At 39.2% G+C, this 72,089-nt stretch overlaps 1 protein-coding gene across 1 annotated transcript; it reads right to left on the reverse strand.

Moving 5' to 3' along the window:
- Positions 1 to 10,002: 10,002 nt before the first annotated feature.
- On the reverse strand, positions 10,003 to 15,087 carry PIM3 (Pim-3 proto-oncogene, serine/threonine kinase). Its single transcript, XM_068995671.1, has 6 exons — positions 14,522 to 15,087; positions 14,093 to 14,202; positions 13,881 to 13,931; positions 13,208 to 13,571; positions 11,751 to 11,927; positions 10,003 to 11,589 (listed from the first exon to the last, which is right to left on the reverse strand). Exons 1-6 carry the CDS (start codon positions 14,601 to 14,603, stop codon positions 11,405 to 11,407), a joined length of 969 nt encoding a protein of 322 aa, XP_068851772.1. The 5' UTR covers positions 14,604 to 15,087; the 3' UTR covers positions 10,003 to 11,404.
- Positions 15,088 to 72,089: the final 57,002 nt, after the last annotated feature.

A 72,089-nucleotide genomic window follows, 5' to 3' on the forward strand; every position in this document is an offset into this window, starting at 1 on the left:
GTAAGAGAGATTTGGGAAGCCCTAAGCAAGGTTGTTCCCAGATGTAAGGTCACTATCACACAACAATAGTGTCCCTGTGAGGTGCTCCAAGAGACAGTCACCACATTTGACCATCAGATTATCAAAATGGATGTTGTAACAACATAGTGTTGAGTTTGAAAGGAAATTATTTTCATATCTGAGCCAAGAAAAATTTTCCAGTAACAGCAGGAAGATCCAACTTGGATGCCTACAAAGTGCTGCGAGTTAATAATGGCCAGGCAGACGGCCAGTAGAAATAGATGGTATTGTTTTAAAAAACATATATTCATCCCTTTCCCCTTACACTGTGCCTGCTGTTTGCCTTTCTGGACTGCAAGTCCTTCAGAGCAAAGCTGCGTTTATTGCCTGAGATCAGTCATATTACTTGCTTAATCAATGGCTGCTAATGATAAATAGGAAAAATACAAAACATTAATGGCTTTTTACCCATGTCTGCATCTGGCTCTCAGTGAGGTACTGCACTTGTTGCTGCTGCACCTGACCATATATTCCCAGGGCAATCCCTCTAAAGTCTTCACAGCAGCAGTACACCTGGGACATGAATGCTGTTAGCAAATCCCTGATGTCAGGGCTGGAGACAAGAGACAGAGAAACCAAGAAAATCAAGAGATACATGAAACTAAAGGGTGTGGTGTAAAAATGGTAAAGAATAGTGGAGGGATAAGAAATCCATGTAGCTAAAGGTGTACCCTGGGGCAGGGAGCAGGGATGAACAGAGTAAAACTTGTCAAGCTTGATAACAATGAGATTCTACAACATACAAGAAGCAGTGGACATAGTGATGAGATCGGTCTAACAAGCCAACTCTTAATACCAGTTTTGGCCAAATGACTGACTGCAGTTCAGTCATCTTGATGGATAGAGCAGCGTCTACCACACTCTGGCAAGAACTTGGGGCTGATATGAAATTCTTCCCAGAAAACAGTAATGAGATATGCACCTCTTACATGTTCCTACATAATGGTGATGCAGCAGGATGCTGATGTATTTAAAAAGCCGTTGAAAACAAGCAATGTTTTGCAAGTCTTTGCACCTCTAATAATAAACAGTAATCGGTCATTGTCATTTGCTGATATTTTTCCTTCTGAATCTTTAGAGGAATCTTCCACCAGAGCATTGAGGTCTTATTAGCTTTCAGCAAGCTGCTGTTGTCACTTCCCCAGAAATGGCAAATATACCAAAAACCCACTTTTTTCTTTTGCTTTTGTAATAGTAATTCAAGCAGGAATGATTGTACAAAATTCTAGTGCCCATGTCATTCACAAGACCAGACTATCGCAATGAATCCCAAAATCTGTGAAGCAATTTTTTTTTCTCATTATTCTTCACTTTCTAGTTTTAATCCCATTCAATTTCATTAGTATTCCTTCACTGTGTTGTCAGTGTGCATTATGGTGGGGGTTTGGAAGACCTTCAACAAAAGAATTCTTGACTGTGCTACAACCCTCACCCTTTGTATCTTCATTCAGTGCCCAGTAGAATGAATTTCTAAATGCCTACATGTTGCAGGAAACCAACTCTTAATGAATCTTAGGATACAAGTCTAAACAGATGACAGTACTTTCCAATCTGCTACGGAAATAATATGTTTTAATTAAGTATAAGGTTTAATAAAATTTTCACTCCTTGTGCAAAAATGCATGGTGATTAACAGCTGACAAGCCAACTCTAATAATTTCTGATTAAATGCTTTTGTTTAGTGTTTTCAGTCCCTCTCTACAGGGAATTAATTACTGGAAATGAAAAAAATGAAGGTTCATGCCAGTTAATATCCTTGAGAAAGTGGAAGGTAATCAACTGTATAAATTACAGTGGCATATGCAGGCCAGCTTGTGGTCAAAATTTGTACAACATACCCCAGCCAGTTTTTGAGATAGTTAGACTGAAATGCATGTGCAGGGTAAATCTGTTCCAAGTAGCTGCTCCATAGTTTTAGGTAATCAGTGAGCAGCTGTATTCAGAAGAAGGTGCCATTGCAACTTTTATTCACTTTGTGATTTTTTAAATGACATTTACCTATTTACAATGGCCACTACTACTTTGTACTGCTTTGTAGTTGCAAAGCATATGTTTACATAACACTTTCATATCCCATATTGCTCTTTAAATAAGCAAATCACCTTCTAAGGGCAAATCTACATGGAAATATAGATAAGAACCAGCTATCAGTCTGCAGTGAGTACTGATCTACCCACCCAGAGCAGGGTTTCAGTTACCCCCACTGAAACAATTCCAGCTAAATTGCTTTAACAGGTTCTACAACAAATGTTCTCAAACACACTTTACATAAAACTAGTGAAAAAGGAGAAAATTAACTACTTGTTATTATTCAATGTCCTCAAAGAGGTGTTAGTTCAAAAATTTACCTGGGAAAATTTACTTGCAGTAGATTTGTTTAGACAATCCCTTAGTCCATGAATCTGGACTTTCAAATCCTCTGAGTTGATTGCATTAGTTTGAGTCAGTTAACAGCATTGTAAATGTTAATCTAGATATGCCAAGATACTTTCATTTCAACATAAATGTTTGTATTTTTTTCCAGGTCTAAGCCAATTATCTTGAATTTTAGCAGCAGAGAGCAGAAGTACAGTACTCAAGAACAAACATATTCCTGTGCAAGGTGAAATGATCTTTCCCTGCAGAAAACCAGCACCAAGCCATTTGATGCCTTATCACTATGCTATTTGAAGTATCTTCCATTCCAGTTTGTCTCCAGTGCCATGCAAGCTTTGTACTGGCCAACTGCAAGAATAGGGAGAACTTCATTTGCACCTCTGATAATCTTGTGTTTGTCCAGGGATTCTTTATGACTTTTTAATATTGCCTTGGTGACCACCATTTGTGGTGCTCAGTTGTCAGTGAGCTTCAATTGAACTAATCTGTTCATTGGAGAAGACCTACTATAGGAGTTTGAAATATTATATATATAGTCATATAGACGAACTTGCGTCATTCGAAATTTCCATTAAAGAAATTCAAAGTTTTCCAAGAGAACAGAAAAATTGGTCAGAAAGAGTAATTAATTTCAGGTCTGGCTAAATATTCAGTGTTGTCAACTATATTACTTTGTTCTGGAATTAAGAAAGTTATACTATAAGATGGCAGTAAGATGTAGACAAAAGTTGCTATCATATATATATATTCACCATCAATGAATGGAGTTTCTAAAGGACTGTGAAAACTATCTGGTTGAAAAGAACTATTGTCACCAGTGCAGTTTTTGCCATGACCACATTAGTTTTAAAATAATATTAAATAATAAGAATGTAACTTAGTAAAGAATATGAAAGTGTGTATTATTTGTTCTGAAACTGTGACTCACACATGTTCCTCTCATCACCTATATTGGTAGGAGTTTGTCTCAAGCCATAAAAGGAGTTGGATCATGCCATTAACTGGTGACTAATGAAATTCTGTTCGGCAGAGGAAAAGAGAGGTATAAATTATGATCAACATTGTTATGAACTCTTTTTCACACCAACAGGCAGTTATATGGGGAAAAAAACTGGTGTTATTAGCATGCTCTAACCAATTGAGCTAATCTCAGGGGTGAGTAACTGCTCTTTGTGGTATTAACAAAAATGCCACCAAGGACTCAGGTTTTGACATAGTTTTTATGCTCTACTTTTCTTTCAAGTTACCTTGACCTTGCGGTCCAAATAACATTTGTTGTCTTACAGAGGCAGCTATGACTTCTGAAAGACAGAAGGGCTTCTTTCTCTATGCTTTCCAGCATTTCAGGAGAGGTTTTCTTTACAGCTTCAGGATTTCTTATTTATTTTCTTTCTGGGGCAGACATTCTTTTGTCACAAGTTAAGAGATAGCTCTGTAGTTATCACACAGACAAAATCCCCCTTGAAATGATTGGAATTTTTTTACAAGAACTGCAGAATTGGGTCACATACCACCAAGAATGTTTTGGCTAGGAGTTGTCAGGGAAATGGTGATCCTCAGCTATTAGAGCTACTTGAGTGCATCACCACAACAAGCACTAAACTGGGAACAGCGTATCTTTAAAATGCACTCAAAATTAATGGTTTACACAGGGACTGACCAAGATTTTCAAGATCAGCTGCTGAAGTTTTCCTTTAAGTATATTGGAATCCTACATATTAAACTATGAGTACTGGTAAAAATATCCTAGAGAGAACAATGGAGCTCATGCCAGCTGAAGACTCAAAATGACAGAGAAATAGGAAAATCATAGATCTTGAGATAAAACAATAAATGAAATTATGATAACTCATTTATTTGCATTACTTTTTCTCACTGCAACTTATCTTTTCTTCATGAATAGCTGTAAAGTGTTGTCACCAATTAACAATTCTGAAATATTTAATGTATTTTCTCATTTGCAAATGTACCTGTGAAGCTGGTTAAAAAGTAGGGCATACTGCTGAGATACATAAATGTAGTAATGAATTAAGTTTTGACCTGTGTAGGATTCTGAGTCATGTTAGTTCTTTCACTTAATCAGTACTTGGGGTACTGTATACCTCTCAAGCAAATACTCAGTACCTGAAAAAAGCTGAAGAAAAGACATTTAAAATAAGTTGCATGTAAGGTTAAAAATAGAAAGATTCATCATATTCCTTACAAATTCCTTGATGCAGAAGTAATCAAATAGAAACTAGGGGGTATGTTTGTTGGTACTGACTAGAGAAAATTTTGTTATTACACATATCCTTTCTTCAGCAGTACCATCTCTCTTCCATCGCATCCCAGACCCAAGCAGTTGTGCACATTCCCTCATGCTGAGTTGCTGTCAGAGAGATCAGTTTATCGATCTTAATATCAGTGCACCAGCAAAAGGAAGGGATAGTGGGAGGAACAATTTAGCTGATGCTGGCTTTGGGAAAGGTCAGTAGCCCCATAGCCTCACCATCATGAGAAAATCTGTCACTACTTCTATTGATTAACTCAAATCTGCATTAAAAATTTTGGTTTTGCCAGTAGCAAAACCAGCACTGTCAATAAATTTTATATTGGTTCAAAAAGCACATGAAAGTTGTGACTGGAATCTCTCTTTGTCATTCAAGATAATTAGGCTGGTGAAATTCAAAATTAATTTTAAATTAGCTGTAACTTCTAGATGATTTATGAAAAATGCTTGTTTCTAAAAATATTGATTTACTACACAGGCTGTTTACCCTGGTGTTCAGCTAGCCTTACAGATATAAAACTCTTCCTTACCACATCTTAACCTGCCTTCCTGTGGATTAAGTTTTTTATCTATTTATATCTGCCCGGACAATAGACAACTTCGCTCTGCAAAGTAGTGATCTCTTACACTTTTCTATGCTGATGTGAATCTTTGTATTTTAAGGCTTTTGATATTACTTAGCTATTATAAACAAACAAACAAACAACCGTCCCCTCTCTCCCCCCCAAAATCTTTGCATGGAGTATGAACACAGGAGTATTTCCCCCCAGGTAATGGACATCTTTCCTTAGGATGATCTTGAAAGAGACTGTTCACTTTCATGACTCTATTAGGTTTGGAAACTTTTGGAAAAAAAATTATGGGGGATCACCACTCTAATCTTTTGTAACATATGCTTGTTAACATGTTTATATATTTTAATTCAAATAGACTGATATTTGATGCTTAGATTTTCCTGTCCTAAAAGAAGGGAAGTAGAATAGTGGAGAGATAAACTTCAAGCCTGACACCAGGCCATTCATAATTACCAGAATAAGTGTTTCAAGCAAACCTTTTTTTCTACAAAAGAGCATTTTTTTTTCAGTAGAACTAACATACCAAAAAAAAAAAAATCTACCTAGCTATTACACAGACAGTTATTCATAAAAAAACCCCCACATTTGCTTCAGGATTCTGTACATATTAGAGCAAAATACTCAGTTTTCTGTATAATTTTCTGTAATCTTTCCATACTCCTGATTGGAGACTTAAAGTGACTGCTGAGTCATTAATAGTAAACAAAGGATCATATTGATCCACAAGTTACTTTTCTGCCTATGACTTAATTCTAACTTTGATGTTTAACACAGACTTACCTGAGAAACAGTACAAGTCGAAGTATGCATCTCACTAATTCTCTTAGTGGACTAGTATAAGCAGCTTTTTACATAATGGTTTGTGTAGTCAATTAGCAGAGTATTAGCTATAATAGATAACATTCTTACTAAGACCATATTAATTCGATCTTAAACACAGCTAATCTGAGACCTATATTGAATTTATATTATTATGTAAGCAGAATGTTTCCACAGGCAAGTAATTTCCTTCATAGCATTTTAAGGAAAAGGAAATCCTAGCATCTGAGATATAAACATGCCGATTTTATCAGAGTATTAGAAACCACTTAATGTTTCTTAAAACTTGAGTGTGCCAGGCTATATTACAAATAATAATTATGACCAGTAAAGGACACAAAGACTGAATACCTTTTAAGTTTATTGGAACACAAGGAGTGGAATTGCAAGCTAAGAAAATGTCTGCAAGAATTAAATGGATGTATGTTTCTGCTCCTCATTTTGCTTTGAGTTACACCACAGCTCTGGAGTTCTCTAGTCACTTCATCAAAAAAAAGAGCTAGTATGTCTATATGGACACATTTTTTAGTCATAACATGAATTCACCAGTTATGAGACAAACTTTCTCTGAAAATAATTATGAATCCTGTCTTATACAGATTTAAGTTCATTTTTAGTTGCATGGATTTGTGGCCTCCTTATCACTTTGTTCAGCAATTCTGCAATAACACCAAAGCTTAATATGTCTCTGGTAAATCAGCTACCTGGAGGGATGCTGCAGGCAAAAATAAATTTTTAAATCACAGACAACCATGAAGCTAAGTAATAGCAAATTTACAAGCAGAGAAAATTTTGGGACAGCATCAAAAACTGTACTGCCATGAAACGAAAACGCTGCCATCTTGACTTCTGCTAGGAATTGTAGCATCACTGCTGTTAGTAGAAAAAATTCCATCAACACTAGGCTGCTTGGGCCACAGCATTCTGTTATCTAGTTACACCACTGAGAATTACTGCCCATCTGCATGCCAGAAGACAAGTGCTTCTCATGGTTACTGAAATGAAGTGGAAGAATGAGGCCTAATATGCTTGTAAACGCTCATGCCAAGAGTCATGTAGGTGACTGGGGGCACACTAGGCAGGTTAGCACTATCACATCAGATGCAGATTTGACAACCTTTTGAATACATACTCCCCTCTCCCATTTTTATTGAGAAGCTATGTTCGCATTTGTAGTAATTTAAAATTTTTCGTTTTTTAATGAAATATCCTTTCAAGCATTATGAGTTAATTAAGTATTAGCCATAGTCATAGCTATATATACCATAGATATGGGTATATCTAAAAATATCAGCCAGTGGTGATTTAAAATCTCCACAATTTATGTATCATCATTTTTGGAACATGTACTTTAATTTCACCAACAGAGGTCAGTAAACCATTGAGAGAGAACCATAAGTGTTTGGTGAGAACACACCCTAGTCAATCTTCCTAACATCCTTCGATAGTTATGTTCAAAGGGCTCTTGTTCAGCTGCTTCAGTAAATATAAACTCAGTTAACAAAAAGGAAAAAAAAAAAAAGAAAATAAAGAGTGTATGGTTATGCACTCAGGGGAATGAGCTTTATTGGAGATATGAATGACACAAAACACTACATTGTTAGAGATATTTCAGCATTAGAATATGTTTAAAATATCTGTTATGAAGCCAGTAGCATACATACATGCATAGGTATGAGTATTGCTATGTCAATTTTTCAAGGTTAAAACAGGCCCTGATTTAAATGATATGAATGACCTGCTGAATTTTATTTTTCAAGCTTTGTGCTGTTGAAAACCAGCCTAGTGCGGAGAGAGCATGAAAAGGAGGATCTCAGAGAAATAACATTTAATGATATTAATACCAGATAGAAGCACAGGAGAAACCAAGAGCTGTCACCAACTTGATCATTTTGGCAGAAACACTCAGCTAATGGAACTATATTAACACATCATTTTCCAACTTTCAACTGTAATGAAAAGCTATTTTTACAAATCGTTGCTTTCAGTATATGGTGTTTCAGCCACATGGCTTCTATTAGTGTACAGGGGAGTTTCACAACCAAAGCTGCCTGTGCAGCACTGAAAGTGCACCTTTTATGTTGAGCTAATCCCAGAGGGGAGTCAGCACTCGTGCCCCTGTCCTTTTGACCTTTATCCTTTTAATGCATTTTGCCTCAGTAGCAAAAGGTGAAAACCTAGTTTTTATGTTTCAAAACAGAGCATTTCAACGCTGATTCTTAGTGAAGCTAAGGAAAGTAACAGCTCCTGTGGAAATGTTGAAAGTCCCTAGCTCAGCAATCAACAATAGCTTTACAAATGTGTTTTTAGAATCGCTTTTCTGGTAGCCCTTTGAAGCTCACCCGTACAGCCCCGCTGCCATCCCTCTGAACAGCTGTGAACATGTGAAGCCGCTGGAGTGGAAGATGTTAATTACTGTCAGCGACTGGAATTTCTCCAGGGAGCACTTGTGGTTAGAAACATGTTTCCCTAAAGAAGTGCAGTAGGTGCTGGGATCATCTCTCCTGTAGCATACCTCCCCTCTTAAGCAAAAGGAATTTCTCATTCCAAAGCAAAACTCAAAATATTCACTTTTAAGTGTTTTTCTCATAGGACACGGATTTTTCTAAGCAATCTTAACTGTAGAATCTTTTATTTCTGTGAATAGAATTCCAACAATAGGTAACTGAGTTTTTCAGGGACTAGGTTTAGCATATGTACAAATTTTCATTAAAAACTGGAGAAACAATTCTAAAATAAAAAAGGAACAAAATCAGAAAAAGTAGAAAACAAATTGAGGGACATAACTGTGGCTAGGGTTTTTTCCCCCCAACTAGAGTAATTTGAGCTTCCTTTTTACGGCCAAGAAAAAGCTACACACCTTCCCTCCAATGACATCAGAAAAGTGCAGACCAAAAATGGTCTTTTTTCTTCACATTTACCTCCTGCTATTCATTGGCATTTTGAGTCTGAACTAGTTAGCATCAGGAGACTGATGTGATGTCAGTGAGATATTCCCCATAGGGAACCAAAATAATAGCAGATGAGCTGAGCTGGCAGAAAGATCCCCAGAAAGGGAAATAACAAAACCAACAGATTCTAAGCCTAGCCCTTTACTGTGACAACTACAAAGCACCTTTAACGACTGAACACATCCTCAAATACACCTCATAGATCCATCTGTGGTAGTTAAACCTAGTAATCGCTACCACCCCCGCAAAAAGACCAAGTCAGGTCAGTCTCTGGCTGCAGAGATGAGGATAAAATCGTTAATCTGCAGGACTTGACTCCCAACCTGTCAAGACGAATGCTGAGGACATTTCTCTTTGTCCTTTGCTATAGGTGAGAATGGCACGTGCTCCCCAGTACTCTTACCAAGTGACAGACACACCAGTCTTTTTTTGATCATCTAAGGGAGTTGAAGGAAAACAGTAGCCCTGATCTTCAAAAACACTGTCCCTTTCCCATAAAGGCACAGGAAGTCCTCATCCACCCCCAGAAGGAAGGTGTATGCAGGAAGAAGGAAACTGAATGTAATGGAAAGTAAATATATCAACTGTGAAAACAATAACCAACCACAAGCAGCTACAGAAATCCTTCCTTGTACTTAAGGACAAGTACACTGATATTCAGTGTTTACAGAGGTAAAAGTCCCACAATTACAGGGCCAATTCCCTTTTATGTAGGCCATCAGTGCTGCTGTATTGTACTCCTTTCCCCAGTCCAACATCAAACGCAGTGAATGAGGAGTAGATAGAGCTCAGGTGATGGATTGCTTAATTCTTTCAAAATGGTCACTGCTTAATGGCATAGACCATCCAGTAACTCTGGGTCAGCTGCTGCAGGCCTTTAACAAGGCTTGAGCTGGTGTTCCCCAGTTCATCACAAGTAACAGTGAAGATAAAAAGTACACAAACACAGAACTGTTATATACAAAAAGTTTAATTGAAATACCTGTATAAAAAATATGATCTCCATACATTTCACACTGTTAAACAGAAGAAAAAAAATCCAAATCCAAGCTGCATAAATGCAACCAGATCACAGAAACACAGCTATTAAAATAAATTAAGGTTTATGACTCTGCCACTCTACCTTCCAGAGCCAATGCACGGAGACTGTACAATGTCAATAATTTAAAACCCTTCCAAACAGCATTACTTTACACTTCTGGTACATTAATACCAGACAAAAGGCATACTGACTAACTTAAAAAAGTCATTCTATTTCCCTTAAATTAGACTTTGTACAACAATTTCCCATCTTCCAACAAAAAACTGGTAAGGTCAGAAATTTTTTTTTTATTTTTTTTAACCAAAAGTTGACAGGAATGCAGAAAAAAAGTGCCATGGGCAAACCACTAGAATTCCCATGGGGAGAAGGAGAGGAAAGCACAGTGTTGAATAACTCTAACCAAATAAATTAACCAAATAAATAGCCACAGTTGAAAACTGTGGGAGGTCTTCTAAATTTCAAACAATAAATAACTGTATAGTACATGGAAAAACCAAGCTTACATAAACACATTATACAGGTATGGAAAAAAAAAGTAGAAGTCCTTGAATATTGCATTGATTGTGCATTCGACATGCCCATACATACTTTTAAGACTCGCAGGGTGACAAAAGGCCGGGGGGAGTTGAGAAAGGGGCTTCTCATGCCCAATGGTAGAGATGATAAAAGGAAACATGAATAAATGTTTCTGATAAAGAAGCCAATATACCTGTTCATATTTCTGTGCAGGCTATAGGAAATATTTTGAGCAGCAGAGGTGGGTTGGGTTTGTAAAGGGCAGGGGGGCAGGAGTGAAATGTCTGTGTTCAAGTATTCCATCACCAGTGGATGGGACTACTTCATTCAATCACCGAACAGGTTCTCCAATGCATCATAGGAGCTGCTTCCTCCAGCACTGAGTCTAAAGGGAGCAAATTCCTATAATGAACTGGATCTTCTTTGGACATAGACAGCTCAAAAAGAAAGTCCCACTGAAGCAGCTTTCAAAAAGGCACTCAAAAGCAAATAAAATCTAGTCCAGGCTCTATGAGAGCAAAAAAGTTTACCATGTATTCAAGAGGTCACTGCTTTCTTAATAAGGTCAGTCTTTGACTAAGTACTGGCCTGCAACTCCCAAACATAAGCGTTTCCAAAGGAAATCTCTCATTCCAAAGCAGAAACCAGCAAAGGGGGAAAACAAAATCAAGTCCCTCAGACAAAGATTCAACTACAGAATAATGAATGCATTTTTCTAGCCCCTCCTATGTATTGGCAGCAGCACTGTGGTCTTTCTGCTTGTAGCTCCCCCTCCCAGTGCGAGGTCCTTAGTAATTCACAGACTCTCATTACTTGAACTTGTGCTAGATACATCAGTATCAAGGGTCCGTAGCCTTATGTCACAGTCCTCAGACTTCACTACTTCAGATTTGTGCATCCATTGATGGTCAAAAATCTGCTCAAGTGTTGGTCTGTCTGAAGGCCTCAGTGAAAGGCACCATTTGATCAGCTGTTGACATTCTGCAATAAAAAAAAAGCCATATTAGACTAAGAAAGTAAAAAAAAAAGACAATTCTGATAGTCTTTTTAATAACAGAAATCCACCCACACAAGCTCAAATTTACAGGACTATTAAAAAAACCCCAAAACCAGAAAACCCACTTAACTTCTATAGAACTTACCAGGTGAAATTCTTCTCCTGAAGTATAATCGTCCCCTCAAGATTTCTTCATCTTGCTCAAAAGGGATGTCTCCACAAACCATATCATACAGCAAAACTCCCAGAGACCATACTGTTGCTGACCGCCCATGGTATCTGTGGTATCTGATCCACTCTGGAGGGCTGTATACTCTTGTTCCTGCAAGCAGAAAAATACACACTATTAGAGTAAAAGTTTAAAGTGTTTCCCCATTGTTCAGCTCCTTCTGGCAAAGCTAAATTAAATTCAAAAACTTGGCATTTGGGAATTTAAAAAAAAAACAAACAACAACAGCAACAAAAAATACCAAACAAAAAACCAAACCCAAAAAACTAAACAGCTTTACATTTTTTACAAGCCAAAGCCATTAACAGTGTAATTTCAGGTCATCTGCAGGGTTACACCATCAACAGACTTGGCCCATCCGGTTGTTCTATTTTGTTGCAAGGAATAACACAGCCCCATCAGCTGACTGTTTACTGAGGCGAGCTCCCTTTCACTGACCACGTGGCGTCTGCAGCATCACACCAAAAATAGACACAAAAGGACAAAGGGGGCTGTCGGGGAGGAGGAGAGGGCGACAAGAAGGTGAAACACAGGTCTGCCCGCATTACACGGGGCTAATCTGCTTTATCCAATTCCACAGGGCAGTAAACAAAATAGGGCTGCTTACGATTTCTACGTTTTTAAGGCCCCCCCAGGGCTTCTATGCAGCAGCTTTTCCCAACCCGCCCCTCTTCCCCTTCCTCCAGTGCCCAAGAGCTCCTTGGATACCAAACAAAACGGGGAATTCGTGATGCCGAGGGTCACGTGCAGCGGGGCTTCGGGTTTCACAACAAACAGATGTGAGTGCTGCGGCAGCTGGGGGCGGGGGGAGCGAGACCCCGGTTACATCAGTCACACTCCAAGGACTGGGGGAAATGCTCCCTCTGGTCACATGCTGGCTTATGTTCAGCTTTCCCACCTCTAAAGCATCGACCCTAGCCCCTGTGGCAAGTCATTTCGAGAGAGTACATTTATCCCCATCACTTTAAAATCTGCAATGCGGGATTTCCAGGACACCGGCAGAATGGGAGTGGGGGAGGTACCACTCCGAGTTAAAAAAAGCCACTGCATATAAAAATTGCATATCCACACATGGAAACATCCGACACTGGCAAAACCTCCATGTAAACAGATCGCCCTCTACGAAAAATAACCCGCTTTTTCCAAGACAGGGAAACATAAACTGCTGCGTCACTGCTTGGAATCGCTTCTTTCCTACGCAACTGAACACCCCTAAGCCACTTCGGGTCCACAGGTTTCCATTACTGATAGACCTGATATGAACACCCGCGTCAGGGGCTCTGCTTGCTGTGGCCGGTCACTGGGAACGGGCTAAGTGGCAACTAGAGGGAGGGAATCACCCCGGGAGGGGCACGGGAACGGTGGGCACGTACCGTCAAAATCGGTATAAACTGTGTCCTTGAGGAGGGCCCCCGAGCCAAAATCAATGAGCTTCAGCTCGCCAGTGCGGAGGTCAACCAGCAGGTTCTCGTCCTTGATGTCCCGGTGCACCACACCGCAGCCGTAGCAGTGGCGCACCGCCTCCAGCACCTGCCGGAAGAACCCGCGGGCCGTCTCCTCGTCCAGGGCACCCTTCTCCGTGATGAAGTCGAACAAGTCCTTCACCAGCTCAGGCCGCTCCATAATGATCAGGTACCCGTCGGGCCGCTCGTACCAGTCCAGCAGCTTGATGACCCCTCTGAAGCCGGAGCCCACCTTCTTGAGAAGGACGATCTCCAGGGGCACCATGATACCGCTCTGGGCAGAAAGGGGGGGCGCGGGTCAGCGGGGGAGTGGCGCGGCCCGGGGCACCCCCTCGCCGAGGGGAGGGAGGCGGGGAAGGGAGGGAGGGAGGAGGGCGTGCAGGGCGGGGAGGAGGGCGCGGCCGGCGGGCCCCCTCCGCCGCTGCCGCAGTCCGAGGGGCGGGCGCGGCGCTGCGGCGGCGAACCCCCGCCAAATTCCCTCCCGACGCAGAGGCCGCGCCAGCGGGGCGGGCCCCGCCGCCCACACAATGGCCCCGCCGCGGCGGAGCCCCGCGGCACCCCCGGAGCTCCCCCGGGTACTTACAATCGTGCCCCACTCGGTCACCCGCTCCTTCACCACATGCTTCACGGCGACCTGCGGAGCGCGGAGAAAGGAGGCGCCGTGAGCGGCGGGGCGGGCTCAGCCTGCGCCCCGCCGCCGAGGGCCGGGCCGGCCGCGCCCGCCGCTTCCCGCGCCCGCAGATTCCCGCGCCACGCTCCCGCCCGCCGCCCCCGCCCGAGCGCCCCGTGCCTCACCGGCAGCCCGTCGGCGATCCTGCTCCCCGCATACACGGTGCCGAAGCCCCCGCTGCCCAGCACGGAGCCCACCTGGTAGACTTTATCAAACGGCTCCTTTTCCACTTTCACTGCGGAAAAGAGAGGGAAACACCCGCGTTAGTGTCCGCAGCCGCGCTGCGCCCGAATAACAATAATAGTAAGAAGAATAAAAATAAATTAAAAAAAAAAGCCCACAAATGCTCTGGCTGGCGGACCCGTACGCTGCCCTGATTCCAACCAAGGTTTTATTTTTTTAAAAGTAATCTTCTTGAATAACAAAAAGATATAAATATAAGGAAATAAATGCAGCTCTGGGGGCTGCGAAACGCCGACCCCGACACCCCGGTAACGCAGGGCCGGTCCGCGCCCTCCGGCGCGGCGCTGGCAGGGGACAGCCCAGCCGCGTACCTGGCTGGAGGATCTTCACCGGCAAGTGGTCCATACTGGGGCTGCAGATATGCGCCAGCGAGCCGAACTTGGAGAGCAACATCTTCCGAGGGGGGTGGGCGAAACGGCGAGTTCCCCACGGCAGCTCCGCCGGCGTCCTCCCGGCTCAGCGCGGCTCTCGTCTCCCCGGAGCCGGCGGAGGGCGGCGGGCCGCGGAAAGCTTCTGCGCGGCTCCTTCTTCGGCCGAGAGCGGGAACCCACGGAATCCTTGGGGGTCCCCGCCGGCAGCAGTCCAGGCGTCGGTCGCACAAAGTCCTCCGGAGAAACGCAGTCAGCGAACGCGCCGCTCCCGCGTTCCTTCTTCCACCCGGCGAAAGCCGCTCGGGGCGCAGGCAAGCGCAGGCAGAACTAGAACCCTCCGCAGAGACAGACAAGTCCGGGGGCTTCGGGTCCGCGCGTGGAGCCCGCCCCTGCAGGGGCCGCGGCGGCAGGAGCGGGCTGGGCGCCGCAGTGGAGCCGTGGCGGGCGGAGGACAGACCGCGCCGCCGCCGAGCTGCCCGCGCGCTTCTGAGCCGGCGGCGCCGCCGAGCCGCCTCTTAACTCCCAATATTTTGGTGCGGGCAGAGTGCGGCGAGCGCGACCAGGATATCCCTCCGCGGGGGAGGAGGGGGGGGGGAAACACCTCTCTCCACCGCCTCCGCCGCCCCCTCCCCTCTGCGCCGGAGCCCCCGCGGGGCGGCGGCCGCGACTGCAGCGTCCTTGTCCCGCCCCACCACACGGGCGGGCACGGGGAGGGCGGGGGGCTGGGAACTACTTGTTCTGTAGTAACCGGCGCGCAGAGTTACACACCGTCTGAGAGGAACGCATCACACATTAGCGGCAAAAAAAAAAAAAAAGGGGCTGGGGGGAGATTCTCCCGTGTGCGTTAACGCTGCCGCGCGGCCAATCGCCGGCCGCCCTTTCAAAGGGCTCCCGGGGCGACCCAATGAGGAGAGCCCTCATTTGCATGCGGCGGCGCGCGGCCAGGCGGCGGCAGGGCGGGAATGCCGCGGCGCGGTGCGCCGGGCCCGCCCCGCCCCGGGCTGCGGGAAGGTCGCTCCGAGCCGCCGCGTCCGGGGCTGCGCGGGGGCGGGGCACCGACAGCGCCGGGGCACGGCGGGCCGCGGCTCCGCGGAGCCTCTCTGGGGCGCGGGCAGCCCCGGCACAGCGGTCGGAGCCCGCTCGTTTTGCCAGCCGGTGCTCCCCAGTGAGCATGCGGCGCGTTCCCTCGCCCTCAGTAGCGATTCCTCCTCCTCCCCAGCGCTGCCCCGTCGCCTCGGCGCAGTTCGGCTCCGTGCCAGCGCGGGGGGACGCCGGCGCCTGCCCTCCGCGCCTGCCTCTGTCAGTCACCTCCCCTGCGCGGAAGCCCCGCGGGGCCGGTGCGGCGCGACGGCGGGCGCCGGAGTCCTGGCAGCGCGGCTCGGAGGAGCCGAGGGTTTCCCGCCCCGCCGAGGCGCCGCGCCGGGAGAGGGCACGGAGCTGCTCCGCTTGCCGGCGTTGCCGCCGCCCGCCCCGCCCCGCAGGGGGCGCTGCATCAACAGGAATGGGGGCGCGTCCCGTCCGACGGGGCTCGCGGGGGGTCCCCGTGCCCCGAGGCGGCGGCCGCGCTGGTCACCGCGGTCGGGGCGCTGTGCCTGACGGGCCCGCGGCTCCGGCCTCCTCTGAGGGGAGACCGAGACAGTTGGCCGCGCCCAGGCGGAGGGAGAAGCCCGAGGGCGTCCAGGGGATTTTGACGAGTGTCTGTCCAGCAAAGCTGTGGGCCACTGCTTTAGAAATTAATGACTGCGCTGCTGGGTGGGCAACAGCGTCTTAATAACTGCTCCAGCAGCTACTTAAGAGCCCAGCCCAGATGCGCCCAGGGCTGGCGCTCAGGCGGGGCGCACCCCGCCGTTTGCAGACAGCTTGGCGGCCGCCCGTCCACACCCTGTCACCCCCCAGGTGCGTGGCAGTGAAAAGCAGCGGCGTTGGAGGTACCGGTGCTCCGCGGGGGATCCCCGGCGTGAGGGTGTTTTTGGCAGCCCCTCCCACACTGGGCTCTCGGGGAGAGCCTTGCAGTTGGCATTGTCTGGTAATAGCAGTGCTGTGATCTCGGGCAGTCGTGCCCATAAACAAAGCAACGGCTTCTAGGGAGAGGTAATGTCTTTTATTAGATTTGACCAGCTGATGTGAAGGTCAAGTTTGCAGGCGCAGTTTCAACCCTTCATGTCCCAGAATGTATTTTTTGAAGATAGATCAGTTGGGCTATAAAAGTTACCACTTCTCATACAGACCAATTTGCAGAGGCTCCAAAATAAACCACAGAGTTTATTGAAGAATTCAGGAGGTTTCATGTTTATGGATTTTGTTTTTCCTTAAAGCAAATGATTTGGATTTATGAGATAAAGCAATAAAAAAGCTGGGGATTTTTTTTTTTTTTGTATTTTTTAAAAAATTTGTGGTAGACCATGCCTTTTGGCTATCTCAGATCACATTTGTAAAAATTACTATGTGTAGGTGCTAATTATTTATGGAATTAACATTGCAAGTTGTTACTAATTCCTGGGTTTTTTACATGACCAGGCATGAAAAATCATGCATGTATCACTAGTCCGCAAAAACATCAGGGCTTGTCATTCCAACTGTATTTGGAATTTCTTAAATTCATCTCAGTGCATGGCCAATCTATAGTAAGTCAGCAATACACTTGCCTTGAACCTGTTCTGGAAATAATACAGTTCTCTCAAAATCCTGTTGCATTTAAGCTACATCTTGTTAAGCTGTGTCAGCTGTCAAAAAAACCCATGACATACCTTTACACATCTACATTTGTAACAAAATGGTAATCTAAAAATTCTGGGATCAATCCTGGCATTGGTGTAACTCCTAATCTGATTTGTATTTTCACACCAGTGTAAAAGGGGAGGTTATTATACATTTAACATTAAAGAAAACAAGGTAGTTACTGTAAAAAAAATAAAAATGATAAGGGGGTATTTGTTCTTTATTCACTTAATTTTGGCAGACAGACATTTAATTTGTATACAGCTACAAGCGCTCTTGGTTTGACAGAATTACAGATGGATCCCAGACATGGAATTTACCCTGTCTTTACACATAAGCCTTTCATGGGTTTGTGGTGCTTCTTTTGATCTGGCTTGGAACATGCAGTTCAGTGGTCCTAAACAATTATAGCTGCAGAAATATTTTATAAACTAGCTTTGGCCACTTTAACAGTGGCTTTGCAACTATAAATGGAAAATCATTCATGGGTAGGATGCCAGTTTGATTTAGAAGTCATTTTTCTGTGCAACAGTCCCTGAGCAGGAGTGAGTTTGTCAGGCACAGAAATATGGAAGATCCATGGGAGTTTACGCTTGCAGAACAGTACTACCTTCAGGCTACCTTCTAATGTCTGTATGGAGCTCAGCTCAAAGTTTGCTGTGGCACATCATCAGGTGCTGCGCCAGTGACATTAATGGGCTCTAATACATGCTTATAGCCATTGTAGGTCTTCTTGGGACTACCGAAATACATCTGTTCTCATAATGTGACCATAAGGAATGTTGCTAAGAATGCTCTGGCAGTCCATTAAACTTATGACAATATTGGTATTTCTAGGTCACTCAACCTCCTTATATGTCAGAGCTCCTAGCTCCCTTAATGCCACTTTGCTTGATTCTCTTCAGTCTCTCTGTTATTTGGCAAGAGAACAAACTGAGCACAGTTCTCTAGATGTGGCTTCATCTGTGCTGAAGAGAGGGCAATAATCATGTCCCTTGACCTGCTGGCTGTGGCACTCCAAGATGTGGTCAGTATTCATTACCACAGGCGCACACTGCTGACTTTGTTGGTTTGTGGTCCACTGGGTCTTCTCCTGTGGAACCGTTAGTTCCAGCCTGCACTTCTCCCTAATTACATCCTGTCCCAGATGTGGGACCTTGGCATTCTTGGTTTTGGAAGTCCATTACAGATGTATTTGTTATACATTTATTCAGCTAGTTGAGGTCTGAATAGCAGCTATACCCTCCAGTATACCAACAGCCCCCTTGATTTGGTGTCACCTTGTATTTCCAAAGGTCATGGATGAAAAAGTTAAATAATATCAGCCATTTTATTGATCCCAAGAAATAGCCATTGGAATCACCTGCTAATTGGACTTGAAACAGTTATTATGGATGCTTTAAGGCCCATGATCTGGCCAGTTTTTAATGTATCTTCCCAATTTGGCTGCAGATGCTGAAAAACTCTCAGAGTTCTGGATGAAGACAAGGGGACCAACACCTCCTCTAATCTCACCCAGAGAACCTGTAATGTAGTTGTAGAAGACAATCAGTGTGACTAAACATAGTTTGTCCTTGGGAAATTCAGGATGGCTGTTCCTTTGGACAGCCTCTGATAGCTTAATATCTTTTCTATGTTGTGGCACCCAAAACTGCCCCCAGGACTCGAGGTGAGGCTGCCCCAGTGCAGAGCAGAGTGGGACAATCCCCTCCCTCACCCAGCCAATGATGCTGTGCCTGATGCACCCCAGGATGAGGTTGGCCCTCTCGGCTGCCAGGGCACTGCTGACTCGTATTCAATAGAAAGATGTTGACAACTTCATCAGTAACACACCATACTTTTCCACATATGGCACATTCTTTTCCCTTTAGAAATCAATATCCTGAGTGTATTCAGTCAAAGTTGACTCCTACCATAAACATTAGTGAGACCAGTATTGAGGGTACTATTAAAAGAAGGTTGAAAAACTGAAAAGGCTTTCAAAGAGAATACAAAGTTTAGGACTGGTATGTTAAAACATGAAGCTCTACTAGCTCAGTCTACTTTGTTTATTTGATAGAAGGTTAAGAGTTAACCTCTTACCATAACAGTCTAGAAGTATCTACAATTTATTTTTTTTTCCCCACCTGGTATTCTCTAGCTCTTTAAGTCTCACACAGGAAGAGTTTTCCAGGCTAGAACTGAGAGAAAACAACAAGACCTAGAAGTAAAGTACAGGCAGGTAATAGAGCCTCACTGTGTATGTAATTCTCTGGTAACTGAAGACTTAGTACTGAAGCTGGATTTAAAATAATGCAAGAAGATATGGCCATGTGTAAAAAGAACTTAGAGGTTTGATGAACAACTTGCATTAGATACCATGACATTGTGTCAAGTGAAGTCAGACTGGAAAGTCTCTGGAACATTAATATTTATGGTACAAAAAGCATGACTCTGCACAGAACTGAGTTATCAGGACCTCATCTTCCACTGTTATGCAGGTGGCATTTTGTATTCAGTAGAGAGATTGCACACTTTCAGCAGCTGTTTTCCCTCTTTCAAAAGCTGTATTGAAGAACTAAAGTGGGATCAAGGAAAGGTAATGAGAATGACTGAGGATATGAAAAAAAACCCTCTTTTGAAAGATTAGGCCACTTTAGAGGGAAGATCAAGAAAGGGGATACAGTAAAATAATGGTCTAGGTACCATGGATCAGATGACTGTGTTCTCTCTCATTTAACATGAGCTGAGGAACATCAAGGAGAATTAAAAGGTAACTTTCAAAACTGAAAAAAAAACCAAACCCAACCTATAATTACTTCTACATATAAAACTTGTAATTAGACCATGGAACTCACTGCCAAGTCACAAAGGCCAAGAATGTAACAAGATTAAAAAGAGTATTGTATTTTTAGTGATAACAAGTGTATTCAGAGTTATAATTGGAGGATAAAAATAGTAGAAGGGATATTAAGTATCAAATTTCAATGTGGAAACCGACTTTATGTCTTGTAGAATGAGTTGATACTGGCATCAGCAAATTAATGAATAAAGAATGTAAGTAAGGAGTAAGGAATATTGTCCACCTCTGCCTGCTCTGGAGTCTTTATTATATAGAGTGAGCCAAAGTGGTAGAGTAGTTTGTGTAACAAGGAATTTTTAATAAAGTCCTATATTTGCTCCTGTAGTTCTGTTTGTGCCAGTAGTGTTATATTTAAACTGCTGCAATGATGTGAAAAATTTATCTCGGTGTTTTGGTCAATGGGTGTTTTTCAAAATGAGTGTTTTTCAACCTATAATCTATGTATTGATGGAAATAGTAAGACATCACAAAGTGTTCAATGAATTTTGTATTTGCCCACATGCACCAAATAAAATCAAGGAGGGAAATAAGAGAAGTAATAGCAAAAAAGCCAAGGTTTGCTTCTATTTGTTATTTTGTAAAATTATTAAGTTGCAAAAGTAGGTGAATAAATAATCCTTCCATCAAAATTAAAGAAACACTAGAACAGATGATCTCAAGATTTTGTATAGAAATTTAGGGGGACATTTATTGTATCGTTGTATCATTGCTGTATGGGATGAAGCAAATAAAAAGCATTGTTTCTGTGACTTTTATAGAATTTTAATTGAATTTTATAGACATGTTAGAGTATAGATGAAACTGGATTCTGTTCTACCTTCCCTTTTCAAAATTCTTGTATGAAAATTTTGAAGTGTGAAGATATGAAAGCCTTATCTGAATTGTGACCACCACAGTTATAAGATTTAGATCATTCCATTGTATCTGTGACCTGACCCAAAAGGCTGTACACCCACTAAAATAATTCAGCAATTTGTTAATAATAAATTCATTACAACAGGCAGTGCCAATATGAATGTGTCTTTCTATATTTGAGAATGGATAGAAAAGTTTAATTGGTTTTAAATAATTATAATGATAATAAGTAATAAAATTGCTGAAGACTTGCAAAAAGACAATATACAGAGCTGTCAGCTCTTCACTTGATCTTTCTTGAATCTTGACACTAAATTTAAACTCAAACATAATACCAACATTGTAAACCAAAATATTATGTTTATGTGGTCCTATGCTACTAATTTCTACTCAATATATAGATACATTTCTAATTTTAAAAGCAAGAGGAGTAATTTAAAGGAGACTGAAAGGACAGTTGGTGGGCGAGTTAAATGAAGACCTGTTATAATAATATGGTAGTTGTAATATGAACACAATGGAATAAGTTCACATTTCAAATGCAATAGGTGGATGCACTTTGGCACAACAGTTTAAATTGTCAACCAGTTTTATGACTACATAAGTTCCTAATTAAGGCTTGATGAGCCAAAATTCAGCAATATAAACATTCAGACCTTTCCTACTATCTTAGCATCACAACCTGTGTGCTTCCACTTCCACTTTCTCCTCTTCAGCTTCTTGACCACTGTGTAATGAGAAAAATACTATGGAGTTACTGTAATTACAGCAATAAGATCTGTTCTTTGAGCCATATACAGGAGGGAACCACCAGATTACTTTGTATGTGTGTGCCCCAGCTCTCTGATTGACAAACTACTGGTGTTTCTGGTCTTTGCTAATCTAAAAGGTTGTAATTATTAACCAGCAAAAACTCCTCTCCTGCACATGCATCCCATGTGTAGTCCTCTGCAGAACTGCCACAGTCATGGCTACTGTTGTTAGTGTTAGATACAGAACAGCATTAGCAAGCTGAGCTGATGTCTTTGTACAGAGGATCCTCAATACTGTGCTAGTGTGTGTAATTGGAAACAGACGTTCACGTGGAGGAGAAAGTTACGTATTGAGTAAATTTTTCTGTAACTATAATTAGTCATGGCAGAATAGGCAGCCTTTTCTATTTTTTGAAGTTAGATTAAGTCAATGAGAAGAACAGTTCCATTTAGCATATACAGAAAGTTGGTACCTGATTTGTTAATGTACTATTAAAGTAATAGTAACAAAAAAAGGGAAGGAATAAGTATCCCTAAATGATCTTTGATCAAGGCTCAGCAGAATGTACTTTAATACTTGTATTATAATCAAAAACATAGTGGCTGTCCTTGCTCAGTGTTTTATTCATAGGTAACTAAAGTATGTACCATAAACCACATGACTGTATGACCAAAGGACACCTTGTGTGTGTCTTATCAGTAGTAGAATACTAACTTTATGATAATAATATTTCATTTTCTGTTGTGTTTCCATGGACTTCATAAAGAATATCATAGTCTATGTTAATCAGTGTCTTATAATTTTTAAAATTGTCTTCCAAATGTGAAAATCTAGTAAAAAATATGCTATCATGCTATTACATTTTCTGAAAGGATGATTTCACTCATATTTCAAGCTAATAAGTCTCTTATGCCAATCTAAAATATGTCCTCAGAAAAACAAGAAAAGATAACACAATTTGGCAGCAAAAGCAAAGACACGGAAGACAGTAAGTCCACCCTGGTTGAAGAAGAGCATGTATTACTTGAATTGTTTGTCAGTCACTGTTGACCAACTCTCAGTACTGTGGACATTCATCAAGAAGAAGTGTATGTCTAAAAAGGCACCTAATAGAGTTTGGCAGTGAACAACAACAAACATCCACTTGTGAATGAAACTTTGTGTGGTGATGAAAGTACTAAAATACCCCAGTGGTTAAGGCCATATAAAAGAAGGAAAGATCTATTTTCTTGACTCTTGGCACTAAGAAGAGGCACAGCTGTAGCTTCTAAATAAGGTCTTCTACCAGGCTAATGGTACTCTGGGTATAGCACCCTCTGAAACAAAGGGTGTGTGGTTTTGAGCACAAGATTCCATGGACACCATTGTGGAGTCCACTAATAACTTTTATTTATCTCAGGTATGTTCAACAGTAAAACAATTATTGAGGGTAGGCAGTGTTGATTATTCTTGAGCGTTGAGTATTTAAATTTCAAATGAAATCACAATTGAGGCATTCTGATTGTGTCCTTCCTGGTTAGGGTAATCTTGTGTGATGAAGGAATACTGGTCTCTAAATCCTGGTACAGAGGTATTATTTTTGTATTTGTTGTATAAAAGGACACTTATACTAAGATGTAAAATGCATATGTCATGTGAGGTGATGCCTTGGTTTGAAAGACAGGTGTCTGCTAAGGAAGGCAGGAGCCTCCCTTGGAATGGAAGATGCAACCCCCTTTCCCTCCGAATTATTATAATTTTAAAACCAAGGGGCTTTCAGGCAAAGATATGGAAAATAGGAATAACAGCTCTTTACAAATATATATATATATATGTATAAAACAAGGCAGGGTAAAAAAACTGATTTAAACTGATAGAGTCAGATACAACCTGACCCTGTTAGTCAGGGTGGCAGCAGCAGTCTGATAAGGTGGTGGCTGCAGTCCTCCTGGAGTGAATGGATGTGGTTCTGTTGAAGCAGTGATCCTGTGTAGAAAGATCTGGTCTTCCTCAGAAGGTCCAGTGGTAGGTATGTAGCTTTTGTCCTCTGGAAATCCAGTGGGAAAGACTGCTTGTGGTCTTCAAAAATCACAGTTTATATGCAGGATGGTTGCTCCCTCTGGGTGGAGCATCGCACAATGGAATGATGAGTCATGAGATAAGGCCCTGATGGGCCATTAACAGGACATAGTCTTGAGGGAGGAGGCAGGGAACACTGCCCCACCTGGTTTTAACAGCTCATGAAGATGGTGATAGAATACATGCTTGTGGGCACATCTTACATTGTAACCTAGGACAGGTGAAAAGGAACAAAGTTATCTGCATTTAAGACAGATACTGAAAAAAAAGGTATTGAAGGAGCTGGTAGCAGTATTGAACATGCTGCTAAAAATGTCTTTTAGCTGCTACTGAAGTAGAAGGTATCGATAATTAGTAGGTTGATGGAGCTGGAAACTCTAAAAGATTGAATGGCTTGACTGCAAGAAAGTGGGTAGAAAAGCCAAAGTGTATCCAGCACTTCTTAGGCTAGGAAATGGTGACTAGGCCTTTTTATCTTGATGACACTCAAGAAGGAAACTGATGACAAGCACCACTCTCTCTTCCACAAATAGCAGGAGCAGATAACAGTGTCCTGCTTCTGAAGACTTTGGTTGTCATAGTAAGTCAGACAATATTTAGTTCTCCAGATTTTTATTTAAAATACATGTGAGAAAGCCTGTGCAGACAGTTCTAGCTAAGGTCAGAGACAAAGGTATCTAGCACTTTCTGTTAAGACCTGTGGCTTCTGTTACTGTGTAGAGTTTAGGTTGCTGCCGCACATGGAGAATCTCTGTGTCTTTCGCTCGTTATTCTTGCTTCACTCAAAAGTGCTGATACATTTAGTTAGGTGGGCTAGCAATGAACTACATAATTTTGAGTCAGTTTTCCAGGATCAATGCAGTCATCTTGCTGAAACACTTCAATGAGATAGCAGTCATACTTCCAGAGAGGCAACCAACAGGAATATGTGGCAACAGGAATGCACACATTTGTATAGTGCCCTCGCATAAATTTAGACCATATAAATGAAAACTGAAAGAAGCTGCCCAGAGAAGTGGTTGAGTCACCATCCCTGGAAGTTTTTAAAAGGTATGTAAATATGGCACTTAGGGACATGGTTTAATGGTGGACTTGGAAGTGTTTGGCAGTTTATGGCTGGACTCGATGTTGAGGGTCTTTTCCAACCTAAATGATTCTATGATACTGGGAGCGGAAGTGGTATTTGATGGGATTAGATAACACATATTAGCAATTCCCCATTTAATTGATAGTCCTGTTGCAGCTGTACCATTCGTTTCCCTTGCATCATAACAGTTCTACTTTGAAGCATCAGAAAAAAAAATTCCAAAAGGCAAAACAAAAGGCAATCTGGAGTCTTCAAAATGTGTTGAAATTTTCAAGGATCCAGATGACTCATTCTTTTTGGGAGAAAGTAACTCAGGCCTGTTTATCTTTTTGTGATAATTTTTACTTGCTTCTCTTCGACATCATCCTTAGCTAATATTGGAAAAGGAAATATATATCACCATTATTTTATGGTACAAATGCACACTGAGCTTTGTTCTAGATACAAAACAGAAACATGCTGAACACCTCTGCCTTTTCCCACATGATTAACAATTTTGTCGTCTTCCTTTTCTGATGTAATTTATATTCATGTTACTTTTGTAACAACATTCACAGGAACTAGAATTTCTTTTACTCCCAAATTTTATTAAAAATCAATTCTTGTCCTTACTGAATGGAGAATTTTTCTGCCTATGGTTTTGATTTCCCCTGTTACCTGGTTTTCTTAACAAAAATGTTTTACTTTTTTTGATTCCATATTTAATTACTGTTCTTTGCCATCTGTCTGCAGGGAAATTTGGTTTATCTGTATTACTGATACTTAAAAAAAAGAAAAATGTGAGAAACTCAATAATAATTTCCTACATTTTGAAAATGTGTCAAATACATTGGCTTGAAGGTAGTGTCTCTGAAGTTTAAATCTAAACCTTCATAATTACAAATCTGTCCTGTAGTAAAAAAGAAGAGAGTGAGTCAATGCTGAGTTGCTTGCTATACGATTACTTTTCATACCATTTCCTAGAAGATGAAATTTCCAATGAAATAGAAGATTTAAATTCACTATATGAGTGTTGAAGTCCGTATTTAGGTGTGCAAAAAGTACATGTCTGAGAATACTTCCAGACTTGTGGCACCAGATTAAAATCTAATATTTATTACTTTGTTCAATTTTGTCCCTTGCCCCTGAGAAAGCCACTGCCACCCTTGGGACAAAGGTGGCAAATGCACCTGTTGGTCTGATCATTAAGATAAAGCATTTTAAGGCTGAATCCTTTTAGCTGAGAACTTCCCTTAGAATAGTAAGTCCTGTGTTATAAAAAAATATAAAATATTTATGGTTTATTTAAATTCTGTGCAAGTAAAAAGCAGCAAATTACAGTGATACCGGTTTTGCCTGGCCACCTCTAATTCCCAAGAGAAGCTGTTAATGTCTGCTGACATTTATTGGCATGTTATTATTTGTGCTTTTGTGTTTGTTCCCATCTCACAAGAATTTCAGGCTCCGTTCTAATTTCTCAAATAATGGGTTTTCTCCACTGAATTACAAAGGATTTCCATTGCTAACAGAGAGATTTAAATAAGACAATTGCAGACACATCTATGCAATTGTGGTCTTGCTGTCCCATTGGCTTTTTATGATTCCTATTTCATATTTAAGTTTGCTGGAGCAAAGGGGCCTGGTTTTTACCCCTTTTTTCACCTCAGGTCAAAGAGCTAATAGAAGAAAGATTTATCAGTCTTGAGGGTCATATATTTGAAAAATAGATTTAAATGAGTACATCTTGTACTTAGTTTCATTTTTAATGTCACATGTCAAATGATATTTTATTGCTCACTTTTGTTTTTGTTTTGGTTTTTTTTTTTTTTGTGTAGGTCCGTGGTTGTCCATATTGCTGAACTTTGCCCTTTGACAGGAAATAACAATCAATGTAAGGATTAAAGAACAAGTGCAATTCATTGCTTGGTCTGGTTTCAGAGTTACATTGCAGATAACATTGTCATAATACATTGTGATCTGCTGTATAACATGATACAAACTGGCATAATGTGCTTTAAGAGCATGATAAGGAATCATAGAATGCATTGAATTGAATGGAAAAGCTTTCCTCTTAGACTAGTTGTTACTGTAATGAGTCTTTTCTTAATGCCATAACTGTGTTAGTAACAATGAATGTCATACCAAGTCCAGGAGCAAACCAGCTTTCATAATGTAGGAAGGAACAAGAAATGTATGAAGGAAAAAGAAATGTCTGATACACTTGTGTATTAAACTGTACCCCTAAATGTGCAGAAAAAGGCAAAATATTGCCTACTGCTTGCTTCATACAGAAGCAAGATGGCAAAAATCTGGTATTCAAAATTCACTATGTATGCCCTTAGTATGTCTTTGTACTCCAACAAGATGAGCATTATATTATGATAGAATATATCAAGAGTCTACTACAGACTATACCTACTAATTCAGCAAATTGCAAATGTAAACTTATTAAATTGCCTTTAATTCCAAAGGTTCCTGGTGTGCCTGCTCTTATACCAATGATGAAGAGCTGCATCCGCTGCTTCATTGGCAAATAGGGTACCTCTCCTCTAACCTCTCTATCTCAAGATATCTGAATGTGGAACAGTTTGATATTGTTTCCTCCTTGTTTTTGTGATGACATCTATTCTTCCCAAAGATCTGATTATGCATTGTCAAGAACATAAAAGGCTCTCCTAAAATATTTTTTATGCAAGATATTGATGCCATCCACCAAACTTTTTTGGCCTTGTTAGAATAACTGGCTCTGGGAAAGTGATAATCACATGAGATTGTCTCAAGGCTTCAAATATTTATTGTGTCACAAAGTATTCTTTCTGGATTGTCAAATGTGGAGGAATTTGAAGGAACATGGATGAATTTCCTATGGAATCAGAAAGGTAGTGTACCACATCCTTCACTGTGGAATTGCTTTAGTTCTCTTCTTCTGTGGGAGAACAGTATAAACACCCTGTTCAGATCCCATAAATTAATAGGAGTCCAAAACACTGCAACATTCAGTTTCCAGGTTTTGTAATTGTGCAGAAGCCCAGGTTCTCTACTATGCAGATAGAATCAATAAACAGAAAATTGCAGAAAGAACCATTAAACATAAAAATCCAATCTCCTCTTTTCCCTGTCACCTCACTGGAGGAACTGGGACAGACTATATCTAGTAAACCATAGTGATTATTGTGCTAGTTATGACTAGCAGCATGGGAGCAGAAATGTTTGACTTAATATGAGCTTGGGCAGGGAGGGAGATCTCTTTCTCTAAGTGTAATTTAATTATGCTCTCTCTTTTTTTTTTTTTCAATACCTGCATCAGTGATCAAAACTTGTACTAACTGACAATGCCTTAAGTAAAAATCTGAGTTGTACTGGTTTGTCTGTGACATTGTGTTTGCAGGTATACTCTACAAATAGCTATTGCAACTGAAGGAAGGTAACCTACTATGGTTTCCTAGGTGCATACTGTTACCTTCTGTTATACTTTATCTTATCCTGGACTTCAGCTGGAAATTTCCATTTGCTCTTTCTAGTTCCTTCTGACAAAGTCAGAGAAGTTATTTCAAATACTTTATTTAACAATGGGAAGGCTGATGTTGCTTGAAGAAAGCTAGGAAGAACTTTGTCCAGTTTAAAGCAGAATTGGTAAAGGAGTGCTGTCATGGAAAAGCTTTCTTGCTGTTCTGCTAATGACACTCACATTTCATAAAGCAAATGAATTTTCTCTTTACCAGCAGGGCACTGACTGTCCATTGCTACAGCATGCCATTTTGCAAAACTGTAGGTGTAGCAATCTCCAGTGGCAGTGTGATGATGGAAAACTGGGAACCACTGCACTGTTGGCTGCCATGGGGTATATCTGTTCTCCTTCCTGGCTCTGTAATGCTGTGGATTGATAGCACCAGTCATGCCTGCCAACACCGGTTGAAGAACCTACATTCTCTTCCGAATGCAACTAGACAGTAGATCTGTGAGTATTCCCTAACATACTTCAGGCAAAAGTGTTAGCAAGACCTGCTATTTAAATCCTTTAAGGCAACTTATTGTGACCAAAGTGGGTCAGGGACTTCTTTTAGGCTTATATCTGGAAGTGTCAGCCTGTAGCTCTTCACAACCGCACTACAGAGTCCAGACTGCTATATCTTCTGTGGCTAGACTGCATCCTGTACCTGAAGTAAACTTATTTAGAGCAACTTTTAATATTTTGATTAATTTATAGATACATTTTCTTTCCTCCTTTTAAGTTAGTTGTGCTTCACTTAAGAGCATGTTCTCTGAGTCATATTTCATTCTTCGTCTCCCTAGGCTTCTTTGGCCTCTTTGGAGATAGAAGACATGATCATATCTCTGAATCACAGATACTGGAGGCTGTGAGAATGTACAGAGCTTATATATTCTATGCTTGCCCTGTTTGTGTGCTCTCCCCTAGGCACCTGCTAATCATCACTGTTGGGAATTGAATACTAGGCTAAAGAGATCTTTGGTTTTACCTGTTATGGCTGTTCTTATCGTTTATTTCTATATGGCTCCAGGAAGATAGCAGCTACTTTCTGACTTTGCAGCTTGTTGTTCAGTAGGGAGATGCTTTTCAGTTTTCTGGCCATGTGCAGTCAAGAAGAGGGGGAAGTTGAAGAAAACTGTGAAAGTGTGAAGAAAAGTATTTGGCCTTTCCACTTATAGAGGATACATAAGCATGCAAGAAAGAAAGGAAAGACAATGAAAGCAGGGAATACAAGGAAGAGGTAGGGTAGGTGCTCTTCATTGATACAGAAAGATCAAAGGAAGAAAGAATCTATTAGTAGGGTAAGGCACAAACTGAGGAAGACACTGTATCAAAGGGAAGCAGCCAGCACTGTAGCAAGCTACAGTAAAAGCACTACAAAGTGTTTACATAGGATTTTAAGAACAAATAGAGATGTTAAATTCTGAAACTTATTTTTGAAACTTTTAAAATTTTAAAAATAAAAGCATTAAAGAAATGCATTTTATGAATATTGTGAGTTCTCATTTACACGGCAGTGTTTTCAATGATGCATTAATTCACCTGTTCAAAATGCTTCAGTCATCGAATTATGGAACTTAGAATTGCAGTGTTTGTGTGTATGTGTGCCTTTGTGGTTTGGGTGAAACTGGTATTTTTTCATTTGAATCAGACAAAGGTGGGGCCAGGGTGTTTTCTTTCAGGCATTTATTTACCATAGCTTACAGTTTGCTTTGTTGTTCAAATGGTATGTGACTCCACCCTCACCCATTATTACCCAGCAAGGATACAAGGCAGCTTTAGAGAGTTTCTATGTTCATGCTATTGAATTCTGGTATCAAGCTGCTTTCTAAACCTTTGGGAGCAAGACTTTGGAGGGTAAATTGTAAGCATTGTATCTTGACTGAAAAAATCTGTCTCTTTGGAAGGAAATGTGATGTTGAAAGAAAATTCTATTCTATTCCTTTTTTAATTGGAAATAAATTGTCCCTTTCACTCCATTCTGAACTGTGTTGTTGGCATGTGTGTGTGTCCAGGATTGCATCTGCTGTATTTAAGAATGTATGGGTTTGATCTCCTGAAAGTATTTAAAATATGCTGACAGTAAGTGTAAGCACACCTTCATCTCCCCCACAGACGAGCTACCAGAAGTGGTTGCTCATGCTGGAAGGAAATAGTGCTTTATGCTAAGGGTGACACAAGTCACACCTCATGTCTCCAATGCAAATGTAGAGCTCCAGGAAGCAATCTCCTTCCTTCTATCCCTGTAGTCCCTGCAGGCTGATGCAACTCTACTGTCTTTAGTGTAGTAGCTGCAGACAGAGGTAAGTTCATGAAAATTATGGTTGAAAAGGAAAATCAACCCTGTTAACTACTTCTGCGTATGAAAGTGGGTCATGAGCCCATACAAATTTGTTGTGCTTGGACCTCTTATTATAGCATTTCCGATTTCCTCAAGTCCCAAAAAGCAGGGAAGGACAGAGTGGGGTAGATGAAAATGAAGGTAAATTGTCAGTTTCCTTGGGAAAGCTGTCAGTATGTTTCCTGCTAATGAAATAGATTTCTTATGTTTTTGGAGGACAAAGTTCCATGTTTCAATGGTGGCTGCTAAAAATTAATTTATTGCAGGATTTTGCTGTGTTCCAATGTAACACAGAGAATGTTGCCTGTCTCCTCAGTTATAAACTTTTCTATGTCTACTCAGTAAAGCCTTTTTTCTGTTCTTTTTGCTAGATGTAGGTTCACTCTCAGAACAAAGATTCCTCAAAGTCAGTGTGTGTAGCACCCTAACACAGAGTACCATAACCAAAAGCAGAAGGAACAACTGCAAGGGAGCGGATTCATCAGAGGTCAGGGAGGAAAGATTCTTGTAGATGACTAATGGTAAGGGATGGGCAAACCTTGTGTTGTTTTGAGGTTTTGTGAACCTTGTGAACTGTACTTTTGGTTTCACAGGGTTTGTGAACTGTCCCCTCTTCTACCTTGTCCTTCTCCCTTTGGTATTTTTCAGAATGGGGGTTTTGTTGAATTTTTTTTACTGTAAACAAGGTGTCCCTTTCTGTATGTAGTAATGCTTGAAAAGTCTTTCCACCTCAGCACCTTCTCAGCAAACTACTGGGTGTAGGAAGTTTCTGTCCTTATCATCTTCTCTTTTCTCATTTTAATGATATTTTCCTCTCAGAACACAATATGTAAAAGGGGCATTTTGGGCCTGTATCAATAGAAACTACAGCTTATTCTTTTTCTAGGTCTATCTAGCTCCAGTTTTAACCAAGTTAAGTTTCTTTCCTTTAGTCTTCATTTAATCTGAATTACCTAATATTGTATAATTCTATAGTAGATGCTTTGAAATTATGTTTTTGTTTGTCTCTCCTCCCCTTTTTAGTCACTCAAATGATCTTTAAATCAGAATCAGAACCCTCCTGGTTTCATTATGTTCTTGCATCAAGTGAGGTCCTTCAACTCCACAAAATGTTAAGGGAATTTTAGAATAGAAAATCATATTATTCCATAATTGTCATCTGGAAGAATGAAAGTCCTCAAACTGACTCATAAAGACATAGTTTTATAATACTACCTTCTCATTTAAATCTCTGCTATACCATGTCTGTGTGCTGCATGTTTGAAGCAGGTTGATTTATTGTGTAAACTGCTACCACTTTGCATCTGGTAAATTGTCAGAAGCAAAATTTTCTCAAATTTTACATTGGGATGGGCCTGCAAGATGACCTGAAATAGTTGGTAATTTGGAAAGTTTGTCTAATGAATAGTGTTTTGAATATCTTTGTCTTATAAATTGAATAGATTTTTTTCCCCTATTTTTGGCATAGTATTATGGTAGATTTGGTAGGTTATTGCTGTGTTGTAAATTTTACCATTAGTGAATGCCAGTTATCTTAATGAATTTTAGCTGGCCAATCAAAGAAGAGCCAAAGCTATTTTCTGTTTGTAAAATATATTAATTGAGATCGCTATACAAAGTTTAATTGTGTTGGTAAATACTCTAATGTTTCATTTCTAAACAGTTCATCTTTTAATGGAGAAAGAAGAGTGGGGAATTTAGTAATTTGCCAAAAATTAAGACATATTTTCTAATTACAGAGATTATTCATTAGCACCAATGCTTACAAAAAAATCCCTCAAGGCACAAATATATATATAATTTTTTAAAAAGGAGGTAATGCTTTATATAAAATAGAACTTAAAACAGAAATAAAAGCCAACTTTGATGAAAGCTTTGTGCATTTTAAGCTGACTCTAGGGTATACAACAAATAGATGTGGAGTGTTGGAGAACTCAGATGTTGAAGCAACAGAGAGCAGTCTGAATAGTGCTGAGATATAGGAGAAGAATTGTCCAAAAGACCTTGGGCCAATTATAATGAACGAAATATGCAAACTATGCTGTGTGTGCAGCATTTCTGCACTGTTTACTACCCTGCCATAGAAGGATTTCTCTATGAAGAAAATGACTTTTGCAAGAATTATAGATTTATAATGGAAACAGGCATCTGTCACTATATAACTGGAGAAAAATTGAAGGCCTTTAGTTGAATTCAATTCTTCATTCAGGAATATCCTCTTCATTTACATTACTGTACCAGAATTAATATTAGGGCCACCGACAGAGAAGTGATTTACTAAGAGTAAAAGGATAGATTGGCAGATTTATATTCACTAAGCACTTTCCCACAACAACTCTTCTGATGACAAGCCAACCTAGCAAGTTTTGGCTTGCAGTTTCGGTGGTTTGGAAACTGTTTCATTTTGAAAGTATGGGAGTTACTCAACACCGGGGGCCAAATGATGATCTGAGTTGTGCCAGGGTTACATTCATGCTTCTCTGGTTGCTATTTTGGATCAACTGCTAATGTACACTGTTCAGATCGTGATCCGGTCCAGTTTCCTTTATGTTGTGGAAGGTGGTGGAAGAAAGAAAATGAGATTCACCTCATCCGTGGTAGATCTTTGAATGTGTCTGTCTTTTTTGCATTAAGTCTAGGGAAAGCCTAGGGCACATATTTTATACACCTACTGAACTGCCCTGTTAAGATGTGTATCTCTGCACTGACTGTAGGAGCAGTCTGGTTGCCCAACTACGTTAGACCAACACTTCAACCTTTATACAGCTAGAATAAGGCAAAAGCAGTCCCACCCTAGCAAAATGGACTGGAAAGGGAGATTGTATATTCTTCATCAATGCTTTTGAAAGAAAATTTACATTAGCAATACTTTTGTATTAGATAAATGTTAAAAGCTTGCTAAACCTCAGAAGGCATTGTAATGTCGTCCTGAAATAGGAAATTTTAAAGAGTGGGTTTTTTTGAAAAGAAAGTGGAAGAACATGAAATCTAATGGAAGTACTGGCCTCTCATTTTTGCTGATTCTTCCCAATCAAGAGCAGAAATTTGAGTTTCCTCATGGAAACTGCTGAACTACTTTTAAGGGTAGCAGAAAATGAGAATTTGTTTGTATTGTTTTGGGTATTTTTTTGTTGTTGTGGGTTGTTTGTTTTTGTTTTTGTTTTGGTTTTCTTTTTTCAGATGATTGCAATGGATTGACTTTGTTTTCCTGGAAATGTGAGCTCTGGTTGAAAATATTTATATAGCATTTCTGCTTCTCTCAATGTCTATCGTAGAATGGCTTCATGCTGCAGTCGTTCTTTCAGCAAGGCTCAAACAAAGCCTATCGGGTAAGTGAAGAAATAATGAGGTACTGTAAGAAAAACTCCAAGAGCATGTCAAATGTAGGCTAGCCAAAGAAGATCTAAGGGAGGCTGGAATGTTTCTTGTATCAAAGAGCTAATTACTGGTGTGTGGAAAAGGGAAAAGGATGGTCATGGCCCAAGGTAAAAGTCATAAATCAATTTAGACTTTGAATCTGAAAGGCGTTTTCAGAAAAGAAATGGGGCTCTGGGACAGACTTCTGGGTGGCAAAAATAAACCTACTGTTGAGCTTGGTCACTTTAAGAAAAAGTTTATATAATATTATATAACAAAAAACTGCCCTTGGTGATCCAAATTTTGTCTTTTGATAATAGATTTTGAAGGCTGTAGAACACAGAGCACTCTTGCATTCTCTGCTTCTAGTCAAAGCTATTGCCAAGTATCAATATATAGCTTAGGATACTTTCCTTTTCGTTGAAAAAACCACCTGAAAATATTGAAAAATGATCACAATCTCTTTAGAATTCTGTGAGTGAGAAAATGTTCTACAGTTTGATGGAGAAAATAAAAAAATTATATTAAAGCCTTATCTGGAGTAGGAAAATTTCTTACCTATTTTTGGCAGTTGTTCAGCTGCAGAAGTAATATTTGTTACACAGATGAGTGCACATAAAACTGGAATACCCCCATTATACCCTCTAAGTCAGATAATATTCCTGTTTATGTCTTGGGTTTTAAAACTGATTTTTTAACATTCAGGTTATGTCATTACTATAGCATTGTTTTGCACAAATAATGAATGTAGTCTAACTGGAAACTAGTCTGTAGTTTAAAATAATGACAGAATTTGGACTAGTTTAACTTCTAGCTATGCAGGAAGATTTGTGTTCATGTTCTAAAAATCACATGAGTACATGCACACACACTCTGGTATATGCTCTTAACCTATCAAAATGTTATCAATTAAGATTAAGAGTCAGACTTCAATCTGCAGGTGCAAGGGCACTTTCAGACTATAGCCTGTCCTTAAATCACCCTGTTGTTAATAAGTGACTTTTTCGAAAACATACACATACCTTCAGATAAGTCAAAATAGCGAACAGAGGTCTTGACAAAAATCCTGTATATTTGAAATATTTTGCAGATATGTGTGTGTCTGTAGCGCAGCATTGTGCATGTACTTGGAAAGAAGGCACTGCAATGGCCACACTGAAAGGGATTACTGGAGTCCTTTAGCCAGAGACTGGACTAGCAATGTCTAAGCTCACTTGACTGTATAGCAAAGTCAGTTCAGTTTTGGTTTCTTTTCCCTGTGCTACATGCTGTTGTAATCCATATGTGATGATTAAAGGTTAGTGAAGTGTTACTTTACTATTACTGAGCATACTGAAGATTTCTCTTTAAATGGGATAACCATGTCTACAGTGGTTGTTGTTCTGCTCAGAACAGTATCTCAGCTGTGCACACCTTCTTCTCCTCATGTTTGTACCTTTCTTGGATCAACCAGGTGTTGTTGAATCCTGTTGTAATGGTTTAAATTGTTTTCCTCAGATATCTGTCTCCCCTCTCTGCCAAAGACTGTTCTGTTCAAAAAAATGAATAGAAAATAGTGTTTGCCTGCTCCAAGACACTATCCCACCATTTTGGTAAAACCTATGGTTGTAGACACTTAATATAAGAGGCTTGACTTTTTTGTTTGTTTGTTTGTTTTCTGGATTTATTCAGTGACTTTTATTTATTTCTTCTTCTAAGTCTTTTCCAAAGACAGTAATCTCCCAGAAGGTGATAGGATAGTCAGTTTAGAGAGCAATACTAAATTAAAACAAGATTTAACATGATTTTTTCTGTTAAAGACCTTAATAAAAAAATATTTTATGTCTACTCTTTAATTATTTTATTAGTCTTTTATCTATGTAAAATAAACACATACCAAAGAATAGGGCTTGACAGTGTATCAAGCTGTATGACTGTGTTCTCCACCAGAGTTTTAATATGACTTTTGTTGTTAGAAAAATTAAGAGTATTGTTAGACAAATTTTAAAAGAGAAATGGGAAGGAGGTTTTAAAGGGCTGTATTGACAAGTCTAGCCACTTCACATAAGAGTTTTCACTACTGTATTCTGTAATCAGTCTCCAAGATTAAATATTTACTGACAGCAGAAAGAATGATCTGGAGCTCAGAATTATGAACAAGTTCAGTGAGTGATCTGGAGCTGAGAATTCTGAGCAGAATTCTGAACAAGTGAAGTAGGATTTTCTTCTTAACCTTGAAGTTAAATGTTTCCCATTTTAATCAACATTTTTCTTGTAATGTAAGAACATGGCTTAAAGAAAACAAAATCACCTCTGGAATACTCAGAGCTTGAGCATTTTCTTAATTAGAGTTCTGTATTTCAGCTACAGCCCTGGAACCTTGTCAGAGTCCCCCTCTGGGATGTGCATGAGGTGCATGTGATTTACAATAATCTCTTAGTAACAATATTTCTATGAATTGATAAATAACTGCATATTTTTTTCTGTTTAAAAATTATGTCCTTTGATAGCGCTCTGTAGGAAATGTCACAGAAAGAAGCAGAACAGTCTTGAAAAATGTAATATGGTTGCAAACAAGAGCAGATAATTTTTTCAGTCTCAGTCTAAAGAGGTGAGCTGTAATAGGTATTAAACACTTTGTGAACAGCACACATTGCAACTCTCAGTTAATATTATTGCTGTGTCAGAATAACACATTTACAGTAGAGTCTATGGCAATATAACACAGGGTCTACCTGGTTCTGTAGTCTGTAGAGTCTACCTGGTGTACAACTCCTCTAGCTAGAACACCATTAAATAAAGTGATGCAAATAATACAGCCTCTGATCAACATCTTTGGCAGTGTCAAGAAAAGTAACTGGAACAAAAGTTGCTCTTATCTAAGTCTGAGAAGAGTTAGATTACTCTTCCTGTGGCCAATGCTAGTTGCTCAACAGACCAGAAACCTCAAAAATTCTAGAAAAATGTAAGTGGAGAATGGGTGATTTCAGAGACAACTGAGCATCAGTTACAAGCTGACAGACCCCCTTGCCCAAATCCATCCCTCATACATAAATGTTGTCAGCAAGATGAGCTGCTTCCTCTGCCAAAGACACAGTTTGTTCATCACTGAGACCTTCTGAAAGGTGCAAACAGCAGTTCTGAACTTTTGGGAAACTCATAGCTATTATTTTAAAGTTATTGGCAAATACTTGTCAAAATCATCCCAGGTCTTAATACTGCTAAACATAGGAATTTAATGTTTTGGTTTTAACAGTGGAAAAAAGGAGGAAATTAATCCTAGGAGACTAAGGTATATAGAAAATCACACACCAAGTGACCTTAAAAATGCAGTTGTCTTGGTACCCCATGGTGGTGGGCCACCTTATGGGTCTTCACTTCTAATAGCAGAATGAGTCAATACATGGTGTGAAGAAAGGGACTTTCCAGTTTTCAGCTGTCACCTTTGCCAAATGAGACATAATTCACTCCCTAATCTGAAAGCAAGAAATAGAGACAAAAGATAAGGAGTGAGTGGATTCCTTGAGATCAACAGTTTGAATCCAATGACAGAGACTAAACAAGGAATCCAGATCTCTTGACCTCCAGACAGTTATTCTGTGCATGATGCTGCCTGGCCTCACCCTTTGCTCTGTTTGTTTTCGAACATCACTCTTTCATCCTTGCCATGTAACAGGTTGTAAGAGATACTTGCTTTTATATCACTGGTGGGGAAAAAATGAAGGAGTAGTACTGAGTCAGTTGGCCTGTTTATAAAATGTCAGAGAACAACACCTGGAGAGGTAATATGCATTGCAGGTGCACTATTTAAAAAAGATTAAACAATGACCTACCAGATATTTGAGACCTCCAGGGTAATAATCTACCACTTGTGAAAATTCTTCTGCATCCTAAATCCATTTTAAATAGACAAACTATGCATGTGTCTCTGAGCTTGTTGATAGTACTCTTGGATACACTGACAATAATTGCTGATGTCTGCTCAGAGCAGCAGCAGTATTTTATGGCTTTCGAATTGTTTCCTGAGCAGGAAACATGGATTGTGGGTAGATTTTTTGGTTTTCCCTCATTTTTCCCATTCTGTAGCAGAAATTGAGGGTTTTTCTCTTTGGATATTTATTGCTTCATATTTCAGTCAATTTGACTACCTTAGAACAATACTTTACCATACATAATCACAGGGCTGTTGGTTACCCACACAGGGATCCAGAGGCACCAGGAAGATATGGAAACTGTCATATTCAGCCTGTGATAAAATCTCAAGCCTTGTGATTCCCAGAGCCTGGCTTATTATCATGATGAGTCTCTTGCAGTACAAACCTTTCCACTAATGGCATGCAAGCTGAGACAGTAAGACAGAATTCCTCTCAGAATTATCCAAAATCTCCAGTACAATCTAAACAAGGTACTTTTCAATATTCAGAAAACACACAGTGTGCAGAAGGGGAAAGCATTACTCATTCCACTGTTTATGCTTAGTGTGAAAGATTCATGGAATGACCACAGTATCATGGTTCTTGTGTGATGTATATACTTCCCATATGCTGTCCTGAGCTAGGTAGAAATTTGATACCTGAAATATTCTACTTGATATTGAAATCATGGTATCCTTCTATGGAAGTACTTATGGAAGTGTGAGTATCAGAGGACTGTGAAGATGCTTTACATATGATGCCATTACACTCAGGGTTTGTGGGACTAAGAAGGGCTTTTAACTTGGCTTCATAAGGCTCAGGATATGATGGCACTAGGAAGATGGCATATGGTTCAAAGATTATTTCCATAGCTTTTGCAGAAAACTTTATATATATCTCTGTAGGACTTCAGTACAATTAATACTGACTTTTTTTAATGTGTTGTTACTGAAAACTTGTAACAAATTAACTGTTAGTTTCCAAATTCCAACTGAGCATAAGGACTTCCCTGATACTGTTCAGTTGATGGCACTTTTGCTGATTGTGGAATCCATGTTTGATTATCCTCTGCTGAGGATGAAGAGTTAACTCCACCAATAACCATGTAAGAGAAAAGAGAAATGAGTCATTAATATATAAAGGCAAATAAAATTTAAAAATTGATAATTATTCTTTGTTTCTTTTTCTTTCTTTCTTTCTTTCTCTCTCTCTCTCTGTCTCTCTTTCTCTCTTCTTTTCTTATTTTTCTTCTGAGCAGAGTAGTATGAAAATACTACTTATATAAGGAATATAAGTGAATCAAACATGTTTTTTGCCCCAGGATTTCTTATTTGCATCAAGGTGTAGTAATGCTACATAAGTCATTATTTCAGTTTCTCTATTAATATAAATCCCTAGAGATTAGAGTAAAATCTCAGACCTGTCCATTAGACAGCAGGAAACATATGGTTACAGAAATGTAGTTACATCTTCATAAGCTTATTTTTTAAACACACTGAAATTAAAATGATTCTATTGGATGTAGTCCCATTTTTTACACACATACTTTTACCTTGCTTAAAGTGCTTTTACAGTAGAATCTTTCTACTGTAATGTCCTGAATTTTGTGAACAAAGTTGACAGTCAAGAAAATTACTATATAATGACTAAGTAGCTTCTGTCCATCGTGATTTATTTCTGAAACACGGTAAAAACACCACAGATGCATATTATATTGTACAGAGAGCATACATATGCATTAAAGACACATACATTATACATTTTAGTGATGTCATTGTGAAATATGTTCTTTTTGCATTCCTAATTATGGAGCAGAACAGATGGCAAAGACTTAGTTCAAAGTAATATATATCCATTAAAATAAACGATGTTGCCAACCATTCATCAGTGATAGAAGAGTTTACTACTTCCTTGGAATATAATTAGGCACTAGTCTGGGCTGCAAAAAAATGTAATTATTTCAAAGTTTATATTCTGTAGTCATTTACAGTCAAAATTAGTTAGAAAACTGTTTGAAAGTTTGCATTATCAGGTGCAATGCATTTAACATGGGTTTGTCATTTGACAGCATGAGGCGTTTTGCAGGGAATGTAACTCTGAGCAAGGACTGTGAGTGACATTTATTTTGGCTCTGTGTGTGACTCATGTTTACACCATTGTAAGTAGTTGAAAACTAAACTCTTCCTTCTAGTAACAGGTTGCAGGAAGGATGTGTACTGTGAGGAACTCTCAGAAGACTGAACAGACTAGTCCCAAAGCAGTCCTGGGAAGGATCTCTGCTGTACCTTTTGGAAGGGCAGAATTTGCAGTACTGGCAGGCTAGCACATTTTGATAAGTGCTGTGGAGTGATATGTTGGTCTACAAGTCTTCCAAATCAGTTTATGTAATATTGCTGACCCTGATCAACATTTGCCGTCCCTAGGCAAAGTGCCTTGCAGCTGTGGTGTTGCTATTTCAGAAGTAATACGTGGTTCTGGTGACGTGCTGAGCAGGAATGCCACCCTCCTTCTCCCTGGAGACATAATGGAGGGTAGTAGGTGCCTCTGAAAAGTCATCCAGAAGCACCGAGAAAAGTACCAGTCACTTTAAACTAACTCCATAAGCAACTATGTTTTGGCAGTTCAGTAAAGACAGAAAAGAAATTTCATTCCTTAATTTCTTAACAATAGATGCTGCAGCAGATGTTTAAATTTAATTGGAGTGCCATACAGGTCAGTGTTTTCTTAAAGTGCAGAATATCAAGGATCTCACCTGGCTCTTCCGTGGAGGCAAAAGGCTAGAGGAAGCCCCTAGCTCTGGGGCTACAGGCACACTAGTAAATGAAACAGTCTCAGGTAATTTTCCCAGGCTCTAGAACTCAAATTTTCTACATCATTAAATTGCTAGTACAGTCCCCATCATGGTTTTTGGCTTGAGCTAAATAGTATTTCCCTAAGCAATTCCTGGGCACAGGACAGAAATGTTCATGGGCCAGTCAGACTGTTGGCAGCAGGCAGTTTTCATGCAGCCGTCTTCTCATGGGGGCTGGGAGAGCTTCTTGACCTCTTGCCCAGGATCAGCCAGCTGCTTTCAGTGCCAGAGAAAGGTTTCTGTGTATTTACTTTCCTTGTACAGACAGCTAAGTTAGATTAGTTAGCCTTAGTTAGCAAGTTGGAGATAACAATGAAAAAAAAATAAATTGAACCTTAGATAAATCAGAGGAGAATTTGTTGACATTTGTAATAGGCGATGATCTATGAGAACTTCTGTCAGAAGTTCCATCCAGGAGCAGCACGGCAACATACCTCATTCCACTGTCTCCAAATTCACACAATAATCAGCTTGTACATGTTCATGGTGAAACTGCCAGTGGGCCTAGTGCCTTAAGCACAGGTTGTAGTTTGCATTCAGACCCTGTATATTTGGTATAAACAGTCTTTACTTAAACACAAGTCTGAAATAATCTGTAGATGACAATTATTTTTTCCAAGCTGGCTACCCATATGCACGGCTGGAACTAATGAACAGACTTGAATGCGAGACTGTCTATGACGTGATTATAAACAAATCCTGCTGTATTTAAAACACAACCTGAGCATAAATATAATTTTCTGTACTCTGGCAATGAATTAGACACTGTACAATACTAACTCCCTGAACTTTGCATAATTATTGCTTTGTAGAATGATTGCTAGGATATTTTTTTGGGTTATGGGATTCTTTTCACCCTGTGGTGATACTTGCTCTTCCTTGATCATATGAGCACCTTGTCTTTGCAAAAAGATGATTGCAGGAATTACAAATCTTCTGTCTAAGTGGAACTAACTACTGAAATGAATCAAAGCCCTTTTTGCTACTGCAGTGCTAGTAAATCCTCCACTGACTGTAATTGGGGGAGTTTTGCCATTAATTTCAGTACTTGAAGAATCAGACCTTAAGTAAAAAACAATAATAATATCCATAGGTTTTATTTCCCAATTTCTATTAATTATAAACAAGAGGGGTAATAGATGTGGATAAAGTCAATGGGTTTAATGTGAGAGGTGGTCATTACTGTGACATCTCTTCTTATTGCACAGAACCCCATGGAATGTTCTAAAAGGGTTCCCACAACTTTTCGAGCTGATTGTTCTTAAAAAGCAAAAATAAATACAATACAACTGAAGGTGATGCAATGCAATCTGATGCAGTATGAAATGCTATAATACAATGCAGCACAATACAATACAAAACCTAAGTTTCTATCTGATCACCCTGCTGATATTACTGAATTGGTGGGAGTGTTTTCTGTACCATCTTGGGCTTTTCTCTTTGTTTAAATCACCTTGAGAAATGCTTAAAAAACCTAACTGAAAAGATTTTCCTAACACAGGAAATGTAATGCCACTAGAATAGCATGTCTCCCAGGTCCACACGTTAATCTTTCATGTGCAAAATTGAGTTCAACAGCCCTTAGAAAACCTCTTTCTTCCCATTCTTAGTCTCTGTAGACATCTCCTAGAGAAGAGTCTGACTTTTCTGTAGGCTGATGATCCTTGTTCTGCAGGCATCTAATTGAGGTATATATAATTTCTTGTGTGAGACATATATAATTTTTTATCCTACCAACCAGGTTTGGAGCAGAAAAATTAATATGCCTTTCAGCAAAACTGGCTAGGTTTTGTACATTACATCTTTCTGGATAGTTTGGCATTGGGGAAGTCTTGACTGATTGGTATAGTGAAGAGCTTGTGTGGATCCAGAGCGGCAGTTGGAGGGAAAAGGGCCCATTCCCACAAAGAAATAAGGCCTATTCCCATGAAAATTGCTGTGGGAACAAAAAAACCCCAAGGAGGTTTTAACAAGACTATTGTAATGACAGAGTCCTGCTTTGACTCCCCTTCCATTTTTGTTCAGGGAGGATGACAGAACAAAATCAAGTATGGAACATGCATTCACGTGACATGATATATCCAGAAAGTCTCCTTACGTGGTCTAATACTTCATGTATATATATCTATGTCACATATCCCACAGCCACTGATTATGCTTCACCTCTGGAACAGTTACTGGTTTTGATTAGATGCATCTGTTTGTTTCTTCTTTTCCTTTAGTACTTTACACGCTTCAGGAATGCCAAAGAACTTTGCCTACTTTGGTCACTCTTTCCTCAGAGGAGTGTGCTCACTGAAAGGCAGATTTATCATACATAAGAGCAGAAGTGTATTGGAAATGGAAAGAGGAAATTTATAGTACTGACTGCGTAAGAACAATCACTGTTTTGAGTAGTACTTTGTCAGGAAACTCTTTGGAAGAAGACTTGCGGAAATGGTAGAGAAAAAGTTTCAAAGTGTTATGAATTTTTCTCTGTTCTGTGTTATCTGGTGCATCTAACAAACCATTCACATGACCCCTGGCTGGTGCACATGGATTCTCAGTGGACAGCTCCCATGGAGACGGCAGATGCCACCTACCTTGCTTGCCCCTTGTATGATTTCTTATGATGTTTGTCTTTGTGGTTTGGTGCCTTAATTCTTAAAAACTGAGACAGAAACCTTGTGGTTCCCAGAAATACAGTTTGTACTGAGATCTTTACCAAGCCAGACAGAATAATCAGATGAAGATGGAAGGAGAGAAATATGCAGAGAGATCATTAAATGTGCAAACAGCATCACCAACAAATGTGCTACACAACTGAAATTAATTACAGCTTGTATTGATTTTAATGGCAGAAGAACATATTTATTAATGAACAGAAGGAGAACACTGTCCTGCAATACATTGCTCAGATCTTACTGTGAAGTGCAAGGTAAGAAAATTCTGGATTCATTTTGGTGTTGGTTTACATTCAGACTGAGAAACTCAAACTGTGACCTGCAAGACAGAGATGTTTCACTGTGTCAGTAAAAGACCACAGTGACTTTTACTTCTAGGCTGTAAGAGAAGTGTTCAAGGTGATGTCACTGCAGAGTTTTTCAACTCTGATATAATTGGTAGGGTTTTTTCAGAAAAAGAGCTCCTGTGTGACCAGAATCTTATCATAGCTACACTTGACAAGTAAGACGTTTCAGATGTGTCTCCTCAGAAAAAAAAAGAATGTTTCCTGAATGTCATATTTTTTAGCCCCCAAATCTCATCCTTGGCAGAAGTAGGATTTATACCATGATTTCCTCCAAGCTCCCAAGAGAAGCTCTGCTTTTTAGACACTGAGTCAAACAAGTTCTGAGAATAAGTGATCCATCTTGCTTAATGAGCTCACATGGCTGTTTCCAATGTACCCTTACGTGGAAAGAAGGTTTGATTTCCTTGAACTGTCACAGCTGCATCTTCTTGAGCATTATATTAACTTAAAGAAGATGACAGGACACATTATGAGATTGTTTATATATTCTGACATTGACAGAGCAAATAATTAGTAAAACCATCTGAAATCTGGAACTGTACCTTTTGGAGCAAATGGGAAAGCTTCATTTCAGTTACTTGTGATGTTATAGAGTTTTGGTTTTACCAAGCAAACGTCTGTCACAAAATGGTTGGCAGGTCATCTGGTCCAAGCCCCCTGCTGAAGTAGGGTCACCTAGAGTCAGTTGCCCAGGTCTGTGTCAGACAGCTTCTGAATATCTGCAGGGATGGCAGTTCCACAATCTCTCTGGGCAACTTGTGAGTGCGTAACTGAGCAACAGTAGTGAGTAACATGTACCAAGTATTAAACTAATTGCTACCTCCTTATTTATGAGCAAATGAGGTGAGGAGAACATAACAGGATGCTGTCAGACGAGCCAAAGGACCAGACATTGTACAAAAACCACTAACAAACCAAGTGACCATATCTCTTTTGTACATTGGTATTATTTAGATTTTTAGCCCCTGTGACACTTTGGTATTTATGACTTCTTTCTTCCTGATTTAGTGGTAGTTTACTAATTGTCCACAGTTTTCTTCTCTTTCTGCTGCTTTCTCTCAGGCATGGATTTTGAAGGATGTCTCTTAATGTTCTGAAAGAGTCTACCTCTTCTTTGTGATTATCATTCACATATTTGGTGAGTGTAAAGGTAATTTTAGATGGGTGGTTTGCTCACCTCTGTTAAGAGAATGGAGCCATTGAGTCAGTGTTTGCTACCAACCGTAAAATAAACTGGATTGCATGTTTTGTCCTCTTTGTTTTTTCAGTAAAGGATACAACTGATGTTTTGTTTAAGGTGGCATAAAACCCATATGGTTTGTCATCAATATTGATTACCAGAAACAACTTCTTACAGTTTTGGGTTTTTTAAAATTATTATATAATCAAATAGGTTCATATTGCTAAAAAGAAAAGTTTTATTTTATTTGTTATAAATTTTAGTATAGTACCCAATTTTAGGAGTAGTTGCATCTATATTTTCAACATTCTCTGTGATCATTTAGAGCAAATCAAACATTGCACTAATGAAATTCCTTGCATAACTGAGTTGAATCATGCAGAATGAACTATGCCATGCATTAAAAACAGAGGTATTAAAATTGTCAAAAAATTGTTATTCTAGAGATGAGAAAGCAAAGGTATAAAAAAAAAGGCAACAACCCCTAAATCCTTTGAAATCAGAAAAGAAAATGTGTATGTTTGGTATAAAAAGCCTCAAACAACAAAACAAAATCCAAACACGATGTTTCTCTCCTACCCTGTTTCACACATACCTACAGATGCATTTGACTACTGATTCTGTTAGACTTTGTGCTGACTTGGTGTCTGCAGCAGGAATACTGGCAGGCAGCACCATATCAGCAGTCTGAAATTACTTACAGGCACCTATAAAAATTAATGGCTATTCTTAGGTGCAACTTTCTTTATTATGGGAAGACTTGTAACATGACGGGTATGTGCCCTTGTGGATAAATCTGTTACTATTTTGTAAACTTTCACTCTGTGGACTTGCACTCTAATTAAAAGGAAGATTGGAAGTAAGTTTGACAGTGCACGCTGATAAGGACACATTTGACGTGAAACACTTGGTCCAACTCAGAGGACACCAATATTCAGATTAATCTGGCATGAATAGGGATCAAGCTATCTCTTAGTGTGTTAGATTATTTAGCTAGGAATCAAAAAAGCTAACAGGTTCTTAAGAGCTTCTCAATCCATTTAAAAAAAACAAAAGCCACACTAAAGTGCCGTGAGTAATCTTAAATATCCAATGCCTAATCCAGAGCCTACTGATTTTAAAGGAAAGATGTTTGCTGTCAGTGGGTTTGTAAACAGTTCCTTGAAATCCTTATGACAAATCTGACTGTTTTATTCCCTCTGCTGTATGATCAGGCCAAATTTTATATTCTTCTGTGTCTAACAATGTTACAATGTTATTAGAGAATCTGCTCATGCATTAGGCATTCCAGTGCCTAACAAAGGGGGAAAAAAGGGGCAAATTTAGTCCTGAATAAAGAGACTAAAGAGATGAGGGAAGGCAGAGATCAGAAAAGCTGTGTGAAACGGAAGTTCTTGTCATATCAGATGTTGCTGTGGGAGATGATGGCCAAAGTATTTCCATGCCCCTTAGTGGATATATATTAGATGAGAATCATTGACTTTAAATACACTTCATGAGGGGGATGAAGGGTCAGGGCTCTCAGGACTAATATGCTTTGGATGGACATAATTGACTGTACTTTGACTGTAACTTGGGCTCGAAGGCGAAGTTTGCACTGTATTGAACTAGTCCCATGGGGCGAGTAGTCCCACAGGTTTCCTGAAGTGTGATATGGTCTCAAGATCCGGCTGTTCATATTAGTCTTTGTAAATCCCACGTGTCTGAAAATGTGGAAGCACTTCCAGGGTAGATATTGGCCGTCTTGTCTGCACAGATTGATGGCATGGCATTGATTGGTCGGACAATACATGAAAGGGAGATGAGCAGCATATAACTGCTGGAAAGAAATTTCCCCTTTAATGTCCTGCATGCTCTAAATCTAGTTCAAAGAATATACATACCTGATAAAAACAGGATAGATGTGATGAAAATTATTGAGTCTAGTCTTAAACCTGCAATTAAAGCACAGAACTATACTTGGGACACCTTCTGACGTAGTGAGTTGAGCCTATCTCACATCCCACCATTCTTGGCTTCATTAACAGGAGAGTGAACCTATAATAGAGTGCTGGAGATCATCAGTGCCTCGTCTCCCTCTCTTGAGGGTCTGGGTTTCTCCAACTGCACCAGTCTGCAAGCAGGGGCTTAGTTGTTCCTCATCTGACCAATAGATCGGAGGAGAATGTTTAGAACAGTGCTTGGGCAAATTGTGAATCATTAATCATGTTTTGAAAAATATATTATAAGGAAGGTTTGCAATAAATGACACACATTTATGAATAAATAATAAGTTTAAATATATATGGGACATAATAAAAATAGTCCAGCAAAGGGCCATGGAGATGATTATGGTATTGGAACATCACTTCTAGGAGGAAAGGCTGGAATTGTTTACCCTGGAGAAGGCTCAAGGGAGATTCCTATGTAAAGGGTAAGGGTAAAGAAGATGGAGCCAGGCTCCTTTCAGTGGAATCTGGTGACAGAACAAGAGACAATGGGGGCAAGCTGAAACACAAGAGGTTCTGTCTAAACATCAGGAAATACTTTTTTTCTCTGAGAGTTGCTGAGCATTTAAACAAGCTGCCCAGAGAGGTTGTGGAGTCTCTGTCCATGGAGAAGTTCAAAAGCTGTCTAAATGTGGTTCTGGGGCAGCTCTAGGGGACACTGCTTGTGCAGGGGAGTTGGACATGACCTCCGGTGGACTCTTCCAACCTCAACCATTTTGTGGTTCCATGACTCTGAATACATGCGAGTGATTATGCTCATGCTTTGCAAATTCTCAGTGGAAATAGAGAAGTGTGAGTGCATAATCTTTTCCTCCAAAGTCTTCTCCTTTAAATACAGGTGCAAAATAAAAGATAAGAAAGCATTATTTAATGATGGTACTTCCAAAATTTAAGTATTAATTTCCAGTGGAATCAGAAAGGCAGAACTAAACTCATTATAGATGAATCAACTCAGTTACATTGTTCTCCATCTATATTCATGTCTTTGGAAGAATGTATTTTTGCCGTTGTTCACTGTTTCATTGTTTCATTTATTTCATCTCTTCCTACCTCATTTGGAAGTGTAGTAAGAATAGTGGATTACTCTGTAGAATTGATTAGTTGACAATAGGGATACATCTTCTCTTTTATTTTCTCATGGTGCGTTTCTAAATTTTCACGTGCCTTGTCAGTTGTCTTTTTTTTTTTAATTACATTTCTCAGGAAAATGTTATACTAAAATGACTAAATTCCACAAGACAGTAAACTGAATGATTGAGCTGAATGAACAAAGCAAATTATATAGTAGGTTAATGACACTCCCAAAAACTTGGGTGAAAAGCTAAAGCAGGAATGGAATACTAATCAGAAACTGCCTCTAACCAGCAATTACATATGCTTGTGAAAAATACTACTTTTACATTACATTAAATCCCTTTTTTTAGTAGCAGCAGCAGCAGAAGCCATGATTTCTTAATGCTTAATTCTTATGAAGCAAGGGAAATATTTGATCCATAATAAGCCATTATTGAGCATGGAGGAACTAAATAAAGAATGTGTTTCATGCAGCAAGCAGTGCTGTATCTAAAAGGCTCTGAATACAAACCTGTGCTTACTCAGGGTGTGGCTGTGAACGGCAATTTGGGGCAATTTGGCATTTCCCTCCGTGTCAATAGTGTACTGCTTGTTTCTAGCAGACAAGTGTCTGTGCTGCAGAAACCACCATAACATCTTGCAGTAACTGCTCCCCTTGTTGGCAGTGGCAGCAGAGCACACGAAGGGAGCCAATGTGGAGATAATTACCCTGGCTCCACCGAGGTCGGGCCTGGGAAATGTTTGTGGGGGGGTGTCTGCTGGAGCTGACTGGGCTTTAGCTGACATAAAGATTTCATACAGAAGACTTCTACCACTAGAGTTATCTTTCTGACCCCTTTCAAGAAATCTAAAGTAACATATTTATTTTCCAACTATGCACTGGTTGCAGATATTACAGTGCTATTCTAGAGGCCATGGGTGTTCTTATTCAAAGGTTTAACTACTGCAAAGTCAGCGGGAGGTATTAAAGTATTCTCACTCATGAATACTACAGCAAATTTCTGAAAAGAAACAAAGAAAACTCCCTTTCATACCTTTTACTAACAGAGCTCCAGAAACCCCTGTGCCAGTCATGGCATGCACATGGAGCAGGAGACAGTATTTCTCTTGATACAAAAGACAGACAAAATACAGTGGGGGGCAAATAGGGCTCTAGGAAGTGATCTGCTGAGGATCACCCAGAATATTGACTGAAGAGAAGGGAAGAAAGTATGAGTCAACTAATACTGCTTTAGTCTCATATCCACTAGATCATGGGATTTTCATGCACATCCCATAATGGTATCACGTCAATGCCCTGCATATTATTTGTATATAAATTATTAGTTGTAACATATTCCATATGTGTCATGGTTGATCAATACAGAACTACAATATTAACAGGTTACTGGTTAGATCCAAAATCCACTAATATGAGTGTATAAAGAATATTTGTAGGGAGCTTATGATAAACTAAAAAGCACAGTCCCTGCAACTCTGTATGCCATTTGAAAGATGAAAGAAAATAAAAATAAGAGCAAGGTAAGAGCAATAAGTTTATCAGTCCTTAAAATAAAATAATATTTTGTTTTGTGAAACATTTGTGAAGTTCCCAACATCCTTGCCTTGTCAGAAAAGCATCTATCTCCCAAAGTTATGGAATCCTAAGGAACTTGTGAAGACTGGCCTCCTCACTTTATAAATTATACATTTCTGAGGACCTCATACAAAAGCCTTGGGATCAGAGCTCAGATTTTTGAGGGCTTGCAGCTTTTCAAGTTGCTCTGATTTGCCAGCTGAATTTTGCCTTCTGAGAACCTTCCAAGTTACTAGGAAGAAGGTAGGTGGGTGAGCAGAAACTGGGCAAGAAGTCTGTGAAATATTTTGATGTCACTGAACTGGCATCTCCTGGGGAGAGAAAATTGTTGCATAGGAACATTTCTGATCAGTTTGGTTATGATTCCCTATAATAATGCCAAATGCATAGAATCCACTTTTTATTGCATTGCATGCCTATAGGCCAATCTCTTTGCATATGTGCATGTGCACATTGCAGAGGGTAGGTATACACCATTTCAATATGTCATGCTTGCAAAACAGTGTAAAGCTTCTCTAGCAGCAACAGGGCTCAAAGACTGAGATGGCTGGGACGTAATCAGACCCTGTGCTACTCCACATCTGTAGGCCAACCCAGGAAGATATTTTGTGCTGATTATTTGTTATTAACATGATTTGTGCATTACCAATCATTCTGAAAATATGCATGGATCTTCATTAAAGAGTCGATGACTATATGAAACTAATTAATAAAGAAATAATATTCTTAGAAATGGAAACTGTCAACGTTGCTTTCTTTTTTGATTTATATGAGTAATATCATACATGATTATTGTAATAAGTTAAGCTAATGGAAAATGTCTACGATTTATAAGTGCACTTCTAACTAGTTCCATCTGAAAGAGATAAATATGTCAAGAAATTATACTAATTCCCTTCCCTAAATATGAGAAGATGTAAAGATATGATTTAACATGTCTCACTTGCAATCAGAAAAAAGTCCTACAATCAGGAATCTGTAATAAATATTTACATCATGTTTTTTGAAGACAGGGAGAGTGCAAACATATTTGAAGCAGACTAAACATGTCTGGAATAAATTCTAAAAATAATTTCCTCTGAAGAGAGGTTAATTCTTGCTTCACAAGGCAGGGCTACAGCTAACAGTGTCTTTCCTGACTATGAGCTTCTGAAGCAGGGTTTTTAGATAAGCAAGTGGTTTACTCTAACAGACACATATCTGAAAGCTGAGAAGATGTAAGAGTAAAGCCCAGATGTGGGTTATATATCTTAGTGCGAGTGCTCTGGGTTATGTAGTGCAAGTCAGAGGCCTGTCACAGAATGCATATGTGGGGAAAGGTGTCATTATGCCACATCCAGGTTTGGATTATTGCTAAGGGTGAGAAATGTCTGAGATGTCACAGAGCCAGAACTCACACAAGACTCTGTACAATATGACTGCTCTGTGGCTCTGCTGAAAGCAGGGAAGGCAGGGAACTCCAGTAGGCTCCCTCTCTGCCTTGTGAGAGAGCTCAAGAGAGAAAAGGAGGCACATGTGGAAACCTTGTCACCATGCTCCTGCAGTAGGAGTTCTTCAGTGCCTGAGGGACTCCTTATAGCTCATGCAAGCCACAGGAGATGTGACGGGCCAGTTTGCTTAGAGACCATATTACTGATTTAATCAATCAGTTAAGGTACTTTCTCAAGAAAATATTCCCAATTTGAAAAAAGGTTATGGCTGGCAAAACGCCTGAAAGTAAGGCATATTTTCTGGTCATATTCAAAGTCTTATATCTGATGCCTGCTTATGTCACAGAAATTAATTTCTCTTTTATTTCCTGTTCAAATCTCTCATCTCCTGTATAAGATAGTGAAATTCTCCATCGTTCAGTGATTTTGCATCTGGCATGGAAAATGGGTTGGAAGCTTTCCCTTGCATTAAATGTCCAGGCAATCCTTGTTAGCAGGTGTGCTGCTCATTTTTCCCGTAATTACCTATGGTCTTGCAGTAGACCTTCCTGAGATAAGGTGGCCTGTCAGCTGTAAAAACTCGGTGCTTTGGTTTTGCTCCTCTTTACCGTGCTTGTGTGAGTGAAGCTGATCCTGAGTAAGGCTGGAAAAAATGAAGCACTGTCAGCAAGTTTTCAGTTATTAAGTTAATGGCTTCTGTTAGTACATGGCAGCTGGGCTGGAGACACAGGCTGTACTGCCAGACTTGAAGCAGGAGAATGAATCCATAGTGCAGAAACTCAGACAAACCAAGGGTCTCACTCTGAAACTGTTTGTGAATTTGGGCAACACAAACAAAGCAGGTTCATCCTTTAGAGCAGCCAGGAAGTTGCAGTGATGGGGAAAGAGGATTCAGATGGGCGGTGGTGATGGTATTTCCAGAGTGACATGGGAAGAGCATAGCTTGGTAGATACATGAGTAAAGGAAACTGAACTCTTGGTCTGCTGGCGTTCAAAATTAGTAGAAAGCTTACAATGGTCTTCAGGCCTTGTAGGCAGCAGGGAAAGGTGATGAATGCTGCTGCAGGAATTCCCCATGTTAGCAGCAGAGCTCTGAGATGTGTCCTCTGGTTTGGATCCACAGATAGCACAGAAGGAAATGAGGTTTTGGTCTCAGGATGGTATATCAGAGACGTGAGGTAAAAGGGAAGCTTTTACTACTTTGCTTCTTAACTGATCATTGTGTGCTTTTAAAGGGAGACATTAAGAGATAGGGGGAAATGACTAAAATAACTCATAATTTGTGCTGTGATGCACTTATAAGAAAATGTCTCACCCCTATAATTTTTCTAAATCTTTATGAGCAACAAATACTGAACCAAATTTCACAAAATCAGATAAAATACCAAAATTGAGTCTTTTGGAATTTTTAAACTCTAAGTAGCAATATGTTTTGGAAAATATCTTGTCTTCAACAAGAAAAAGCACCACAGGAACCTCAAATATACATATATAACCATATAAACCTACAAACAAGCAATGAAACACTGAACTGTTTGTCCTGTGTTTTTTTTTAATTAAAAAAATGTACTTAGTGAAGATGGATTTAGCAATTATTTTGGAAATGAAACAGAAATATGTTTCCACAGAAAACTGTTGTTCATAATTTTTTTTCTTATTTATATTTATATGAGATCATAATATAACAAGCATTTTTAATTTTTTTGAGATTGCAGTATAGCATTTGTTTTATTATTACTGTCTATAGTTGTGATGCTTTTTCTTCTACTAGATTAACTCATGTAATTTTATTTTTGTATATTAATTTGTGATGAGAACACCCATTTAAAATTAATTTTTATAAAAACTTTAAAAATAATCTTTCCTCTGTCAACTGTCTTCAAAGACAAATAGAATTTTCGTCTTCTTTCTTTATATTTGTAGCTTTTTGCACTACTGTTTTTTAATTTGTAATGAGCAATATTTGTGCAGAGACATTTTGTTATGAAGACAGCTGAGCTATGCCAAACATTATCCTACTAGCTCAAACTGGAGTTGCAAGAAAAAAATCCAGACTATGCCCTTTTGAGTGGCCATTTATTCCAAACAGTGATAAAATAACTTCTTTTTAGATGGTGTTGCATAATTCAGACTATTTCTCTACTAGGCTGGGTTTTGTGTCTTTTTCTAAAATGAGAAGAATTATTGTATGTTTCCCCTGCAAAGTTTATTTTCTTCCCTGGAAATGCAATAAAATTCTGAAAAAAATTGATATTGTAAGTGATAATAAGTATTTGGAGACTCAGTTGGTAAATACAAGATATTCAGATGACACGTTGAAGGCACTGTTCATCCATCATCTCCTCTTAGCACCCCAATCTTGAATTCCTCATTGAAGATATGGGAATTTTGTCCTGGTCGAGGAATATAGGAATATGACAGCATTTACATAACAGAGATAATCAAAAGTCCAAGCTACATAGATAATTGGTTTAATACAAAGGTACTCTTGCTGTTCTTTTAAAAATTTATTAATTTTTTTTAATATCTCTAATGCAAGTGACAGTGGCAATATAGCACTGTTTATAATCATTGCAATCTGGAAGACCATTTAAAAGCTATCAATGCTTTGACATTCGATGCAGATCTGTTACAAAAACAATGTCTTTCCAGAGTATTCATAATTTCTATGTATCAGAAGCATCAGAAAATACATAAATATATATTTTTCTCAAAAATCTGATCTGCTTGCAGATGATTTACTGTAGAAGACAGCTGCTGATAAAATCCAGGGCTTTCTGTTGTGCAGAACTGACTGGTTTATAGTAGCAGAAGACTGGATTAACCAATATGGCATGAGTCTTCTCTCAGGAGACCAGCTCCCGACTCATCTTGTTATGGTGCCAACACAGTGGTCAGTTGAAAAGATCTTCAGAGAGAGCCCAAGCCCTAATTACAAAGAAGCAATTGCAATAGCAAAAGTTACATACCTTTGAAATTGCTCAATTAACAGAATTGTCATCACAAATAAATGAAGTATTTTTGACTTTGATCTTGAAGTCTTACTACTGAAGCAGTTTTAAGCTTGTGGTGCTTTACAAAGAAATGTCCTCTCAATAATTATGTCAACACTTCTTGTGATACTGACCATTAGAAATGAGAAAAAAAAAAAAAGAAAAAATGTTTCCACATAAGCATTCGAACTTCAGAATTAATGTCTTGGCTATATTTGTTCCCACTCATACTCAGTTTTTGAGATCCCTTCAAACAATCTTTTGATCAGTCGTGGAAGTTAGTGGAAATACAGAATTGCCTCACTGTTTATGGAGACTTTATATGAAGGTTTTAGAAGTACTGGCATGTCAAGCCAGTTGGAGAGCAATTACCTATCAAATCTGGTAACAAAGACCAACAACTTTCCTTTTCCATAGTTAAAATATATATTTGCAATCTGCCTGTAGAATTAAGCAATTTCACCAGATTGAACAACCTCACATTGGACAAAATCAGAATTCGCTTTCAAATGTGCACAGCAACAAAGGTGTGCTGTGATGGAGCAACTTATCTCTTCCCATAGCAGCCCTCACAGTGCTGTGCTTTATGGTTGTAGCTAGAACTGATAATACTCCAGTGTTTTGGCTGCAGCTATCCAACCCTACTCCAAGGGCCAATAGGCTGGGGATGGGCAAGAGTTTGGGAAGGGACATAGGGACAGAGGAAGCGGACCCAAACTGACACAAGGGATATTCCATACCATATGGCATCATGCTCAGCAATAAAATCCAAAAGAAAGGAGGAGAAGTGGAAGAAGGTGTGTCTTTTATTGAGGTGTTTGTCATCTGAAGCCACCATCATGTGTACTGAGGCACTTCCACCCAGGAAGGGGCTGGACATCACCTAATGATGGGAAATAGAGAATAAACCTCTTTGCTTTTCTTCCATATGATCTTCGCTTTTCTATATTAAGCTGATTTTTTCATCTTGTTTTCTCTCCCTGTCCTGCTGAGGAGGGGGACTGAGACAGTGGCTTGGTGGCACCTGACAGAGAGCCAATGTCAACTCACCGTGGAACGGCAACACATTTTTGCAATTAATTATAAATTGCTTTTCTAAGCTTTACTTCAGTCATCATAAATAGTGTGGGACTTCATCCTCTTCAAGTCTTACAGGATATGACTTCCTCTGGAGTCTCCTGTTGAAAAAAAAATGCTCTGGAGTGTATAACTTAGAAAGAAGCAAAGTCAATTCAAGTTTATGAAGAATCATGGCCAACAGCCAGGAGACAGGAGAGGCTGCAGTGAAGATTGGGCAGCCCTGGAAGCCAGAACTGGGAGCTCTGAAAGGATGAAGAGCTCAGAGGAGGCAGCCAGGAGAAATGGCAGTGTCAGGACAGGACACACCTAGTAGTGCTACAGGGTGGAGTTACTTCCAGTGTACTCTACAGGAACTTTTATTACACAAACAAAATATTTTTAGCAAAAATCAGCCTGGTGGTTGTAGTGCTATTAAGTTCTACATACTCTCTTGATAAGCTGAGAAATGCTCTATTATCAAAAGTGAAATATCCTTTGAGTAGGGTGCTTAGATCAACTGCACAGAATGAATACAAAATCCTGAACAAGAGAGGTCTCTGACCACCAAGTAACTTGAGGCTTTTGATATAAGACATTCTGAAAAAATTCAGTCATGAAGTCTGAGAAGCTCCACAGTTGGGCTTCCCATGTGGCCGGCAGACAAGCACCTTATGATAAGTCATGTGCCATAGATTTATTTTGGCCAATAATTTCTGAACAGACTTATGAATGGATTCATGAGATGGGATAGGAAGAGTACTTTGGAGAACAAATACCCTGAGATACTAGATCTATAGACTAAATAAAAAATATCTTATAAAAAATAAACACATTTTGAGGCAAATCTCTAAATAAGCCAGGACTGTAAATATGTTTAAATTATGGATGATCATCCACCAAAAGGGACAGTTCCACCCATTCCTCATCTCATGCAGTTTCTCATTTCAGTCTGTGGAATCCAATTTTCATTATGCTAGGTTTTTTTTCTTGAACTGACACCAGTTCCTTACTAGTTTTGAGTGCAGCTGCCCAAATGTTTACTGCAGCCCCAGGGGATACATGGTGTCATGAAACTGAGCAGGCTGGTGGTAAGAAAAGAGTGGGATGGCCCTTTTCAGTCGCAGCACTGTATCTTGCTGTCTCAAACAGATCATGAAACTGGACTGTAAGAGAAATTTCCCTCAGGACACAGACATGCTGTGGGATGAGAAAATCCCGCCTGTTGGTATTTTAATGATCTGGAAGAGTGCACATATCTTCTGCTGGACTGAGACCAGTGTTATCAGCTCAAAGTTGTATATTGTATTTACTCTAGTTGAGTTGTGCTAACTGAAAGACATGAAATACTATCCCTTTCTTTTTGACTGAATCAGAATGTCCAATAGAGATGAACTGGGCTGCTGTGTGCAGAATTTTGATTGTATTCCCCAGGGAAATAAAGAATGAGTTAGGTTAGATATCTTAGTGTAAAGTAAATGAAGTTGGATTAATCTATGCACATCAAATTCATACAGTGTTAACTATGCAAAATACCCATTCAGATTATTTGCAGCAGATTTATGGGGACAGAATGGTATGCCCTCTGATAAAAACTTGCTCTAGTCTAGAGTTTGAATAGGTGAAGACATATGTTTATATTTAGAACTAAATAATATAAATTTTGACATGTGGGCCTTATATAATCATGGTCTTTTGATAAGTATAATGGCATAACTAAGCACATGATTACAAATCTCATTTCTAAGTATTTTTATTAAATTAATTATGGCATATAAAAAGAAAGAAAATAAGTTTTAATGGTAGCGAGCTATATTTTAGATGACTACCTATTGACCACAGTACTGACTGACTGCACAGTCTTCTTGGCTTTGCTCTTTAGACAAAGGCAAGTCACTCCTGAATATGCCTCTTCCTTTCTTGCTATTTTTGGTATGCCTTGTTTGTAGACTCCTCAGTACAGATGTTATTTTACCATGGTGTGTACATAACAATTGGCAGATTGGAGCCTGGCTTTTAGCTGGGAAATCTAGACATGAATAAATAATGTTAATACTATGCAGTTGCCTGACTACATTGTTTTTCATAGGTTGAAGGATAACAGCTGATCAGGAGTCCCACAGCTTTTTTTGTACAGACTGGGCATGCAAGTAAGAGACCTAGCACAGGTGTTTGCAGCTGCCTAGCAACCCCATACCCTGTATTGTGGATATCATTCTATGACTTAGGAATGGGAGGTGCACAAGAATTGCTCAGGATCCTGACGAAAGATGTGTCCTGTTACATGCTGGTTTCTTAATTCACTAGGTAGTAGGCAGTGTACATATGGGTGAGAGAGATGATTGCTGGAAAAATCAGTTTCTAAACTCTCTACAAGAAATCTTCAGTGAATTGGGTTGAAAAATGAAAGCACTAGGTCAATGGGAAGGAGAAAGAAACATTAGTACACTTGTAAAAGCACTTTTTGCTCATTTAACAGGTCAGCTATGCACAAGTAATGCACAAAACAGAAACAGAGGTAGTTTCCTATCCTAAAATAAGGCATCATTATGGAAGCAAAAATAAATAATGACAACAGTATAAACATACATAAATGTACAATAGTTCCCATTTCTTCAGAGAAAACTTATGTTTTCTGTAAAAATGTGTGCTTTGTATGCTTTATATGCTTTCAAAACTTTTCACTACAAAAACCTTGATTAATTATTTCCAGGGAAGAAAATAATTGCCTTTTCTCATTTACAAAACCTGCAAGTAATTTTATAGGAATTTATGTTTTTTATAGAATGCCTTTTATTACCAAGAGTTCTTTCCACAGCAGGACTGGAAAGAAAGTTAACAGGCATAAAAATCAGAGGTAGAAAAGCATTTTCTTTTCCCTGCCATTGAACTGGCTGCTCTCCATGGCAGACCATATCATGCTTTCTGCAGAATGCTCCTAAGGGCTCAATACACTGATTTGTTACTGGGAGTGGCATAAAAGTGCCAGTGATTCAGTTCCTAAAATGCCCACACAGTATGGGTTGATCTTCCTGTTTCCTTTCCTGGTATTAATTCTATTAACCTTTGTTAATTTTATCCTATAAACCCCAAATAATATATATTGCACCCAGTATATTCAGTCTGCCACTATGTCTCTATGACACTGATTCTGGGCAAGACTAAATTTTTAAAATATTTCTTAGTAAATTAGCACCTAATTTTATTGCTCTTTCCTGAAAATTCTCTCCTTTGAAATTCTTTTTCTTTTAATGTGGATGTAAAAACTCCATAAGCTGCTTGAATTTCTCTTTTTATTATAGCTGAAGAAGAAAGGAATTTTGTGCTTTTTCTGACTCTGTGATGTGTACATGCATAGGTAACCTCAGAGTACCATTTCTAGTAGTTTATAGCTCCAGCTGCTATAGAACATAAATAACTAGGCAATCCTTGACTAGGCAATTGACTAGTGAATCAATATTTGACCTTCTCAGAACTTCAAGATCAGAGAAGGGGAAAAAAACCCCATGCAATATGTTTTAAGTCCCTTTTCCCGTAAGCTGTTCTTTCAACCAAGTGTTTTTTGACCTTTGCCTGTGTTGTTGGTGATAGATAGTGATCCAATGATCTGGCTGTTTTATTTAGGACTAGTAACAAGAGCTGAAGCCACTGTGCATTCTGATTTGCAAAGCAGAAATACCACCTGGCTATATGGCATTGGACCTCTTCTGGTTATTTAAATGTCCGGCCTGTTGCCTAATGGTCCCTATGGAGGCCTTTCCACTCATCCACTGCCATTTCAAATGTGTCTTCCTTTTTCCTCTTCAGCCACAGAATAAAAGCATCCTCCATCCTCAGTATAAGGAATAACAATCAGAGCTCAAAAAATGGAAACTCAAGTGCTTGGGATCTTTTATATATTGTAAGCAGAAAATGTAGTTGCCCTCTTGGGTTGTCAAAGTGAGGTCCCTTGGTAATGTAATTGCATTTATATCATTTTGTGGCAATGGCTGCTGAATAGAGCGTTTTTCTCCTGCCATCTTCCTTAATACAAGGAAAAGCATACTCTTAATGCAGATTTCTTTGATACACTGCAGCATCTCACAAATCTCCATAGGAATTTAAGTGTTCAGCAGAAAACTATTTACTTAATTCTCAACTCTTTTATGAAACCTAACCTTCATTGCTCCCCCAAACCCTGCAAATCCTGAGGAATATCAAACTGAAAAAGCAGATAAGCACTTTTAATTGGAGGGTAGATAACAATATTTTTTCAGTTATACATTTCTCCAGAATATAAGTATTCATTTCAGAAATTGATGTTTTCCATTGTTGCAACTCAGTTAAATGGATGTTGGATTCATGGTGATAAAATGTTACACTAGTCATCTGGCACTAGAATTTTCCAATATAATTGAAATCTGAATCATATATAGCATGAAGTCTAACTATCATTGTAGATAATTGCAGTGGTCTTACACATTTGTTACAAAGCAAATATGGTAAAATAGCCTTAGATGGCTATGAGTGATGCATAGTTGACCTTATTACATGGTTTCTTGAAGTGTGACAGCAGACTAATACTTTCATGTGAGCAATGCTGATAGTAAAGGTCAAGGAGTGAAGATGACAATAACAAATCTGACTTTCAGCACTGTAAAGTGAAAACCATTAATGATAATGTATATTATTACAGCCAAGACATAATGTAGAGCTTGAAACTGTGCAATGTAATTTATTTGATTTATTTCAATTTACTCTTATTTTATTTGTGCACTTAAGAATAGGAATTGGTTATATAATAGGGAAGCAGGAGGATAAATTGCTTCCCACCCTCTTTGTCTACAAGGCAGTTTTTATTTTTTTCCCTATCCTCTGAATAACTTCATAAAACAGCAAAGCTAGAAAATTATTTGCATTTTTTCTGTGTTCCAGTTAGGTCAAATAAATTTACTATGATACAAAAAAGCCTTATGATCTGTATATTAGAAGTAATAGATGTAGGAGAAATTGACATTTTCTCAGAAACAGTTGAGGACATTTTACAGTAGCTGTATTCTGAGCAGTAATGTCACTAGACAGACTTTTTTCCAAAGAAGAATGAAGTCAGAGACTGGAATTTCTGAGAATTTTGTTGTACTTCTTCTTTTTTTCTAAGTAACACCGTAGGCTTAGTCTAGTCTAAAGGTTAGTGTCACCCTTGGAAGAAATTTTACTAATATATATCCTAAGGGCTGTGGGCACACACATCTGGTGATTCTCCTTGGAGGGACTTCAGGTGTTACAGTGTCTGGCAAGCTTTGTCTGTCTCCCTGGCAAAGGCCACCTGTGGAGTAACAGCGGAGTAAGATGGTGTGTGGGTCTGTCAATCAGCTCAGTTTTCTATCAGACATTTCAAAATAAACCTAATTTGACTTTTTGCACTTAAAATGAGCTGGGTTTTAAAAGATTAAGCAGTAGTATTTATATGGTTTAGGATAAACTGCCTCATTGTCTCATTTTGACTGAAACAGAATAGGCAACACCCATAGGCACAGCTTTGTCCGAACAGATAATGAGTTTAGAGTCAGAGTGATGAAGAGCAGGTGGGAGCAGATCTCCAGTGGCACAGGAGAGAGTGGCTGTCCACAGCCAGAGTCCTTGGCTCATGGCTCTGTGCTTATCAACACCATGTCCAACCATTCCTGGATCATCTGACAGTTTAGATTTGAGCCACTCAATGCAGGTTGCATAACCACGTTTCAGATGGGCACTGCTGAATCTGCACGATAGTTGTTTTCATCCTCAGGAGGTCATCCTTTGTGGCAGTCGTAACACTGTTATCAGCATCCTTCTGAAGATCCCGTTGTCTGCCGTCTTTTGACAATACTCCGGGGATGCCATTTCCTTCTGCAATAATTACAGCAATGTTTGAATCCTTTCTGAATTCTCTCCACCTCCTTCAGTGTAAAAGCAACAACTATGGAGGGCCAAAAGAATAATCCTTCCATCCTGAGAACAAGCACCTGGAGGATGTTTCTGTACCACTTCAGGTTAAAGATCAGTCCCAGTTTTCCAGCTTTTGAAGTATTAGCAGAAATCCTACACACAATCAATGATAATTTGATTGAGTATCAGACATACATGTAAGCAGCAAACTGCTACAACTCACTTCATTTTACTGACTTTTTTCTCAATTTTTATTCAAGCAATTCTGATTAGGAAAAAGTGATTGTTTTGTCTGTGTGTATACACGTGATTTCTGTAATGATAGTGGTAATTTGGAAGGCTGAAGGGTGTAGATACAAAAATGCTGTTAGCAAGGAATTTTCCTGCTTCTTCTAAGCCCATGGGATGCTTTTCTCTCTCATGGAAGATAATAGCAGAAGTTCTGTAAACTAAGAACACCTGCGACCTTGTAGAATTATGTTTATGGTACAGTAGAAAAATATTTTCACAATGGATGTTTTAGGATTTTAGCCTATCACTCCCAAGGGGTGGATGATCCTTTGTCCAATTAGACTAGGAAAAAACAAGTCTATAAAAGAGTTTGTAAAATAATTAAATAAATCAATCTTGCTGCACAATTCCTGCCTGCTGGATCTTCTCTCCTCTTCCCTACAGCTGCAGGACATGGTAATATCGACAACAGAAATAGAAGGGAGGTGGGAGGAAAGGGATGGCATGAATCTTCGGGTTACTATGAGTACAGGCATAGTTTGTAGCAAAGCCTAAGCAAAACCACTGGAGCAGAGCAGAGAACAAAGGTCCAGGTTGTCAGGTCTGGAGGAGGGCTAGCAGGGCTAGCCTGTCTTTTTAGCAGCATGACCAGACCCTCGCTATGTTCCCAGGGAAAGAGGAAACCAGGAAAAAAGCGCCCTCGAAACAACAGCCAAAACATAAACAGCAAGCAGCCCTGGAAGCAAGTTTCTTTGCCTGACGTGTGATGATGAGATTTATCTTGGGAATATGGATTCAAAACCAGTTCTCATACCACCAACCCTCTGCTACCCAGCAACCTGTTCTTATCTCCCACAATAGCTTGATCAGCCTCAGAGACATCTGCTCTTTTTGAGGCAGCAAAATACTCTGGAATTCCAAATCCTATTGTACTCCCAACTATCTTTGTATCCTATTTTTAAGATATAGAAAAGATTCACATAAAATGATTATAAAATCTGTGGCTACAGAAGTAAATTAAACATGTCTGGGAATGTTCTAGGTACCAGGGCAAAGTGCTAGTAAAAAGGCTTCTCTTCCAGAAGAAGGCAGACAAATGGTTTATTAGCAATTGTCACTGGCTGGTTACAGCAGCTAAACAAAATCAGAGAATTTGAGGGGCTTATAGGAGCAGGAATGTGCCAAATCCATGCTGGGGAATATTTTAACAGTTTACTACCACAGTAGGTCAAATTCACAAGTAAAACTTAATTTATTCACATAGACACATTTAGGGAGTTCAGTGTCATCCTTGTCTCTGTTGTACCTCCATGTAGAGCCTTGATTCTGTGTGGTCTGCCTTCCTTTGCTCTCCATACTAAAGGATTTCTAAATGAATGAGTTGAATTAAATTGAGTTATTCTTCATACTGTCAAATCTAATCATTCTGCATGTTGGATCTCATGGACAAAGTGTCCCATCCTTCTGCATGGGACCATTTTGAATGATAGTAGATGTCATTTAGATGACATAAACACCATTTAGATACACCTGGTTTCAAGTATGACCAAACACAAATGTGGTGTTGGTGTTTGGATTTGCTGAATGCTGAGACTGGGTCTTATGCAAAAAAAAAAAAAAAAAAAAATGATGTTAGCAAAATCTGAATAAGATGTCCAAAGTAGAGTCACTGGGGTTGCAATAACCTCTGCATATTTTGTCCAAAGAACTCCAGCCTGTCTGGGTGTGGGAGGATGCTTGACTATGCTTTCATTTGGGGTGCTCTGTGTGTACCTAATTGTATTATACAGGTAATGATCCAGTGAAGTAGGATCCTGGCACAGAGCCTAACTGCAAAGTATTTAACAGTGTAAAAGGTAGAAATAATTTAATTTACTTTGCATTATTGGGAAGAACTTTTTCACTTTAAAGAGCTTTTATTGATTAGTAGAAGAAATAGAGAGAAGAAAACCCATATACAGTTGGCTTCTCATACATCTTGCAACCCTCTTTACTGGGTAACCCAGTTCCAGTTTGCAATAGGATCACTCACAGATTAAGAGAGTGCTGTCTCTTCTCTCTCACGATGGCAGGCAATAATGTTTAAAGAAATAAAAAATATTTCACGATATATATTTCAAATGTAGAAAAGATGCCTGCAGATTTTAAATAACTCTATTGCTAATATTGTTACTTTGTCTGATTATTCAATAAGCTCACATACCCTTTATTTATTTTGAAGGGTTCACTTGTCTCTGCACCAAAGTGAATTTATTGCGCTCGAGTTGCCTGTTTGTTTGTAATTGACTTTGTTCCCACTATTCAAAAGCAGCTTACTATACACATCGAGCACCAGTTTTTCAGATTTAAGTCCTTATTCTGAGCCCAGCACTGAGGCCTTATTTTTTGGCTGGAAGTGGTGAAAGAGAACATTCAGCTACCAACTAGCACATCTGCCTTCTCTGTGTGTTTGGATATTACAGTTACTGAGCTGAGCTCGGGAGGGAACTATTTTTAGCCCTCATCATCAGAGAGGAGACTGCTGTGGGTTGAAGCCATTGAGGGAAGGCAACAATAAATCTAATCCAGAAGGATCCTGATATAGGATGGGAAAATAGAATTCAGATGGCCTACTGACAGCTCTTGTGGTGAAATTCAGTAGGAGGGATGTAGCATCTCATCTATTTTAAACAAACAAATAAACCCTAAGACTAAGGCAGTTTCACTCTTATAGTAGTAAAGTGTGCCTTTCCACTCTGAGCTACATTTGCTGGGAAGTCATAAATAAAAGATACATAACTGCCAGCTACCATAATTTAAAGTAATTTCCTGGTTGAGCAGTATTAATGGAAGAGGTACTGCAGTCATTTGCATTGTTGCAGTACTAATGTTGGAATTTATTCATATTAAAGTTGAAAATGTCAATTGTCTTGCTCATGGTAGTAATATTCTGAGCAAGCACTCTATAATGTTTAAAAATTGTCTAAGTAGTAAATACATCTCAGCTTGTTATGACTCAGCTCATAAAAGACAGAATATTTTTATGCAATGAAAGAATGCTGATGTCTTTTTTCCAAATTTCTCCAGTAATGATTTTAATAGCACTAAACCAGAGAGTTTCTGATTGCTACTTGTCATCAACCCATCTGGCAGAATAAAACAGTGGCTGGGATGTTCAAAGGGGCTTAGGAGGGTGAGGCACACAACTTCCTTTTAGCTTGTGCTGATGGGGTCCATTCCTATTGAATGCAAACTGAGTCACTCTTCTCTATAGCCGTACTCTTGCTATGAGCTCAGTGTGGGCAGATGCCCTAACCAGATTAGATACTAAAACCAGGCCATTCCTTTTAAAGATTATTATCTTTACTAATGTCATGTGTCCATGGGCTACATTGAAATCAGTCACTGGATTATTCACCATTTACCACCTTGTTAATGATTTTTCTCCTGTGAAAAGCCAAGTCTTTCTCTAACTGGTGTCTTAATTCGGAAGAAGTTCCTATATGTTGACAAATCAACAATAAAACCACGAAGAACTAAGAATTTTGGGTATTGTTTTATAGTCTTTGACACTTGGAACCCCACTCTGATATGACAGAAAACTGCTCTTTGAGTTTAGGCTAATAATGATAGGGCACACAGCTACACAGTGCTTGTCTGAGAAGCACAAGAACAAGACTGTCTAATGCCTAAGCTGTAGTAATAGGCAGTTGTAAGCTTCCCCATTACTGCTCCTATTAAGCACATCTAAATAATTGTATATACAAGTGCTTGGTTTTCTTTCCAAAAAGTGTTATTATCTGCCATCAAGCCACAGGTGGAAAGGAACTCTGTCTCCATAAGTCTCTTTTCCCTTCCTCCAAAAATTAGGCTTTCCCATAGATCTCTTTCTCTCCTTGGGAACCTGAACAAACCCGTACAACATTGTGTGTACCTCAGGCCTGGAACTTGCTAGGAGAAAGTCTGAAGGACACTGAGTTCTGAAGTCCAGTCCAGAGTTCTCCAGTTCCTTTTCTTTTTTTCTTTGCCAGTAGTGCCCTATAAACATCTACCACTAGAAGGAAACTGCAAAATAAGGATTCTGAAAACATGGCTGATGTCTGTAGCAGTGGTATGACTTGACATAGTCAAGACTCAGTCAAGTCAGTGTGTCTCTTTAAAGACCCTGTTAGATCCTTGCACGTTCCTGGGGCATGATTAAGCCAAGTTTTCAAGACTGAAACACCCATATCTTTATTCAGCTCACAGTATCCTTGCTGGTAATGTGTTGCTATGAACAGAGCGTTTTGTTGAAGAACTGGCAGAAAACCTTCACTGAGCATCCTGACAGATTTCATGTTGCTGCCATGAAAGTGCATACTCAGAAAAGCTAAACACTGGATGAAGCCAAGGGTTTTAATAATTAATGGTCTCCTGTAATTTTGTCCCTGCTAGAGGCAAAGTGATTTTCGAGGCAAATGCTGCAATAGTCTTGATTGTGTTGCAATTTCCCTCCTGTGATCATGATGAGGGAAGGCTTAAAAGTGCATGTGGTGATAGTGTAAGACCATCATGGGGTACAAGATAAAGATGCTGGCCATACAATGAAGAATAAATATTTTCCATCCTAAAGGTTTACTTCTCTCATCTTTCATTAAGTGTTTCCTGACACCCTGAATGTTCACAGCTACCCAGTGAGGAGGACCTTTTCTTTTTTTTAAGTTCTGGGAATAATATTACTCTGATGAATGCAACTGGCAATATTTTAAAGTGTACAGTGAATTTTTAAATTTTGTCATATAAGAAAAAAGAGATACATATTTTCAATCCACAATGTTACTGTATGGTCAGACACCCAGACAAACCCGACCTTTCATCTTTACAGCCCTAAATATACTGAATTTTATGGGGAAAAAAAAAGCTGTTTGATAGAATACGTTGTTTTAAGTGCTTTGCTAATGGTAGAGTCTTCAGACTTCATATAAGCAGAAAGACACTGAAAGTCCTTGGATATGTTTTCAATAAAAAATAGGGACAGTTCATCAGCTGAAAGTTATTTAGGAATTTTAGAAATGTCTGTTCTTCAGTTCAAAAATTTACAAGCATTCAGTCAAGGAGCAGAAACATACACATAGAGAAACACTCAGGCCAATAGTGGCAGGATAGTTATTTTAACAAAATGTCCTTTGGAGAAAATCTAGAAAATAAAAAATAATTTAAAAAAATCTTCAATTAAATCTATTTCCCTTTATAAATCCTCTGTAATTATAGCTATGTCAGTGAGTGTGGCCCATTAAAACTGTACAGATTATTGAGAAAAGTCCTGAGTAATGCCCTTAACCAGGACAGACCTGTAGTTCTCATGAACAGAACCCCTAGAGGGTAACAGCTCTATCTCCAAAATAAAACATTGCGAAAACTAGTTCAAGGTTTTTGGAGATGGGTAGGGAATATCAACTGCTGTAGCCTATAGGTTTGGGTGTTCAGCAGTACAGACATACAGGAGCAGGAGGCTGCTAACACAGCACCTGGCTGCCTTTGCCACCCAGTGCAAATGTCCAGGTACAGAATGACTGAGACTTGACCAGGGTTTCTAGGAAGAAATTCAAATAATGCACAGGGTATGAGTAGAAAATGCTGTATGTATTTTGCCACTTTTGTTATGGAACAAGTCTTGCCTGCAGCATGACATTAAAGTCCTTTGTGACTAAGGACTGTAAAATTTAAGCATTGACTGTAAAGCAATTAAAGTAAAATGAAAGAATTTATTTTTCAAGTATTCATGAAATGCTTTTTCTTTCATGCTCTGTTCTCAGACTTAACAAAGACAGGTTTAATTCTGTATCCGTCTTAGTAAAAAAAACCTTACTAAAAAAAACCCCAAAACATATTTTAAATAGGTGCCACCTTCTGTTAAACACCACCTCCTTTTTTACAACCTCTAGCCTCCACCCTCAGAGAAAACTCCAGACACGCGTTTAGTAAGCCTTACCCTCTTTAAAACACTCTGTTATGTTTTAATGCCACAAAGTCTCAGTTCTTTGCTGTCCTGCTTCTGGCTGGGAGTTTCCTTCCTAGTATCTGGTACAGTGCTATATTCTGGATTTAGTATGAGAATAAAGGTGATAACACATTGATGCTTGAGTTATTACTAAGTAGTGTTCACTCAAATCAAAGACTTTTCAGTGTCTCATTCCCTGCCAGTGATCAGGTGCACAAGAAGCCAGGAGAGAGCACGGCCTAAGCTGGCCAAAGGGATGTTTCATACCATAGAACATCATGCCCAGTATATAAACTGGGGGGAGTTGGCCCATGGAAGCTGCCAATCACTGCTTGGGAACTGATGGGTTCCTCATCAGTCAGTGGGTGATGAGGAATTGTTTTTCTTGTGCATTATTTTTCTTTCTCTGTTATTTCTGTTATTATTATTATTATTACTACTGCCACTATTATCATTGCTATTAGTATAAATAATATTATTATTTTTATATTTTATTCTATTTCAGTTCTTATGGTATTCTTATCTTATCCCATGGCATTTTTTTTCTTTAATTCTTCTCCCCACAAGTGGAGAGGTGAGATGGTGCAGGTTGCTGCATGGTACTTACATGCCACTGGGGTTAAACCATGACATTTACCTAAGTTCTCAAGATGACCCACCAGCTCCAGCACACACATGTATGACTGATCCTGATAGGAGTTATCCCACTGTATGGTGATGTAAGGAAATTGAAATTTTGGCAAGGTTCTATTTTTTTCTATCTCAAAGACCACTCTACATCTCTGAATGCAGTTTCCAGACTATTTAGATTTCAGGGAAGCTGATTTGGGGGCATATTGCTTTTATTTTTAAGATTTCTCTCTAGTTAGTAATTTTTTGGAAACACACATCTGAGTCTTCAGCAACAGACATTGAACCATAAGGTATTTATGATTCCACTAGAAGTTGAAAGGTCTCTGCTAGGACCCATTTAATATTCTCGGCTGATGGTAAAGAGTGGGACAGGAGTAGGATTTATGAAATTTCTGAAAAGGTTAGCTTTCAGAAAAGAAATACTATTCATTCAGTTGCTGAAGAAATAATTTCTAAGACTAGTAGTAGATTTGTTAGTCTATGACTGTATTCATTAGGTAAATGATGACAAGAACTATTGTTATCCCCATAATGCACTAGCACAAGATACACATTTCTAATTGACTAATTTTTCCATGTCATCCTTAATTCAACCTGATAACATTTTTATACCCAGTGTTTGGCTAAAGCATTAGTCCTGCTTTTCAAAATGTTTTCATAGGGCTCACTAAACAAGGGAAAGGTACGGCTATACTTATCCTCTAATGATATATTCGAAATACAGCATGAACTAATGTGAATTCAGTTAGATGGTCATTGGTCTTGATTCCAGCTCTTACAACCTTAGTTCAATAGACTACAACAGACCAGAAATCCTGAGTAAACTTACAGAGACCCTTACCCACAGAGACAGCAGGTCTGCAGGGGCTGCCTCCATAAAATACAAATGTGCTTCTTTTAATACTTGCAGAGTAAGAAAACCCTGGGGTCCCTCTGGGCCTTGTGAGCACACCGAGGCTGTAACCACCTCCATCAGCCTTCCTCTGGCCCCACCTGTCCCCCAGAACTCCTGGAGGGGGTAGAACAGTATCCATCAGTGAGGGCCTCTCTGGGGTCACCTGCAGGGCCTGGCTTGTCCCACACAGAGCCTGGCAGAGTCATCCTCTCAATCCTGAAATATATTACCTTTTTTTTTTGAAGTCTGTTTCCAGAAGATATTTCAAATGGGCTGATGAAATCCTCACAGTGAAAATAAAAAATGTCCCAAGACCAAAACATTAATGTCTAACAGGTACACACTGAAATATTACTTTTCATCTCTGTGTCTATCATTAATAACAAATAACTACTCATACATCCCTTTGCAGAACAAGACATATATACAGGAATACCATAGTAATATGTTCGATTGCCTGCTTAATTTATACAAGCTCTGTTAATCTATCTGCTCAATAGGGAGACAGTGTACAAATTTTCAGTGTGTAATAATTTCAGAACATTGACAATTTATCTAGGCTCAAGAGTCATTTATAAATTTTTCATCACCCACAAGCGTTGATGACTTCTAAGTGATTCATTTTAGCTGAATGTTTTTATTTCTTCCCAAGTCTTCAAAATTTGGGGACAGCAGGTTTGATGGATAGTTGCCATTATTTTGCAGTATGCTGGGGATTCTAAGACCAAACCTTAGCAGCAGGAACAGCAGCAAGAACAAGTTTCCTCTGCTGGTTCTTTCGCCAGATCTGTTCTTCCTCTCTCCTTCTTCTGCTTCCCATGTCAGAAGCAACTGGGTCCAGAGCCATCTCTTCATTTTGGGGATCTCACTGTTGTCAGTCAGATAATTCAAAGGTCTGTGAAACCCATAAGATTAACAAAACCACAGTCTGATTGGGATATTTTCTTGTTCTTCTTTAGAGTCATCACTCTTAGTGGAGATATGAAACTAGCTGCATTTTTTTTTCAGAAATAATTATTTTCTCCCTCTTTGTGGTCTGACATTGCTTGTGGATGTAAGACTTTGGAAAACAATCAGTTACCAACCCTTTGCAGTGGTTTAACTGGTCACAGTCAAGCTTTTTGTTCCACTTCTCTGCCATGAAAATCACCACAGATAACGAAGATTATGAAAATTTTTTATCCCATACAGTGTAATATCAAACTTAAAATAGTTTGGGAGGATCATTTGGACTGTTGCAGGTGACTTACTTTTCATGTGCATTAGCTGTGAAGTTGACAGCCTCTAACTGGGGTCCTCCAGTGAGAAAATGGCACAGTAGTGTTTGTAAATGTTCTAGCTACAAGATGAAGCAAATTCTTCTCAAAACTGGGATCTGTTCCCTTTCACTTGACAGCACAGTAGATGTGTGACTTATCAGAAACTGTTTTCCAAAACCATAAAAATTAATGATTGTTTCACATCTTGATCCATAACTGAGAAAAAGCTTTTATAATTTTTATTTATAATTATTAGTAATTTCCTTCAGTTATGAAGTCTCTTGTGCTCTCTGCTTTAAAAATTGTTATAAATGGAAATGTGATTAGAAAAAACCCTTCTTACTGTACATCATGCATAGCATATTCATTAGTGTGTATAGTATCTTGCAGTTTTCAAATCATCTGCTTTGACCAACTCCTATCATAGCATGACTCTGGAACATGAGAAGACCTCATTTTTAAAACCACCACGAAATATTTTCTAGTTCCCTTTTTATAAATAAAGTAATTTATATAACTGTAAAAATAAATAAATAGCACATAGCTGTCTGGTTTTAATGTTCACAAGCATCAGTTTGCATGTACTAGCTGCCAAATCCCAGTAGCATTTTTACATAAGAGATAAGCATCTTTACATAACATTTCCATTTTACTAGTCAAGAAACACCTAAACAGACAAAGATTCTACTTCCCCTACACACTACTGACAGTGAAAAAAAACCAAGTTCAGGAATCAGTTGTCCAAGGCCACCCAGTTAGATCTGGATTATAATTGAAGCATGTCACATCTACAGTGCTGTGCCCAGACCAATGACAAAATTAAAGGGTAAAATCTTAAATGAATATTACAAAAGAAAAATTAAATCAGCCTTTAATGCAGATGCTGTTCTCATCAGTTATGTTTGCCAATTTTGTAAATAACCTTCTATTTTTACGCGTATAAAATAGACTTGGTTCATTTTATAGTCTTATTAATGTTTGATTTTGTTATCTATGTCTGTAAATACTATAATAATTTAAAAAAGTATTTACATTGGATTTTTTTCCATTCAATAAATATCAGGGATTTTTAAAGGATCTCCTAATTAGGCATTGGCATTTAAATAAAGAGTGAAAGATACTAACATATAATGCCTAAAGTAGGAACATGGTTAGATTAAATTTTTTATATTTGCACATTTTCAATATAGCAAGCTTTAAAAACCGCCATAAATAGATACTACAAAGCATCAAATAATATTTATATAATTCAAAGATAAGCCAACTCTGCCTTCTTTTCCCATTTTGTGCTTTACTGTACAATGATAGAAAATATTTCTGCAAGAAAGCACTTTAATTATGCAAACACTTTAATTATAAAGCATTCTCAGTGAATGCAAAATATTGCTTCAGGTACATAATAAATATGCATGTGTATATATACACATATACAGACCTATGTACTCACATTAAAAACACACTGATTAAAAATAAGGGATAATATTCCACCTCTGAATCAGTTGGATTCTGACAATTGACTTCCACACAGTTAGGATTTCATCATCAAACCGTATGCTTCCATGCTTCTTTCTGTTCCAGAATTTATTTCTCAGCACTGCCAGAGGTATGCTGGCTACACCCCAGAGGGTATAATGATGCCTGTGATGCTCATTTTAGATGTTGGCCTTCTGTTGACTCGAGGGAAAGGACTCATGGATGTACAGTCCGCTTTGAAGCAACTTGTGCTCGTGGTTTTGTAGCTGCACAGTCATTCAGGGGCACAGCCTTTGCCCGCAGGTGCAACTGTTCCCAAGGACCAAGGAACTAAGGCTGGAGAATGTGAGAGGTGACAAATTCTGGGACAAAGAGGGCACTTTTGGCCTGGCCTATTCTCCCATGTGGCTAATGAGGCCACTCTGTGTTGCATCAGGAGAGAGTCAGCCAGCAACTCATGGAGGTTGAGGAGACATTTCCTGGAAATCTCTAATCACAGTTAAATACCTGCACAGACACTATGCACTAACGTTTATGTAACATGCTTACACCTACCGATGTCTTCAGTAACATTTACCATATTTATTTCTACTCCCTGATATTTGCCTTAAAATAATGTT

This window comes from Aphelocoma coerulescens, chromosome 1A (assembly GCF_041296385.1).
Source record: "Aphelocoma coerulescens isolate FSJ_1873_10779 chromosome 1A, UR_Acoe_1.0, whole genome shotgun sequence".
In the NCBI taxonomy this organism is placed as follows: Eukaryota; Metazoa; Chordata; class Aves; order Passeriformes; family Corvidae; genus Aphelocoma; species Aphelocoma coerulescens.

Coding starts and splice junctions, on each gene's coding strand:
- PIM3 (XM_068995671.1), bottom strand. CDS start 14,603: ATGTTGCTCTCCAAGTTCGGCTCGCTGGCGCATATCTGCAGCCCCAGT. Junction 13,572..13,880: donor TGACCGAGTGGGGCACGATT/GTAAGTACCCGG, acceptor CTTTCTGCCCAG/AGCGGTATCATGGTGCCCCT. Junction 11,590..11,750: donor CAGGAGAAGAATTTCACCTG/GTAAGTTCTATA, acceptor TTTTTATTGCAG/AATGTCAACAGCTGATCAAA.